Raw genomic sequence first — 72,089 nt, forward strand, 5'->3', positions numbered from 1 at the left:
GGGAGATAGTGGGTTCGAACCCCACTGTCGGCAGCCCTGAATATGGCTTTCCGCGGTTTCCCATTATCACACCAGGCAAACGTTGGGGATGTACCTAAATTAATTCCATGAACGGTTCCTTCCCATTCTTAGGCTTTTCCTATCCTGTCGTTGCCATAATACCTATCTGTGTCGGTGTGACGTAAAGCAGTGTTTCATATATGGTCCACTCTCTATTGATAAGTGCTGGGCTAAATAACACAAGATTGTGCAGCTCTGACCTTCTGCGCTCAAGGTGAGAATTTCGATCCAAGCGCAGCCCATTGGTATTTGAAGGTGCTAAAATATGACAACGTCGTCTCGATAGATTTACTGGCACGTCAAAGAACTCCCGTGGACCTAAATTCCGACACCTTGGCATCTCCGAAAACCGCAAATGTAGTTATTGGCACTTGAAACCAATAACAATACTATAAATGTTAAAATAATAATAATAATAATTAATATATATAACAATTTTAATAATAGTAATAATAATTGTACCGGGAGGTACACCCCGACGCCGCGCATTTAAATCATGCGCCCAAAAACCTCCTCTACAGGAGAAACACTGAACTTGAAACTAGACCTATTTAAACTTTTACTTAGAAGATGTCACTACCTTAATTGTTTGATTGTGAAGTTTCCTGTACTGTGTGAATTTCAACTTGTTTTGTTTTCCGTTCATCAAGAAGTTTGGGTTTTCTCTCATAGATGTCACTACTAACAAACTTTGATCATGCACCCTGGTGCGAAGTGAACGAACCTTTTTTGAAGAAACTTTGTATTCGTAAGTTTTATCTTTACTAAATTTCGTTCATTCATTTTAGGGTTGGCAATATTTACCTTTTCTTTCCGCCAGTTTTGAATTTAGCCAATCAAGAATTTCTGTAATTAATTTCCAACCAATCCCATATTTCTTCTTCGATTTTGAGTGTAACTTTTGATTTTAACCAATAAAACTATCTGGGTGTGTCTTGATCATTCATGAAAGGTTTCGAACTTTCCCCGTGGGTTTATAAACTGCGGATTTTCTCGTCTGTTGGCCATTTGATCAATATCTAAGTGTGTGTGTCTCACGCAGGGGGCGGGAGACGCCTCTTTCATCAGGCAGCAGTTGTTCAGCAAGGTAATGGCCAATTAACATCTTTATTTCTTGCTACCTCTGCAGTTTAACCCGAGGGAAAGGTTCGAATCCTTAACTATGTAACTAACTTCTCTAAATGTAAATCTCCTTTCGGCTCATGCAAAATTTCATAAATCTTTAACTGTAAATCGGGGATAGAGAGTGATATACCCTCTCGAGCTCACCTTCATCTTGGTTTGAAGTACCGCATTTGTTTCTGCAATGTATTAAAGTTATCTCCATTCGCGCTACCTCAGTAGATTGGGATTAGCCCCTGTTTCGTTGGCCAAGTGCCTATAGATCTTTATATTTTTGTGGAGCTCAATCTCCGACTCCACTCCAGTTGTACTCGGGCCGTTTATTAAACCTGTTCTTTTTCACTAAGGCCCCGTAGGTTGGATACTAGATACCTCTGTGTAATAAGATTGCTATTTGTAAATAGTGTCTTGTAAGTCCAGTGATTATTAGATTTTCACATTGCGTTGCCTTGAGTAGTCTGGGAACACTGAGAGCACGTCAGCTCTTTTCACGTATTGTAAGAATGCCTCTGGGAGGCTTGATATTGTAAATTGGGAGCAAGTGCTCCATGTATTAGGGGATTTCTGCCCTTTGAACAAATTTGTGCTCTTGTAAAGTTGAGCTAGGAACTCAAAATTGTAAAACTAGGGGCTTGTAGCCCAAGAGTGTTAAAATTCTGAAGTCTTGGTCTCGTTTCTAAATTGGAATGTCATTGTTATTTCACCAAGTGAAATGTCGTTAAAATTTTGTTGTTTTTTTGAAAATATAACCTTTGTTAAAATTTTAAATTAACTTTGTTTTTGTAGTTAGACCCATTCATCCCGGCACCTTCTTTCACCTCTGCTGATCCACGGGTAACCCCGTAGCAAGTGGTAGCAGAGCGTGGTTGATTGGGTCTCAATTAAGCCCCTTTTGACGGCTAAACATCAGATTCGATTTGTACTCTAACAATTTTCTCAGTCTCTGGAATTTTCTTTTTCTATTTTCTAAATTCGTAAATTTTTTGTCATCATGTCCGGCCCTCGCGAAGTCCTCCATCCCGGCTACTTGCGCAAGGAGGAATTGATTTATGAATTAGCTATTAGAAATGTTCATTCTGGAGGCACGGTTGCGGCTGATTCCACCAAGCTCAAAGAGTCATTAGAATTACCTATTAGTCTCCCAACCTTGGGAGAGAAGTATATTGATGAGGCTCTGTCCACCATCACTGACAACACCACTGAGCTAGCATCTGTAGTTAGTTCTTTTGAAGTAAGTGATTCATCTCCCAATCAACTTAAAAGAGTACAAGCTAGACGGTTCAATTTTTACCATAGTGTTTGCGATCTACTGTCTCTCAGGTTAAACGAAGTTCAGGGTAAGGAGGCAATTAATCTTGTTGAACCCCTTTCCAATATGTCCAGTAAAGTTAGTCAATTGTTAACTGGGACTGCTATTCCCAAAACCGAGCAAGCCACTGTAAGGGAAGAAGACCCGTCCAAGAATGTAGAAAGCGGAAAATCGGTAGCTACTCAACATACTTCTGCCCCATTAGGAAATGAACCTGAGCGTCGTACATCCATTCCACCATTCTTTTTGAACAATGCTGTCTCTGAAGCATCTTCACCCCCTAGGCCGTTACCTACTATGTCACCTGGATTTAGTAGTTTCTTTTGCTAGTTGCTTTACGTCGCGCCGGCACAAATAGGTCTTATGGCGACGATGGGACAGGGAAGGGCTGGGAGTGGGAAGGAAGCGGCCGTGGCCTTAATTAAGGTACAGCCCCAGCATTTGCCTGGTGTGAAAATGGGAAACCACGGAAAACCATTTTCAGGGCTGCCGACAGTGGGGTTCGAACCTACTATCTCCCGAATACTGGATACTGGCCGCACTTAAGCGACTGCAGCTATCGAGCTCGATTTAGTAGTTTGCCTCATCCTTTGGCTATGTTACTTAGGGGAATTTCAAAATTTTCTATTAATTCCACTAACGAGGTTATTTCATTTTTAAGGTTTTTAGTTGAATTTCAAGATCACATTCTAGTGTTTTCGCTTTCCCCTTCTCAAATTATTCAGATTATTTACCCTTACTCCATTGCTGCCCTCTCGGACAAGATAGTCAGAGCTATTGCTGAACAATCTTATATAGAAGACTTCCATGCGCACATTTTGGCGAATTTCATTCCGGCTCGAGCAATGCCATCAGTAACTCAAAGGTACTATTACAGAATACAGCGACTCGATGAAAATCTTGCCGACTTCATCCAGGACATTAAGTTCTGCACTAGGGTATTTGCTCTTTATTTCCCAGAAGATCAAATTGTGCAGGCCATTGTGGAAGGGATTTCACCCCCTACAGGTCATATCGGTGTTTTGCGTCGCGTCCTCAAACCTTTGCTGAATTGGAGGCTATGGCTGTCTCAGCCGAAGGAGTTAGGTATGCCGAAACCTTACGTGTCGCTAGGGAGCCCCCCTCCGTCTTCGAGTAACTTTCGGCCTCCACATCGCCGAACCTCCACAACCCGCAAATGTTATGCTTATGTGTCGGCAGATCATCTGCGTAATAAGTGTCCTTTGATTAAATCCAATGGGACAAAGAACGGAGCAGGGTCATCACAAGGCTGTTTTAATTGTGGCTCGTTTTCTCACATCGCCAAGAACTGTCCTAATGCCAATAGCACCCCCTTCTGTTCAACTTCTGGTGCAACATCCACCAACTCGAATGATCGAAAGTGACTAGTGGCTCCGGCTGAGTCCGCAAATTCATCTTCACATGGCTCAGCTCGGGTTAAAACCATCGAAAGCTCAGAACAGTGTAGCAGTTCTTCTAACCCAGCATTTGGATGCCCCAAAGAATGTCTTCGGATTGCGGCGGAGACCCCTGCACTTGACCTTTTCTCAAAATTGAGTTGAATAATGAACCTGTCACCGCTCTATTAGACTCGGGGGGTGTTTGTTCTATTATTTCGGCTGACTGGTACTCAAAATTAAAGTCTGCCTGTAAATTTCCTGATTACTGTTCGTCTTCGGTTCAATGTGTTTCGGCCAATTCCTCTCCGTTGGAAATTTTAGGTTTCATCTTAGCCAAAATTCGGATTTTTAAATTTACTTGGAAAGTTAAATTGTTTATGGCTAAGAACTTGTCTTGCCCGATAATATTGGGAGCGGATTTCATGTCTTTTACTGGTCTAGTGCTCGACATTCAGAGCAAGTCGTGCACTTTTAAATTTGCTAGTAACTGTGAAATTCCTTTGCTTAAATGTAATCCTGCGTCATGTTCATCTGTTTCGCCTAGCCCGGATGAGATGTTGTTAGACCTTAGACATCTACCTGAGGAGCAGACTGAGAGTATTCGTAAGTTGTGTCAGTCGTTTCCAGATGTTTTCTCCGATACTCTTGGTGTTACTGACCTTATTGAATACAAGATTGAGGTTACGGATTCGATCCCGGTTAGATTTCCACCTTATAGGTTATCTCCTCCTAAAATGAAGACCCTAAAGGAGATCATAGATCAGATGCTAAAAGATGGTATAATTCGACCCTCTAAGTCGGCGTATTCATCGCCTATTTTACAGGTTCCGAAACCCCAAGGTGGCTTCAGGCCTGTGATTGACTATAGGGCATTAAATTGGAAGGTGGTGTTACAATCAGTTCCTCTTCCCGACCTTCATACTTGTTTTTCATGGTTTCGGAAAGCTAATTTCTTCACCATATTAGACCTTAATCAGGCGTATAATCAAATCCCTCTAGCCGAAGAATCCAAACATCTCACAGCTTTTGCCACGGATTGGAACTTGTATGGGTACAACCGCGTGCCTTTCGAGCTCCCCACGGGAGCAGCTGTGCTTACCAGACTGCTAGACAGGTTTCTTCTCTGACATCAAGTTTGAATACTTATACCATTTTCTTGATGATGTCGTCGTATTTTCTGAGACCTTTGTAGAACACCTTGATCATCTAAAAGAGGTCCATAATCGCCTTCGTAAGTCAAGGATAACGGTGAAGTTATCTAAGGTAGCTTTTGCTAAACCTTCCATGTCATTTCTAGGGCATATTATGTCGCCCGACGGTGTTTCGATCGATCATTCCAGAACACAGGCCATCCGTGATTTCAAACCTCCTAAGGACATCAAAGGTATTGCCAGATTCATAGGCATGGTGAATTTCTTCAGGAAATTTATTCCTAACTTCGCTAACAGAGCGGCGCACTTGAACTTACTTCGTAGGAAAGGCGTCAAATTTGAGTGGGGACCTTCTCAACAAGCCGCTTACGAAGACCTGAAATTAGCTCTTTGCAACGCCCCCGTCCTTGCTATGCCTGATTTCTCGAAGAAATTCATCGTTCAGACCGACGTGTCGTCATCGGCGGTGGCTGCTGTTCTTCTTCAAGAAACTGAACTCGGAAGGCGACCCATCGCCTATGTTTCTAGGACACTATCGGCCCAAGAAGCCAAGTATTCCACCCATGAACTTGAGGGTTTGGCAGTCTTATTTGCACTAGAGAAGTTCCGCCTCAATCTGGAACATGTCAAGTTCGACTTCGAAACAGATAATCAAGCCTTAAGTTGGGTCTTAGTTAGGCCGCGTCGTACGGGTCGTATAGCCCGATGGGCCATCAGGATTTCTGCCTTCCAATTTCACGTTAGGTACATTAGAGGATCTGAAAATGTTGTGGGGGATCTGGAACATGTCAAGTTCGACTTGGAAACAGATAATCAAGCCTTAAGTTGGGTCTTAGCTAGCCCGCGTCGTACGGGTCGTATAGCCCGATGGGCCATCAGGATTTCTGCCTTCCAATTTCACGTTAGGTACATTAGAGGATCTGAAAATGTTGTGGCGGATGGATTAAGCCGCATGTTCGCTCAGGATATAGAGACCTCCGAATTGGAAGATAGTTCGTCTCTTCCCACGCCCATACCATCGGGCATTAATGCCATTCTAACTGATGCCCCCATGTTGTTCAGGGATATTGAAAAATATCAACGTGAAGATCCTGTGCTGGCTCCTATTATGGAAACCCTATCTTCTGGGGAACATGTCGTCCCTTATGTGTTGAGGAATGGGATTTTATGTTGCCGACGAGACATGATCAAAAGATGAAAGTTGTGGTCCCAGCTGTTCTTGTACCTATGATCTTCAAGTACTACCATGAGACCCCGTTAGGGGGCATTTAGGCATCTTCAAAACTCAAGAAAAGATTCGAGAGATGTTTATCTGGAAAGGTATGGACGGTGAAATTCGAGAATTAGTAAAAGCTTGTAAATTATATTTGCTCAGTAAACCCACATTGTCCACTAAGCTAGGTCTACTATCTTCACATCAAGCGTCGCGCCCCATGGAACGCCTCTATATCGACTATGTAGGACCCTTCCCCCAATCAAAGGGGAATGCCAACAAATTCATTCATGTGTGTGTGTAGATAGTTTCACAAGATTTTCCTGGTTATTTCCGACTAAGCTGGCTACCGCTCAGTCCACCATTTCTTGTTTAAATACCATCTTTGCTTCCTTCGGTCCGTGTCAATATATAGTTTCTGATAATGCTAAGGCATTTACCTCCAATCTCTTTCGTAAATTCTGTGGCACGTGGCACGAAAAACCTTACACGCCGCTCGGTCCTCAGCATCACCAATAAAGATCGTACCCTCTATTCTCAAGTCACCAACAACACTTTTCTGTCACCGAGATCTTACTGTTTCAGTGCCCCGCAGCCGTTCGTCGCCGTACCACCACTGAGGTGGGGTACGGGCCCACTCCACTCCACTCCCGTGATGTGTACGGCACGACGGAGTCCATCTCCCGGCAAAGGCTGAAGTGCGTCGCCCCTACCGCCAACTCATCTGGAGACTGTAAATACACTTCTGATCTGCGGCGTCTTCACCACGACTGCCCCCCCCCCTCATAGAAGCTGGAGAGGTGTATCTGAGGGTACTTGAGGGGTCCGGGCGACCACAACTGGATGTCGGCAGCGGCGGCAGGACTTGTCGTCAAAAATATTCATATGTATTTCACATTCTGCGGCAACAAAGACACTCCAAAAGCTGAAGTTTAACTAGTTGCTACCAGACTACTTAGACTACTTACAAAAAATACTTAGAAAAATTTTCCCCCTCAAAGTTATATAATACTTTTTTTAATTCTTCTGTGTCACCCATTGGAAGGACATTGGGGGGGTGTCTGTACCGGGAGGTACACCCCGAAGCCGCGCATTTAAATCTTGGGCCCAAAAACCTCCTCTACAGGAGAAACACTGAACTTGAAACTAGACCTATTTAAACTTTTACTTAGGAGATGTCACTACCTTAATTGTTTGATTGTGAAGTTTCCTGTACTGTGTGAATTTCAACTTGTTTTGTTTTCCGTTCATCAAGAAGATTGGGTTTTCTCTCATAGATGTCACTACTAACAAACTTTGATCATGCACCCTGGTGCGAAGTGAACGAACCTTTTTTGAAGAAACTTTGTATTCATAAGTTTTATCTTTACTAAATTTCGTTCATTCATTTTGGGTTGGCAATATTTATCTTTTCTTTCCGGCAGTTTTGAATTTAGCCAACCAAGAATTTCTGTAATTAATTTCCAATCAATCCCATATTTCTCCTTCGATTTTGAGTGTAACTTCACATTTTAACCAATAAAACTCTCTGGGTGTGTCTTGATCATTCATGAAAGGTTTCGAACTTTCCCCGAGGGTTTATGAACTGCGGATTTTCTCGTTTCTTGGCCATTTGATCAATATCTAAGTAAGTGTGTGTGTCACGCAGGGGGCGGGAGGTGCCTCTTTCATCAGGCAGCAGTTGTTCAGCAAGGTAATGGCCAATTAACATCTTTATTTCTTGCTACCTCTGCAGTTTAACCCGAGGGAAAGGTTCGAATCCTTAACTATGTAACTAACTTCTCTAAATGTAAATCTCCTTTCGGCTCATGTAAAATTTCATTAATCTTTAACTGTAAATCGAGGATAGAGAGTGATATACCCTCTCGGGCTCACCTTCATCTTGGTTTGAGGTACCGCATTTGATTCTGCAATGTATTAAAGTTATCTCCATTCGCGCTACCTCAGTAGATTGGGATTAGCCCCTGTTTCGTTGGCCAAGTGCCCTATAGATCTTTATATTTTTGTGGAGCTCAATCTCCGACTCCACTCCAGTTGTACTCGGGCCGTTTATTGAACCTGTTCTTTTTCACTAAGGCCCCGTAGGTTGGGTACTAGATACCTCTGTGTAATAAGATTGCTATTTGAAAATAGTGTCTTGTAAGTCCAGTGATTATTAGATTTTCACATTGTGTTGCCTTGAGTAGTCTGGAAACACTGAGAACACGTCAGCTCTGTTCAAGCATTGTAAGAATGCCTCTGGGAGGCTTGATATTGTAAATTGGGAGCAAGTGCTCCATGTATTAGGGGATTTCTGCCCTTTGAACAAATTTGTGCTTTTGTAAAATTGAGCTAGGAGCTCAAAGTTGTAAAACTAGGGGCTTGTAGCCCATGAGTGTTAAAATTCTGAAGTCTTGGTCTCGTTTCTAAGTTGCTATTTCATTGTTATTTCACCAAGTGAAATGTCGTTAAAATTTTGTTGTTTTTTTTGAAAATATAACCTTTGTTAAAATTTTAAATTAACTTTGATTTTGTAGTTAGACCCATTCATCCCGGCACCTTCTTTCACCTCTGCTGATCCACGGGTAACCCCGTAACAACAACAACAACAACAATAATAATAATAATAATAAATCCTGACTTTACATCTGATCTTAGAAGATCGAATTAAGGACATGCCCATGTACATCTCATTCGCAGATCTAGAAAAGGTATTCGATAATGTTGTTTGGACCCAGCTATTTGAGATTCTGAAGGTGATTGACGTCAGATACCGGGAAAGAAGTGTTATCTACAATCAGTACACAAGTCCGTCTGCAGAAATAAGAAGTGAGAGCTTTAACAAAGGAGCTTAAATCCAGAAAGGAGTCAGGCAAGGTTGCATTTCGTCCAATGTTCTTGTCAGTGTTTATATGGGACAGGCTGCAAAGGACATCAAAGATGAATCTGGAAAGAGAATCACAATTCAAGGCGAGAAAATAAAAACCCTGAGAATTTCTTTCTATTTTCTTTTTTTAATTGCTTTACGTCGCACAGACACAGATAGTTCTTATGGCAAGCAACAATCGGATAGAAAAGGCCTAGGGGGGGGGGAAGAATTGTACGTGGCATTCAATAAGGTACAGCGCCAGAATTTACCTGGTGTGAAAATGGGAAACCACGGTAAACCATCTTCAGAGCTGCCGAAAGTGGAGTTTAAACCCATTTTCTCCCGGATGCAAGCTCACAGCTGCGCGGCCGTAACCGTACGGCCAACTCGCCCCGCAAACCCTGTGATTTGCCAATGATATAGTTATTTTACTGAGTCTGAAGGTGATCTGGATAAACTGTTGAATGTTATGGACACATTCTTGGAGAAGTAGTACAAGATAACAATAAATAAATCCAAAACGAATGTAGTGGATTGCAGTCGAGCGAAGTCAGCTGATTTAGAAAAATATTAGATTAGGAAATTACGTTTTTTTTTAAAAATAGATGATTATTGATACATGGGTAGTTGAATAACTGGTGATGGCAGAAGTAAGGATGACATAAAATGCAGACAAGCGCAAGTAAGAAAGGCATTTCCTAAGAAAGGAAATTTGCTCACTTCGAACATTGATACAAGGGTTAGGAAGATGATTTCGAAGACGGAGTGTGTCATTGTGTGAAAGTGAAATATGGACGATAATTAGTTCATAAATGAAAAGAATAAGAGCGTTTGAAATGTAGTATTTCAGAAGAATGCTGAAGGTGAAGTGGGTGGATCGACTGAAGAGATACTGAATCGAGTTAGTGAGAGGAGATCGATTTGGCTAAATTTGACGAGAAGAAGAGATAGATTGACAGAACACATAGTTAGCCACCGAGGATTTGTTAAGTTAGACTTTTAGGGAAGTGCAGGCGGTAAGAACTGTAGGGGTGGACCAAGGTATGAATATGACGAACAGATTAGAGTAGATGTGGGATGTAGCAGTTACGTAGAAATGAAAAAGTTAACACGGTATAGGGTGGCATGGAGGGCTGCATCAAACAAGTATGGACTGATCTGATGACCCAAACAACAACAACAACAACAATAACAAAGTATTATTATTATTATTATTATTATTATTATTATTATTATTATTATTATTATTATTATTATTATTATTATTATTATTATTATTATTATTATTATTATTATTTCCGAAGAGGCCTGCTAAGGACCACGTGCCGATTTCAATTCAGTTCTTCATACTGTGTTGTTTTCTCTTTCGTTCCTTCCAATATTCTTTCATCCTTTCACTATGCTGTTTCCTTCTCTCCTCGGACCACTTCGCACCAGGCTTCTAGTTCAGTCTTCCGTGGAATCCTTCCATACTTACTACCCACTTTCTAAAAATTTCTCTGTCCATAGTTTCTGCTTCTCTGTATTATTTCTTTCTAAATCTTTCCTTACTTCTTGAATCCAGCTAGTTGTTGCCTTTTTGTCCCAAAGGTACTTGAAAATCTTTTTTGTTAATCTGGAATCATCCATTCTGTAAATATGTCCAAAAAATTGCAATCTCCTTTTTCTTATGGTTTCTGTTATGTTTTCTATTTTCCTGTATATTTCATCATTAGATCATAATTTCCATACTTCTGCTGTTTTCACAGGGCCTAAGATTTTTCTCATGATTCTCCTTTCTAGTACCTCAAGTTTACTAATCTATAGTTTAGTACCAATAATAATAATAATAATAATAATAATAATAATAATAATAATAATAATAATAATAATAATAATAATAATAATAATAATAATAATAATAATAATGACGAGTGATATCTTTCCAGAAGTGGTACAAGTGATATCAATGAAAACATTGCGGTCAGCGTTAAGAATTATCATATTTTTTGTTACTCATAATTGAAAACTGTGGACAGAAATGTCATGGCCGTAATAGGTTCAAATGCAAACGAAAGTTTACATCATTTGCGGGAGTGCATCCGTCGTAAGACGCCTAAGATGTGGAAAAGTGAACAACGATACTTTCCACATCATAACGCGCCAACCGATCGGTTTCAATAAACCCCTACATTTCTGCCTTTTAACATCCTGCTTATTTACTAGTTTTATTGTATTTTGATTTTTTACCCTTTCCATGGATTTAAAGCATCCCAAGGGACGTCAGGTTAATTCCGGACCGGGCGAGTTGGCCGTGCGCGTAGAGGCGCGCGGCTGTGAGCTTGCATCCGGGAGATAGTAGGTTCGAATCCCACTATCGGCAGCCCTGAAAATGGTTTTCCGTGGTTTCCCATTTTCACACCAGGCAAATGCTGGGGCTGTACCTTAATTAAGGCCACGGCCGCTTCCTTCCAACTCCTAGGCCTTTCCTGTCCCATCGTCGCCATAAGACCTATCTGTGTCGGCGCGACGTAAAGCCCCTAGCAATAAAAAAAAGGTTAATTCCGGAAATGAGATAAAAGCCGCATCGCGGGAAGGAATGCAGGAAATTTCAGGAGATTGCTTGTAGCCTTTCTTCTAAAAGCTTTGGCAAAGCTAGCAAAATGTACAGCCATCCATGAGATTGCTATGAAGGCGAGAGATAAATATATATTGTTACGTGGTAATGCGACTGTCAGCCCACTTGGAACCCCCCTGCTCTATTTCCTTGAAAGGATGAGTGACATAAACTGGGGAACTACCGACCGGCCTGCAGACACCTGACAACCTTGGCTTCTATTGCCCGTTTCGTCTGGTGTCTGCATGAATTTGCAGGAAGGTGAAACTAGAAACACTCGTATTCCTGCAGCAGTCCGAAGGCACTAGAATTTCATCATCAAACATATAAAAGTAGGCTCACTTCGAACAGGTGTTTTTGGTGTTGGGGTGTCTTGTCGAGTGATACGTGTGGAGTAGTTCAGTGTGTGGAACGTTCCCGTGAGTTGCTTGTGTAAGTTATTGGTTTTGTACGGAGTCGAGCCGAGTCGTGCGTTTTATTGGCCAACGGCTCTGGATTCGAGTCCTGACTACATGGACATGCTGTGTGAAGTGCCGGTGCATGCGAAGCGAAGTGAAGATGAAACCTGTCAGCCAGGATTATAAGTGATGGCCTTTCCAGGTAAAGACTGCTTGCGGAAGCCGCGTTTTTGGGACAAGCGACTTTCTAAATAGTGAGTAATTATTGAAATGTCGTCATTCTTTGTCGAATATAATGCTGTGTGTGTGTGTGTGTATTTGTACTAATTGCGTCATCCTCGATTAAATTAGCTCAATAAAAGAGTCTGCCTTTTATTCGTAACACTGTTCATCTGACTGTAGACACACATGACCATATGGATCCAGAATAACTGACGTGTTATTTCAATAAATGTAAATTGCACAATAATCCTTAATTTAAATGTTCACACTACTACTACTACTACTACTACTACTACTACTACTACTACTACTACTACTACTACTAGAGTTAAACACGTTATTAGACTCTTCATACGCACACAGGCAGTAAATTTTGATTTTAATTAATTTTTGATAATTTGCTTTACGTTGCGCCGTCACACACAGGTTTCTTGGTGACGATGGGATAGGAAATGGCTAGGAGGGTGAAAGAAGCGACCGTGGCCTTAATTAAGGTACAGCCCCAACATTTGCCTCGTGTGAATTAGGAAACCACAGAAAACCATCTTCAGTGTTGCCGACAGCGGGGTTTGAACCCACTATCTCCCGAATGCAACTTGATAACTACGAGACCCAAACCGCACAACCACCTGCTCGGTACCCGAAGTAAGTACAGAATGTTGTAGGCCACGACGTCTCTTGGCATATATGTGAGGCAACAGAAAACAACAACTTCAATGTTTTTCTTTAGCTTCATTTTCACTCTTTTTTACACGTGCAGCTCTTGTGCACTCCCTAAGATAATCTGACGAAGCTACTCATGCGTTTAGGTTTGAGAACTCACTGACCACGTCGCTAGCTTCTCATCAAGGCGACCAGAACACGAGATTAAGTCAATACGTGTGAAATATATAAAATATAAAATCCCCCCCCCCCCACTTCCTCGGCTGATATGCAAACCTATAGGCCCGGCAACTTATGACTACATTATTTCAAATCAAGAAATACTTCAAGCCTACTTCCTTGAGTTTTGCTTAAGAGACCAAATTACATTCTTACAACCTCACAGACCAATGGCTGATTTGTGGAATTCACCTCTGTAAGTCTTCCAATTTTAATTACAAATTATAATATTAATCAATTTAAAATATTACTCTTTCAGGTATATGTGGCAAGTCACTTCTTGATCTATGTCTAGCACTCCAAATTTCACTTCACTGTCCCTAATACATCAGGAAATCTTATGGTTTGACGTTACCTTCGTTATCTTCTGCTAAGACTCTAATCCTGCTTTGGCACTTGCTCGTTTCTCCTTCTTCCTCTCCTGATTACAAAAAAGATTGGTTGCTTCTTTATTATCCTATACGCCACAGACTGATTGCAGGTGGGATCTCCGAAGAGTTGGTTTGGATAGGCTAAATTTCACTATAAGCTGTCTCACTCCAGCAACAACTCCCTCAGGTCTTAGAGGAAGATGCAGTTACACTGAATTTTAAAGTAAAACCAGGACTTCAGTGGTGTCAAGCTAGAGCTCATTGGAGGGTGGAGTGGAGATTTGTTGTTTTCTGAGATGAGAACCGTTTCTGTCTTGGTGCCAGGGATGGCCTAGGTTGGTAAGGAGGGATCCAGGTGAGCGCTTGGAACCAAGCTGTCTGCGGCGTGGACACACTGGACCTACACCACGTGTTATGGCCTGGGGAGCGAATTCATTTGACAGCAGGAGCACTCTTGTCGTTATTCCAAGAACCTCGACAGCGGATTTGTACGTAGGACTGGTGACTGAACCGGTTGTGCTGCAGTATTCAAAGGGGTGTTTTCCAACAGGATAACTCTCGTCCTCATATCGCTACTGTCAACCAAAGTGCTCTATAGCGTGTCAACCAGTTGCCTTGGCTTGTGAGATCACCAGACCTTTCGCCCAGTGAGAACGTATGGGACATTATGGGGCGATAATTACAACGTCAATCAATACCACCAATCGTTGCTGATTTGACTGACCAAGTGCAACACGCGGGGAACTCTATCCCACGAAATGACATGCGACAGCTGTACCACACAATGCAAGCACGTTTATACGCTTGCATTCAAAATCGTGGTGACTACAGTGATTGTTAATATTTCACCATGCCACATGTCTTCTCGCGCATACTTAAACATCTGACCTAGAAATTTTAATCAAATAAAAATGCTACCTATGCAATTGCTTAGCCTACTTAGCACCCCTCTAAACTAATGTCTACTTGGTGTTGGGATTTCATTTTCGCCTGCGTACATGACAAAAACGTGAGGCGAGTTGTACATTGCAGCAATCGATTTAGAGACATATTTTGATTCGGTGAGTAGACGGGCTGTAGTTTATAGGTTGAGGCAGATCGGAGTGTCAATGAAAATTAATTGCAAATTCATATTCGGGATTTAAGTGTTCTACCAAAGTTAAAGATAGTGTAGTAGTGTGGGTGGTATTTTCAAAACTGGGTCTCAAACAGTGTCACCTATATTATTTTCTATGGTTTATTTATGGTATCTTCGAACCGAAAACGCTTTGGGAGAGGAGCTTCTACATGTCTCTTGAACGAAGATATTCCAGGCCTGATCTTTGCAGACGACATCCATCTACTCGCATTAACACCTGCCAAGATGCAAAACAGTATTAATGAGATAGAAGACTATTCTAAAGAATGCAGTCTAAAAGTTAATCCGCAGAACACGTTAGTAATGATTTGTGAAAGAGGTGACAAGCTTTCAAAGAGTGAATAGTGGTGGATGGGTATGACAAAGCTAGAAGATGTTGAACGCATTGTATGCGTAGGGACGATTATAAGCAGCAATGTCAGATGGTCAGAATAGATCAAAAGAGTGAAAATGAAGGGAATAAGGGCTTTTTCTATTATAAATAAACTTAAAAGCAAGATGTTAAACACCGAATATAAAGTGCAGAGAAACGTATTTAATTCGGTAGTTACAGCAAAGATATTTTAAAGCAGATATTTGAGGAGTGAGTCGTGAAATTGTAGCACTAGACGTAGTCGTAAGTGAAATTGCCAAAATAATTATGGGCGTGCCAAGCTGTACTGGAAATATTGGAGTGAGAATGCTGTGCAGGCAGATATTGTGAAACGAGTAGTTAACTATTGTTTGAGATTTAAAACGGGGGCAGGAGGTGCAATTCTCGCCATAGCATATCAGCAGCAAATGAAGCATCAAAATGACGGCTACTGGGTGGATGGGGTGAAGAGGTTACTAGACGACATAGCAGTGGGGTACTATTGGGAAATACATTTATTAAGGGATGACAGAAGATTGTGTAAACTAGTGTTCCAAAGAGCGAAAGACATAGAAATACAAGTATTAAAGAGAGAAGATAATAGGAAGAGAAAACTAGTAGAATGTTGTAATTAAGTTAAAATAAGGCCATAAGGACTCAAATGTTAACAAAGAGGGAAATTAGAGGAACCATTAGGTGGTTGACGGGAGTAATCAAAAATAAAGCCTTAAGAGGGAACAACAACGAAAGTAAATGCATTTTATGCCATACACATAGGAAAGTGGAACATCTGCTAAAAGACTGTAAGTAAACGAGAACACTTAGAGAGAATACGTAAATCGAAAATAGATAGGTAAAACTAAAGATGAACCTCTTCATTAAACATATTCGCCAAGCTATTAAATAGATAGGCCTAATGGAAGAAACCATTAAGAGCAAAGTTATGTAGCATTGTCACAGGAATAGGGGTAAAGAAAAGTAAAGACGGCGAAAGCAGAGAAAATACATGTAGTTAATGAGGAGGCAGCCTTGACTATATAATTTACTTGAGGTCCAGGAAATACCTCAGAAGGTTAAGGCTGTCCAACTTTTTAACACGCAGCATTTCTCTTCTAATGGTTGGCGTCCAAACACAGGTGTCTTCGAAGTGGCGGAACACTGCGTTGGTAATGTGCGGGGGTGCTCCATCATGTTGGAACCACATGTGCTGTCAGGTATGGAGTGGAGCATCTTGTAGTAGTAGAGGTAGAGAGCCTTTCAGAAGCTGTAGGTAAAATGTGACAGTAAGTCTATGAGGTAATACCACAGGCCCTATGATAATGTCTCCCAACATCCAGGTCCAAACACTAAAATAAAACCGAAACTGGTGGTGGGAAAGTCTCATGGCATGGGAATTGTTCTACGACCACACATGCGTGTTGTGAAAACTGAAGATGGCACTCACCGTAAACGAGGCCTCATTTTTGAACACAATATGATTCATGAAGTTTTTGGGTTGACGATGGACCCATTAACAAAAGGCCATACGCGGTGCATAATCTCTCCCAGATAGGTGCTGAACACGCGGAAGATGGTACAGATTTTATCGGCCGTCCCCTACCGCTCGTAGGACGGTCCAATGGGACACTCCTACCAGTGACCCAATCTGGTGAGTACTCTTCCAGGGGTCCTCTACAGTAAGTTCTAACATACGGTCATCTGTACGAAGATTACGTTCAGGTCCACCAGTTTCACGCCTGGGCATTACATTTCCAGCGTCAGTTATTCTCGGTACATTAAAGGGGTTTTAGTCCCTATCTTGTGTTATTTTTAATATTGAGGTCCTACAGTTGTTCCAATTTTTGTTTTATATTAGGACGAAAACTTGGTGGAATTCCAACAGGAGATAGTACCAATTTTTGGAACACTAAATTGGTTTTTAACACTTATCTTGTGTTACTTTTAATCTTAAGGTCCTCCGGGCTGAGCGGCTCAGGCGGTTGAGGGGCTGGCCTTCTGAGTCCAAATCTGCAGGTACGATCCTGGCTTAGTCCGGTAGTATTTGAAGGTGCTCAAATACGTCAGCCTTATGTCGGCAGATTTATTGGCACTTAATAGAACTCCTGTAGGACTAAATTTCGGCACCTCGGCGTTTCCGAAGACCGTAAAAGTAGTTAGTAGGACATAAAGTCAATAACATTATTATATTATAAATCTTAAGTTCCCGTAAGTGTTCCATTTTTTTGTTTTACGCTTTCAAGTTTTATTTATAGCTGCTACAATCGTACGCCGAGTCCGGTCCCGCGATGTGGGGGCAACGCATCCGCCTGTCACCCGGCGACCCCGGGTTCGATTTCCGGCGGGATCAGGGGTTTTTAATTGTAAATGATTAATATCCCTGCCCTGGGGACTGGGTGTTTGAGTAGTCCTTAACGTTCCTTTCCTCACATTCAACACTCTACACTTCCGCAATTACACTTACACGCAGGTTCATATCACATGGTGCAAGTAGGGGCAGGAGATCTCTATAGGTCGACGCCCCGAACAAATAGCATTTAAAAAATCGTACGCCGATATGGATCCCATCTTTGCGGAAATCGTTTAGCGTACATATCTGCAGCAGCACGAGTATTTGGTTCTACTTAGCCATAAATTAAAATCGTGCCCAAATATTCCCTCGATGTGAAATGTGTCGTGGCTAAGCGGTACCGGTGTGTGTTCATTAGCTACAGGCTGATCGTGTTCGGGTTATAAATATTACGTCACAGGTCACTCGTCCCTTCCCAACGAGGCTGCCGACGTTATGCAACCGTTCACTTCGTTATAGCTGCGTTGCCGCATATTCTTTGCTACCATCCGGGTATAAATGTTTAACTTTTTACCACTAAACGCAAGAGATACAGGACAAATAACTAATAAGCATTTGTTCTGACACTAATTCCTAGGTGTTTGTATACTCCATTGTCTTGCGTATCGATCAATCATTTCATTGTGATATTATAGCTTAATGGTGTAAGCTACAAACCTGAAACTTACGACATTGTGATCCTCTCCCCAAAATATAGAATATTATTTGTGTTGATTTGATGCATTAGTTACCATCCATGCTGTATATATTGGCGATGATTGTAGGAGCGTCGCCTTCTTCTTCTTTTATTCTTTCCTTGCATTTTTTACCGATTATCTGGGATTGGAACTGGTGTGGATAATGACACGTTTTATTGCCATATGCCCTTGTTGACGCCAATTCTCTCTGGAGGGATGTATTCGCTATCATGCGTTTTTGCGGTATCTAGTAGTTAGTGTGTTATATGTAAATTAATACGTGTATTAAGACTATCACAAATACTCAGACCCTGAGATAGAAGAATGAACTGAACGTGGCTAAAATCCACGGCCCGGCCGGGGATCAAACACTTGGCCCTCCAAACCGAAGGCCAGCACGCTGACCATTAACCCAAGGAGGTGGATTATTATTGGAGGTATGTAACCATGTTGCACGAAATATCTACAGATGAACTATAAGGCACGTTATCCACTTGACAATGGGCTAGATCTAGTCAAGAAATGTAGAAGGTGAAACGGAAGCATATGTTACAATATATTAATTATGGTGTTCAATTTCCTACTGTTCTTCTTGCCCGCAATGTGTGAAGTCCCGAGTATTACTCAGGGTGAGATTTTCTGCTCAGAATAGAGTACTTATTCCCTCCAATTTTGTATCTGGACCATTGGCATAAGCTTCTTCCTCAAGGCGGTTTCAGCAGTTCACCACCACGATGCACTCGGCCTCTCCTTGGATCAATGATCTGTACAAGATGATCTTCATCACGACGTTTGACGTGTACGTACCAGCGGAGTTAACTTTCTTCCAGTTTCTCGCCGACAGCGGTGATACCACATGCTCGTGGTGCTTTATGTCGATCAAAGTAATGTTCACAGACCAACACAGCATTCCCATCAGTGATGATCGTGCTTCTTCTGCCTTGCCCAGCATTCAGAGCCGCACATGAGAGCAGGTCGGATGAGCATCATGCACACTCTTCCTTTAAGCTTAACAAGCATTCATGTGACCCATTAGACACTTGTCAGCGATTGCCATTTTATTCTGCCAACATCGATGCATTCCTTGACATCGTCGGCGACAGTGGCATCACTGGTAATGACAGGATATTTACTACTGTGCAGTAATTTACATAGGCATTCAACTATATGAAAATTTCTGCTATGTAACCTAAATACGTAATACGAACATCATTTTTCATTACGTTGGCGCCTGCTGAATTTGGCGCCCCAGATTCGGACCAACCTGCCCATTCCCCATTCTGAGGAAACGTGACTAGGATCGAAGAAGCTCGAAACTCTAATGGTTCAGGAAACAAATTAGCAGAGAAAGACCATCTCATATTCACATTCAGAGCAATGCAATTTACGGATTCGGGAGTTAGCGGAGAACTGAAAAATTTCAGAAGTTGCTTGTCGTTCATGAACATGCAGTGTGGCTTGTACATACTCACTATAATGTTTCGGATCAGACAACCGGTTCCGTGAACCATTATTCCAACTGATATATTACTATCTAACACGCAACGGATTTTGTCTGGATATTAAAACATCTACTACAACAATGTAGCGAGGAATGACTCTGGAATCACGTTGATGAACCACCAGACCGAACACAGAAGAGGGATATTCATGCAATGATCATTATGCTTCGTATCTGGTAGGATTTCGAGTTCTTTCTATAAAATGAATTATTCCACGCAATCAGATGATCAATTTTGGCTGTGTTCCTTCTGCCAAGAATTTTGCAATTGTAAGCACATTCAGTCCCATTTTGCTGGGGACGGCCTCACGGAAAACAGTTTTAAGTGCTTCAGCGAGGGAATCTATTTGCCTATATCAAATTAACATTAATAATAATAATCATAATTCGAGTGTTGGCAATTATGAATCCCATTGTCGGCAGGATTGAATATTGATTTCCATGGTTTCCGATTTCCACTCCAGGCATAGACCAGAACTCTATTTTAATTAAGAATACGTTCCTACTTCTAGCTTTCTCCTTTCCCTCTGTTACCGAGAACTTTCGGACGTTAGTGCGACATCATACAAGTAACAAAATATAATCTCTTAATAATTCATAGTTCATTTCTTAATAATAGTTGGCAAGCATTTTGAATCCGGAAAAGTTATCTTGTTTTTAGTAGAGAGTAAAACTAGACAGACCTAGGTACTGAGCCTCTTGTTTTTTATCGGCGCGTGCATTTTCGTCATCACATTTTGTGCCATCACTTGTGAATCATTATATGTAGGTAGACATGGGTAGGTAAGTATTCGTGGTTCTGTAGTAGGTCATGTGATGCTGACATTTTTCTCTTAATAATTATGAATCCTCCTTATTCACGTCATCTAGTAATGAGACACGAGACGCTGCAAGGCCGCCGCGCAAATGCCTCTAGCACTCTGGGTTGCAGAGAGCAGGAGAGAGCGATGACGAACCTCTTCCATTACCTGTAACAGGCTTTAACCCTCCAGTATTGAGCTACCTGGCAGGAATGCTCGCTCTCTAACTCACAATATACAGTGCGGAGGCTAGTAGTAATCGACCGAGGAATCTCATTTCGATATGAAAACTTGCGCCACAATAAGCATGATTAACGTAGGAATTTACGCTATCTCTGAACATTTGTCATCTCGCTCAGACGGTAGGTTGATTTCAGCCTCCTGGAACAGTTCTAATCCAATTACGTCATATGTGTAAACATTCCTCAGTTTCCTTTTTCTTGGAAATATTATTTTTAAGTAATAATAATTATGTTGGCATTTTGTCCCGCAGGAGCTTTTTACGTGTCGGTAAACCTAAGACAGCAGGCTGGGTTAGTTGAGCAACTTCATGTACCTGCGGAATGAACCGGGATTGAACCTGCCAACTTGAGGGCACAAGGCCAAATACACCTCCGTCTGAACCATTCAACCCGGCATTTGTAAGTGATGTTAACTCACTGTTAGTGAGAGGCCTCAGGTGGTGAGGATATTTGTAACATTTCCTTACTTGGATTGGATTCACGCCATCACTTCGTGTTGAGTTTGCTCTGTCGATCGCTACAACCCAGTTCACAGCATGTCTTCATCCATGTTCATCAATAACACACAGAGAACGTTGCTGTTGTTCACGTGTCTCCTCTTAGGAACAATTGTTAAGGTCTCTAGGAGCGATCCTGGTACCTGCTCGATTCTCTAGTAGCAGTCAACCTTCAGCATTTATTTTGTCTCTTTCCATCGCTTATTCACCACTACTGTAATCGTGTAAGTGTTTTATACACCCAATTTAAGTAAACCAACTTCGTGATTTCTACTACCATTCTTCTATTAATCCTCCTTAGGTCAAGGCTTATTCATAACATGAGTGATCCAGAGTGAGCGCAGCGTTCACTTCAACGGCACAGTTCACCGAAACAGTTTCTAACAGCAAATGAAAATAACGTTTCCCATTCCACAAGCTTACCACACTCTTGAAGCTCCAGAAAGCAGTGATGCCAAGAGTCAGCAATCTACGCTGGTTTATTGGGTGGGGAAATAAGTTCATTTCGCGCAACCGCGAATATTAAGGTGGTTGAGGTGCATATCCGCTGTACAGCCGTGGCAGAGAAATTGGAGAGATCACTGCAACCAAGCTGTTCTTTCGGTTTGTAATACTTTTATATCGCATTTACGGTGTTCAAAATAAGTTTTTCGTATTACGATTTCACACCGTATATGCGGCTGTACCCCTAATATGTTTACAGTATGCACTATATGCCAATGTCTAAGGCACAAAGTGACCATAACCCAAATCAGATTCCATATTTTCCCGATAAGAGATATTTGTCGTGTCGGTCAGTGTACATTATCACTTGTAAAGTCCGTGTAGGACTGAGGTAAATATGACAATATCTGTACTACTGATATCATTCGAATTGTGATATTGTTGCAAGAAAGAAGGTTACAAGTGGATGCCACTGCTCGTCTTGAAGTAAGTCAGAGTGATATATCCAGAGTTTGGAAAACGTCCAATGGGACACAAACTGTTGCTGATTGACAACGGACTGGACGCCTGCGCAAAACAACTCACATATGATACCGACATTTTTTTCTTTCAGCACGTCGTTGGCCCACTGCTAGTGCTACCTCGTTCCACCAGGATCTTCTGAGGGCAACTGGAGTGAATATGTCAGATAAGATTATGTTAGAGTCTACAGACGATCCGGTGAGAGTCAGAACGAGCCCTTCATCCCGGAGTGCCATCAGCAGCCACTGTGTGCGAGGGTTTTACACGAGAGGATGATAATGCTCGTGGCCACAATATTCTGTGGGCATAAACGGCGTTGAACATGCATTGTATGAACTGAATAGTGCAAATACTCACCGTCCTAACACTCCTGCTGACATTCAGCAACTGACTGAAGCTGCTGTCGACGAGCGGGCTGATCAGCCCCAGATGAAGTTGGATGGTTTGGTCCCGGGTATACCTGGTCATATTCAAGCATGCCTTAGGATCGAGGAGGCTGTACACTGTATTAGTGTGCTACACAATAAACGATAATTATGTCTTCAAAACGTCACATTACCAACGTTGTGTCCGGCTCCATGGCTAAATGATTAGTGTGCTGGCCTTTGGTCACATGGGTCCCGGGTTCGATTCCAGGGAGGGTCGTTGGCACGGAGGCTGGGTGTATGTGTTGTCTTCACCATCATTTCATCCTCATCACGACGCGCAGGTCGCCTATGGGCTCAAATCTAAAGACCTGCACCTGGCGGGCCGAACATATCCTCGGACACTTCCGGCACTAAAAGCCATACGCCAATCATTTCTTTTACCAACGTAGTGCTGTCGTTGCGTTCCTTTTGGGCGTACATAACTGACTTCATAGACTTTTTCATTGTATATACCCTTCGTAATATATGATGCACATACGTACACACAGCAAAATAAAAAGTACACTAAACCAGGATATGTAAAAACTTTCTAAGCACTGTATTGCGCTCTGGCTGGTAGGTCCCATGTTATTCAACATGAAAAATGTAAAATATCATTTTAGGCACCCGATACACTTTTACCATCGCAAGGGAAAAACCGCTGTACGAACCCAGAGGAAAATGTATGTGGTTTATGGTGAAGATCGAACATGGCGGGAGATATTTTTAAGATTCTGACGGAGAAAAAAAGAGTACTAGTATTACGCCTCGGGAGTTTACATACTCGATGACAGAGCAGTTGCCCACATAGGTCCCAACCATTACCTAACATGCAGAACTTTGTTTTGACTGACATTTCTTTACGTTTCGCTACGTCAACGTATGGTAAGCAATTCAACTAAAGAGACAGATGCTTGCGTTATCACAATTAAATGGTGTCCCACTCGAAAGGATCCCCAGAAATTTGTTATGTAAAACGCGGAAATGGAGAAGAAATGAAACGAAATCTGAACATGGCGTACCGGTATGTGTGAGAAATGAAAGTGAATCAGAAGAGGTACTGTAAATGATCTCTCTCGACTTCTAAACACAGTTTAACACAACGTGGCAATGTCTTGAATGTGGCCAGCAGATCCTCGAGTGTCACTGCCTCGATTTCACGGCGAACGCCTTTCCGTAACTTATTGACAGCATTCGTAGAAATATTTACACAATGCCATGACAATTTCCGAGGCCAATTTCGAGTGGGACATCCTTTATAAACGAAGTGAACGGCTGAACATGTTCTTGTGCCCTTGTTTGCGATGCTTTCGGCAACTTCTCTGACTCGGCAGTATAGCGGTTATGCACCTCTCTCTGGCGAATATTCAAAGTTGCCTGGAATGTCCTTATTTTCTCATCCAATAACATAATTTTACACACGATTCAAATAAAAATGAGTGAGTCGCTCACCCTTCGACCAGCGAAAGTTGAAATAAACCCAACAGTACTCCACCATTGTACTGGTCTCCAGCTCCCCAGCTGTGGTCAGTGGGTGACCATTATCTAACCCATCTCAGACAGACGGTATTAAATCTTGACATCTTGTCTTGACAAATAAAACCTAAACACTGTTCAATTTCACTATGGAGAATAATACAGTTATCCATGGTCAAAGTAAAACCACGAGGAATGGAAGAAGAGAAGGTCAAATACACACAATTTTACCGTGAAGGGCTAGAGGTAAATGATGGTGCAGGGGTGATCTTGAGGAAGGATATTAGAGAATACATTTAAGAGATAAAACATATACTTGACATCATCGTTATACCGACCGATCACTTGGAGAAAAGCAAGAGATTTTTCCTTCTGTTATATCCCCCACAAACTGGAAATAACGAAATTGACCTAGAGAGTTCATGGAAAATTGTATAAAATATAAGGAAACAGTAGTATTGGGAAATACTGGAAGAAAGCACAAGTGGGAGGAAATAGATGAGGAAGAGATATTAGGACCATAGTAAAATGAAAGTAAGAAGCAAAAAGTTGATGTGGAAATATAACTTTATGGAGGTACAAACTGTTTATAGGAAATACGTAGCCGAAGGAAAAATGTTGGAATATTGCTAGATAAAGAGAGAGAGGGGTGAGAGAAGTAAAACATTGATTTCGATTAGAAATGGAAAACTTTCCTGATTGGAAAAGCTCCACCGTAAAATCCTTATGGCCTCATCTACCTCTGGTATGATGTAATGTTTAGAGTGCTTCGTATCCTCTTTAAGAGACAGAAGAAGTTTGCCACTTTTATGGACTTGTCTCATCCTGCTGCTTGACTATAGGAAAGGAGTAGGGACGATACTAATTACACTATTGCTTGCGTAGCCATTTCCTGTGATAAAATGTTGAAACTATGGATAATACCTATACAAAGTCGCTTCTTAAATGAAGCAACATGAGCTGGCACGGGAAGGCTTTATTTTATAGACGGATACAGTATAAGGAAAACTAATGATAGGGCACTGATACGCATTACACCATTATTGTCTAAGCAATTGTTCCGACTATAAACCAAGGCATCTATATCGACATGGAAGAAATCTGGGTCGAAACCCTGAAGCTACCTCATGACGGTATTCTGAACAGCCATATAGTCGTATTGCTTGTGGCTCAAATGCTTCTTCAACAGTCCGATGAAATGTAAATCCTGAAGCAAGGATGGTCCAGATGGTAGTTTTCTCATCAAGGGAGTGAAAATGAATGTTGCCAGTTACTCTAAGTCCGGTTTGAGCTGTGGCAGAGAGCGGTTCACTGTACTCTGCCTTCGTTGCCTGTGACGTTGGTGCGTTAATATTTTCCAGTACAATAAAGTAAACTGACAATGGCAAGCAATAGCATTAGGAGGAATACAATAAAATGTGCATTTTCCAACAAGACAAATAAACAAGGGCCAGCAGAAATTCATGAATGGATTCAGCAAACGTTAAAACTTAAAGTTGATCAACTGGAAGCCATTCAACTCGACAATCTGTAAACCGCTGTCTACATCAATTTTTTTTGCTATTTGCTTTACGTCGCACCGTCACAAATATGTCTTACGGCGACGATGGGATAGGAAAGGCCTAGGAATTGGAAGGAAGGCGCTGTGACCTTAATTAAGGTACAGCCCGGGCATTTGCCTGGTGTGAAAATGGGAAACCACGGAAAACCATCTTCAGAGCTGCCGACAGTGGGGCTCGAACCCACTATCTCCCGATTACTGGATACTGGCCGCACTTATGCGACTGCAGCTATCGAGCTCGGTCTACATCAAACTAACCAGTAAACTACTTATGGAGAAGGTATTACTAACTACAAACAGAAAACCACAGGTACGAAAATTTAATGGTTCCTTCACTGATGTTGTTATAACATTTGCAGATGTTGATAGTAAATTGGTCAGAATAATTAACTTACCAATAGAAATGCCAAACGAGAAGATAATGTCATTTTTATCAAGTATGGGAAAGTAAGGGAAAGCAGAAATCTATAACATTTACAGTGGTATCAGAGCTATGCGAATAGAAATTAAAACTGACATACCACCAATCGTGGCCATAGAAGGATATAAAGCGCATGTAATATATGAAGGGCAACCTAAATCTTGCTTTTACTCCAACGCTACGGATCACTTTATACAAGACTGCCCCACAAGGCGAGGCGAGAACGACAACAAAACAGGGCCCAGATTACTCAGTGAGATAGTTGCGAACAGGGAACTTCACACTGATTCACCTGCTGTATTAGAGCTGGATAATATACCCATAAGCATACCTTACACAGACATCCGATAATAGTCAACACAAGAATGAAAGTCGTGTAGGGACATACATTTCTCTAATTCACAACCTCGAACAGGAAATTATAAACACACCTATCAACACTGAAGCGGAGAATATTGTACCGGAGGTAGAGTCGCCCCGTGCATTTAAAACTAGCGACTTGTAGAAGGCCATCTAGATCAGGAAACCTAACACTCATTTTAGGAGTAGTTTGAACATTCCTCGACAAATGCCTCTACTATATCTACTTAGATGCGCCCCCTGGTGCGAGTATAAACAATTCAATTTTGAACTAATTTTGTGTACCAAGGTTTCCTAAACTGAATTGTTTATTGATTGTTTTTGGTGTTAGAAAGTTATCAACACTTCTATCTCTTCGTGCTAACTTAATTCGTTAGCCAATTAGATAAAAAGGGGACGTTTATTTAAGGAACCAATCACTGTTTGTGATATTTATTTGACTGTCCAATGAAACTTGTGGGTGTGTCAGGGTTTCGACCCAGAGAAATCTGGAACCTTCCTCTCCGATATAAAAGCGGGTATATTTCGGGTCATGCTGTCTTTTTTGATCGCTCCAGTCTAGTGTGTTTTCGTCGGAGGCAGGAAGAAAGGGCTCCCTGGTCCATCTTCAGGAGGTCCGCCAGCTCGAGGTAATGGCAGATTCTTCTTAACAACGTAATAGTCTTTGAAAGTTAGCTCGAGGGGAAGGTTTAAAATTTCGTTCGCAATGTAACTGTTATTTATTGATGTAAATTTCTCACTCATTTCTAAAGAACTTACTCGAAACAGGGAATAAAGAGTGATACCCTCTTGTATTCCCCTTCAACATGGTTTCGAGGTGACTACGATTTTGTAATCTTTACAATCTATCTAGTTATTTCTGTAACTTAAATATTTCTCTCCATGTAGTCACCTCCGTAGTACAGGCTTGGCCTCTGTAACGTCGGGCCATAAGCCCAAATATTATATTATGTATTTCATGTAAATTTCAAGTAGTGCAAGAGTTCGCTCCTTACCATTTTGATTTTCGGCCAGTAACGTTAACCTTTTGTTTTCACCAAAGGCCATGTAGAATGGGTACTTCTTACCCCTGTTAAACTCTATTTCATTCATTTCATGTTAGATATCAGACTGTTGAGCAGTTAAGGCAGTGATTACTGATTAATTTTGTTAACTGAAGGTTGTGCCTTTGATAGGCCTGGAAGGCGCAAATTTGTAGAGCAAAAATGCTCTTCCTATTGGTATAAAAAATCGGGAGACCCATCTCCGTGACAGTTGTTTGATAGGAACAGTAGCGCTCATGTAAAATTTGTAATTGGGGAGCTTCAAGCTCACGTTGTTAATTAGTTATTAACTGTTCTAATTTTTTCTTACATTGTTACCATAGCTCACGAGCTAGTTTTGTCCCTGAAAATCTATTTGCTTAACAAAGTGTAAAGTTTAAAATTTAAATAGAAGAGAAAATAGATGAGAAAGAAATGTAGCTCCAGTTTTAAAGGTTCAAATTACGAGGATTGGGGCAAAAGTGATGGCAACTATTTTTTTCTTGTAGATATGTGAACGCATCACAAACGTACATGTGTCTTGTGGAAGTTCTGCAGGCATAGTGTGTACGCAGAACAACAGATGGCTCTGTAATAGATGGTAGTAGCGCAGCGAGGGCTGTGAAATCAGTCAGTTGGTGAGTGTCGTGCGAGATGGAAGTAACCCGTGTTGAACAGCGCGCTTAAATCAAAATAGCCGTTCTCCGAGGGAGAAATGCGATGAAATGTCACAGTGAATTAGTGGAAGTCCTTGGGAATAATGCCCTACAATAGCGTACAGTAGCACGGTGGGTAGGAAAGTTTCAGCAAGGACGTGTGTCAACCAGTGATGAGCAACGTTCGGGACGACCTGTCAGTGAGCGGACCGACGTGGCACGTGCCGTCATCGAGCAGCTCCTGGATGAAGACAGACGATGGAGTTAGAGAGGGCAAGTGGCGTCGAGAAACGCACCGCCCGCGGGATATTGCGTAATGAGCAGCTACTGCGCAAAATAGCATCGCGGTGGGTACCGCATGCACTGACGGAAGTTCAAAGGTGGGTGTGCTATGCAATATGATCCGACCACCTTGGACACTGGCAATAGGATGGCGATCAATTCTTGTCAATTCTTGTCACGAATAATCGCCATCGATGAATTTTGGGCCAGGGCATACGAACCAGAACTGAAACGTCTGTCCGTGGATTGGCGACATGCTGCATCATCAAGGAGGCAGAAGGTCCGTCAGAATCCTTCCCCAGTCAAATTGATGGTGATCGTCGCGTATGATGTCAGGGGTGTCATTGTTTGCCACTTTGTTCCATATGGAAGAACAGTGACCGCACACTACTACAGGGACTTCCTGGTGCGACAGGTACGACGTGGCGTTTGGGAGAAACGTCCAGATCTTGTGGATAGTGCAATAATCCTGCATGACAATGCAAAACCACATAAAGCAGGGTGTGTAGGGCAGCTACTGCGACGTTGGGGATGGGAAGAATTGGAGCACCCATTGTACTCTCCCAAAATTTCGTCCTGTGACTTTGATCTCATTCGAAAGGTTAAGGAACCACTACGTGGTAGGCGGTTTGCAACACGAGAGGGCATTGCTAATGCTGTGCGCCAACGTGTGACCCGATCACACATGGTGCGGCAAATGCTGAGGCAGATGGTATTCAGCGCCTCCCACACCGTTGGCGGCGTGTGGTATCAGTAGCAGGGGACTACATTGAGGGTCTTTAGGTCCAGGTTTGTCATGTCAACTTTATGTGTACTGTGTTGTCAGTATTTTGCACCGGGAAGGCCATATTGCCCTGTATACTACCGTAATAAGAGCCTCCGTGGCTCAGATGGCAGCGCGTCGGCCTCTCACCACTGGATACCGTGGTTCAAATCCCGGTCACTCAATGTGAGATTTGTGCTGGACAAAGAGGAGGCGGGACAGGTTTTTCTCTGGGTACTCCGATTTTCCCTGTCATCTTTCATTCCAGCAACACTCTCCATTTTCATTTCATCGCATCTATCAGTCATGAATAAATCACTTTGGGAGTGGTGACCCCATCGTATTAATAGCCTATATCTGCTTCATTCATCCCATCCCTGACCCGCTCAATGACTGGAAAACAGATTGTAGGTTTTCATTTTTCACTACCGTAATAAATTTTAGTGCTATTCATTGTCCACACATGTAGTTAACACCATGTCCTTTCGTCTGTATATGTCACATTTTCCAACCGGAATGGTATCTTCAATAAAAAAAATAGTTACCACGACTTTTGCCCTAACCCTCGTAATATTCTGACTGTTCTATATCCACCTATTCATGCCCGCACCTTTTCTGGCTTATGTGAACTACAGTATCCCCGGAAAAAATATAATAAATGCTTGGACACTAGAGAAACCAGGAGAGAGGGACACAAGTATTCAACCAATGAACAAGAGCGTTATTCAGGACACTACGACCATCAATGGGCCGATGAGATCGAAGCGGAAGCCTCAAATCTTATGGAAATACAAGAGACGAGTTCAGGGGACCAAGAAATCTTGAAGACAAATGAAACACCATCTCAAGAATTTGCCATTTACAAAAGCAAAACAAAAGTAAAAGCAATCAACCCTCGAGGGAGGAAACACAGAAACCATACGACGTCATAGACCCGCGGCTACAGGGGAGTAGAGTAGGAGATAGACGATAGAGTCCCCCCTCTATCTTCGTGTTATTTATTAGGAGAAGAAACATGCATACTCTCACGAGGATGCTGTTAACATACATATCGATGGCACTAAATATAAATTATATTCAAACTGCAAATAAACAGCATCTTCTTAAACAAATTATTCCTGACCAGGACGTGGATATAGTTATGTTACAAGAAGTGGCAACCGAAGACCTTGCTACCATCCCTGAATACGATAAAATTATTAATGTTAACGAGCACAAACACGGCACAGCCATATACATTAAGGACAATATACCATACTCGGACACAGCACTCCTACCAAATTCTCCTCGAATCAGCATACGTATTCGGGACTTACTAATTGTAAACATACCAGGTGGCTCCCGAACGCCGTACTTTCTACTAATAACTGTCCCGCATGCACAAATGATGAATGGGATTTATACCAACTGATTTTCACCGGGGCAATACTGCCAGCGGGCTAGTTACATCAGAATATGAAGAGATAAGAATCGCACTGTCGCTCGCAGCGTGTTACTCAGCGCTACCGGTCTAATGCACCCCTTGCATTAGTAAATCTCTTTTTCCACCGCATAGTTCTAGGCTGGTGTGTGGTACACCCGCACTATAATTGCTGTCTGCATATCGGCAATAGCTAGTGTGTTCAGCAGCGACGAATACACAGACATTGTTTTAATCTGGACAACCTTGTCAAAATACAGCCGAAGCTACAAACAGACGTATTCCTTCTACACACGTCTTTCGCCGAGCTGTTTTAACTTTCATTTCACACAAACAACTCTTTTATCGAATAGAATGTCTACACGCGTATAAATTGTACTGTAATAAGTTACTAAATTTCCTTTTCTGCATCCTTGGCGTGTTTACAAACAATAGCGTAGATTAGGGGGTGAGGCGAGATGGGAGAGCCGCCCCCCCCCCAGTTTGTGGAGTAAACAATACTTTTCTATTCCACTTTACTTAGCTAGAACTAGGAAGTATTTAAAAAAGGCTATTTGTGCAAGCCTTGTTGTCTTATCTGCTAATTCTTTCCTTTATTTTCTTTAATTATTAACATAATTCTAGGCGGAAATACGCACACAATGCCGTTCGTCGCGGCTAACCGATTTGTATAGCGCTACAGCAAGTAGTGGAGACTTTGCATGTGCTGTGAGGAAAGGTAGTTGTGGTGCATATTTTTTGCCAAGGTCGTGGACACTGAGTTATAGTAAACCCGCCTGTCGCGCGCATTCGTCAGTCTGGCAGTCTCTTTAGTGTCCGTGAGTTTCTTAGTGTGTATTCAAATACTAAATGATGTTTAATTACATAATCATGCCGTACTTCTATTTAAATATACCGGCCTGGCTGGCCGTGGGGTTAGGGTCGCGCAATTGAGAGCTTGCACCTGGGAGATAGTGATTTCGAATCCCATAGTCGGCAGCCCTGAAGATGGTTTTCCGTGGTTCCCTATTTTCACTCCAGGCAAGTGCTGGGGCTGCACATTAATTAAGGCCATGGCCGCTGCCTTTCCACGCGTAGCGCTTTCCTGTCCCATCGTCACCGTTAGTCCTATCTGTGTCTGTGCGACGTAAATCCAATTGTAAAAGAAATATTCAATTGCAGCCTAATTGTAATTTCAACGGGAGATAGTAGCAACGTTCCTTTGACTGGGCTAAATATTTTATTTTGTGTTATGTTTTTTAGGATCTGCCTGGCGGAGGTGGTAAAGGCGTGCGTGATTCGCCCCGAAGGACGCAGGTTCGTATCCCCGTCAGGAAGTGGTAAAATTTAAGAAACGAGATTTCCACTTCCGGAGGTGCATATGGTCCTGAGGCTCACTCAGCCTACACCAAAAATGAGTACCAGGTTAATTCCTGAGGGCAAAGGTGGTCGGGCGTAATGCTAACCACTCTACCCCACCAAGTGCCGATGTTACGGATAGTGGAAGCCTTTACCTTCCACCCCTCCATGGGCCTTCATGGCCTTTACGGGCATGGCTTTGTTTTTAATTTTGTTATGTTATTTATTAAGTAAATGTATTTAACCTACTCCGTGGCTTGTTTATGAGACCTGGTGAAAATTTTATTACACAGCATTGAATCAAAATCTGAAATAAACTATCATTACAAATAAACCACGGGACAGGTTAATTACATTTACATAATAAATACATAACGCAAACGAAAGCATTTATTCCGGTGAAAGAAAAGTTGGTATTATCTCCCGTTGAAATTACAATTACAATTAAATATACTTTTTTTTACAATTGCCTTTACGTCGCACCGCCATAGATAGGAATTACGGTGACGATGGGACAGGGAAGGGCCAGGCGTGGTATAAAATGTGAAACCTCGGAAAACCATCTTCAGGGCTGCCGACAGTGGGATTCAAAGCCACTATTTCCCGGGTGCAGCTCACAGCTGCGCGCCCTTAACCCCACGGCCATCTTGCCCGGTACAATTAAATAAAAGTATGGCATTATTACGCAATTAAATTCATTTAGTATTTGAATACACACTAGCCATTGCCGATATGCAGACAGCAAATATAGTGCGGCTGTACCATTTAGTGTTTCGCCGGCGTGTAAGGTTCATATGATCTAGTAGGCACACGCGTGCCTTCCAGTGTTTAGTACGAGTATAACATTGCGGTGAGGGGGTAAATACCAAGATATCCGGTTGTATGGTCTGAGCATGCCGGCAGGGCAGATGTTTCCAGGACTGAATGAATTTTGTGGGTTGCATAGAACTACATTGGAAGGGGTGGCTGAATGACGCTGTATAATTGAAACACTAAATTTCCTTGGCTTTGATACTCGATTCACGACTCTCATGGGTAAAATTCTTAATGGAGGCTCTTCAACGATGAACGTATATGGTTATTTAACAAGGCCAATCCACATTCACAGAGGAGTACGACAAGTGTTTCCGCTGTCTATGTTGTCTCTCCCTAGAACCCCTTCTTACCAATTTACAACAAACTTTCACTCCTAGTAATCTAGATTTTGTCTCATTCGCAGATGGTGTTACTCTATTATTAGACCAAAGCATTGATATCCACCATTTGTTCAAGGTAATCGAGCGTTACGGGAAATATTCCGGGGCTCAGCTGAACCCAAAGCAAAGGATTGGGAAAACGGGCCGTGTACAATGGGCACTTACAGAGTGTGTGACATGAACGCAAGTAATTAAAATTCTGGGAATAACCTCCTTTAACGGTGTGCGGAAGATCAAAAGAACTTTGCCGATGCTTTGAGGGGCATATTGCAACAGGTTAGGTATAGATCTTTTCACTTGCAACATATAATAATGAATTTGTGTATGTACAGCTTAAGCAAGCTATGGTATCTGAGCCAAATACTTCCCATGTCAGGGATGATTGGTAAACGTATAATTTCAGTTGTTGGTTGGTTCATTTGACAAGAATTATTAATACGTCTTGCCAGAAGTACACTCACCTTACCTAAATCCCAGGGTTCGTTGGGACTTATCGACATCACAGGGAAAGCAAAACCTTATTTCTAACAAGAAACTTAAAGCTGTTACTCAAAACAGGGTATAATAAATCGAAGAATTTCCTCACGAGATGGTGCAGTCTTCAACAGGGCATTAACCCACCAGCTTATTATGAGACACCTGAGAGTCGAGTTAAGTTATAGAAAAGGTCGTCGTCACATCTCCAGTTGTCTCCACGAAAAGGAGTTTTAATTGTATAGTATTTAGCACTAACGTAACGAAAGCAGTTATGATACTCAACTGGAATTGCGTATGGAGGAATATCTCCCATCGGATACTTCTAGACGCAGTAAATGAGAGTTGGTATAAAGTAATCCATGACAATATACTGAAAAACAGCAAATTTAATCGTATTCATATGATGGAGATGGATTTGTGCAACTTCTGTCAACACAAAAACACAGTCCAACACAGACTTACAACTTGTGCGAAGATTCGACCGACAATAAATTTAAACAGATGCTGAAGTGCATCATTGGACGTTCGAACAGATATATCTCACCTGAATGGGTGATCTGCCCTACATTTAGTTTACAAGCACCGCAACTGAACAGTGTTGTCGTGTTACTGTTAGGTTGTTATGTCGACTGTGTGCTGAAATCTTCTAAGTCTTACAGTGAACTCGAAAGAATGTCCGAGATAATTGACTATGTTTCAATGTGCATTCAGTGTCCGAAAAGGAAGAGATGGTTGGGAGAGTATGTAGAGCAGCTAAGTAGTGTTCTGTAAGTGTGAAGTGCTGGAAGTGCCAAGGAAAAATTAAAAAAAAAAACTGTCAGACACTGAATCATTTGTGGGTAGCAATTTGCAGAGAATAATCTGAACTCCTCTGAACAAGCGTCGTGTTGTTGCACGACAACGAAAGACCACACGCAGCCAACATCACGCTTTAATGATTATAGCGCTTCCCGTGGGACGTACTGGACAATCCTTGCGCAATTTCGCAATAACAATGCAGACAGAATTTCTTTAAATTTGTCAATATACAAACTCTGTTCTTCAGGAGTATGCTGAAAACCAAAATCTTCCCCTGATCCATCCATTTAAATGCAAATTTCGAAGGGAATTGTGTATCTGGAGAACTGTTCATGTTTATTTTCTCAGCAATGAAATACTAGTTTCAGGAGGTTCAACACATGCAGTTTAGACACAATTACTATTTTTGTGCTGTTTATTGAGGCTGATATCTCTCACATAGTCTTTTAGTGTACACTCATGAACTTGGAGGGATTTCTTCTTAGTTTCTGAACTACACGTTGGATCGACTGAAGTTCGGGTAATTTTTCTGCTAGTATTTCTGAACTGGAATCCTCTAGTTGAAACGGTACACTAGGGATGGAAAGCTCTCGTACGACTGGTACGGCTCTTATAGCATATGGAACATTAGGTATTGCTATGCTTTTAGGCGCCTCAATTTTATCAGATAAAAAACAAAAATAATGGTGCCAAGTAACTGGAACATTTTCACCGTAAATTTACTTAATAATAATGACTTAAACACGCCATTCAGCCAAGAATTTACCAAAGTTCCTGGTACGACGTTAAAATAGTTATAACATGCTCTTTAATATATACTGGCCCCACGTGTAATAGATATGGTTCGACGAATTTGATTACTCAGTCGTGACGTAATTTCTTCATTGCAAGAAGATGGCTCAGAGGCTACTTCGAATCACTCGTCACAGATACATACAACTCTACCACCTGTATTTCTCTGCCTGAAATGCCACCCTTTAGACTTATTGACGCTTAGAAGTGGGTGGGGTTGGGTTTGGGAATCAAGCCGACCTCAGTTTCCCCAAAAGCAAGTAGAAAACTGTAGAAACCAGTCTTCACATTCGGGAAACATATCATCCCGGGATTTAAACAGCATACAGCAGAAATGAGCACTTCACGCAGCTCATTTGTTTGGAATTTCTGATAAATGTTCCGAAGATAAATGTGGAAAGAAATAATCTATTAGTTCTAAGTACTCTATTGAGGTGTCTCAAAAGGTCCATGATTCGAAATGTGTATTTCTTGAGCTTTCGTGTAGAGGTGGAACAATTTTATATTAATATTATTTAAAATTATTACAAATATGTTTCCCAATTTACCCAATTGGCTGGACATTCAGGAGCTATGGAAATGTATAACGATGAGGCTAGGCTCCCTTAATGACTTCCCATTTTTCCCTACTTGTGAGATGACATTCAATCGTGGTATTACGAATAAGTAATTAACTTTAATTATATCGCTGGCGAACTATAACAAGGTTGTATGTAGAAATATGTTTCTTTTCTAATATAAGAATTTGAAATATTAGACCATCAGTAACTGTTGTATTTATACTCTTTCCCCCACTCTCGCTTTTATTTTGTATGTATAACGAAAATTTAGAACATTACCTTCTCTTCATGTCCGAATTTAAGGACGTTATTTAATAGTTTATTTCTGGAGTCAGGAAGAGCATCCGGGCGTAAATCACGTTATATAATTTTAATCTCTCCTCATCTCCGACCACGTATCAGGGACTAACGAGTATACATACATTTATATTTTATTACATCATTGAACCTTGCAAAACAAAACATGCGTTCGGCTTTCTCCGTTAAAACAGTATGTGATGTTGGAGGATTATGGAGGGCAATGTGGGAGAATATAGGCGTTGATAATTTAATTATATTTATTGTTAAGCAAATATAATAGTGATTTGTGTGATTTAATATATGTACAATAAAAAGGAAATAATGGCAAAAATTGGACCTATTAATAAATTGATTTGAAAATAATTAATTGTATTTTAAGACTGGTTTTGTCTAACCCCCAATATTGCGACACAGGTAATGATAATATGAAAAATGTATTAGTACCAAATATGTTAAAATATTACAGAATCATGAGCATTCATACAGCATACAGCATACAAAATGAAAATAACAAATCGTAGTATATTTCTCAAGAAGCAGAGTGAAACTCAGAATAACTGTGCTTTCAGTAATGATTTTGCTAAAATTATCATGATAAGACAGACATTTAATTATTAAATATGAACTGAAACTGATGGGTTCATCTACCAGTCTTTGTCTTTATTGAAATTAAAGAGTAGTAATAATATTGTTCTGTAAGAAACACTGAATATAAACACTTTGACTTCCGTTACGTAATTTAAATTAATGTATTTTTACTTATATAATATTACAGAGAACGCGTTTCAGTGCTTTTAACTGACTTTGAGAAACAAAAGTGCTTCCATCACTTGCATTAGTCTTTCCTTTATTCTCTTTGGCCTCTCATAAAATAAAGCTTACCAACCTCTGGTATAAACTTGAACATTGCCTTGGAAGATTTCATCTTATTATCTGTCAGTTCTACTAAGATTCTGGCCAGCTTTTGTAATGAAATTAGCCCGAACTCTCGGGATGTTCTTGAAGCCATTGACGATTAATTTAAATTAACACTGCCGTGCTCTATATCTCTTCATTTTTAGCTGATCTGCTGTGGCGCAGCTGGCATATTCCATATCGTTTGTGTAACCTAGTCCTTTCTTAAATGTCAAAGAGCTTGGAAATTTATAGAATCTCTTTTGGTTAAGTTTTCCATCCCTAATTCCTCTTCGTGCAAATGAATATTTGCCCAATTTGTCCTACTTCCACGCCATCCGTCCTCCGACAGCTTGCAACATGCCGCTTAGTAGAGCAGCTCGTCTCCTATCTCACCAGTATTCCAAGCCAAAGGTATGTAACATTTTCGTAACACAACTATTTTGTCGGAAATCACTCAGAACAAATCGTGTTGCTTTCCTTCGGATCTTTTCCATTTTTCGAATTAAGCAATCCTGGTGAGAGTCCTATACAACGCAACCATACTATAATTGGGTTATTACCACCAGCGAACAAGCTATCTTATTTACATCTTTAATACAACCCATAAATACCTTCACCATATGAACAGATCTGTAACCCTTGTTTACAACCTTGTTAATGTGATTACCCCAATTACGACCATACGCGATTATCCCAATTAAGATATTTCCTAATATTAGCATCTAGTTACTTACTGCAGGTCCCGTGAGGTACATTGCATCCATCAGCATAGTAATTCAATTTGAGGGGACGTTTCCACATAGTGAATCTCACAACCTGATTTTTCACCCCGTTTATCAACATAAGATTGTCTGCTGTCCATCTCACAACATTGTCCATGACTTTTATAGTTTCGCACAATGCTGCAATTTAATCATTACTATACATGCCATAACATCATCCGCAAAAAGGCCTTATCTGTAATCTCAGTTATTTATTCATATCACTTATATACATAAGATAACGTAAGGGTCCAAAATTATTGTCTTGCAGAACTATCCTCTTCAAAATCACTGAATCAGGTAATGCTTCACATTCTCGAGTACCCTAAGTTCTGTTTTCTATAAATGTAACCACCCATTCAGTGAAACTTTTGTCTAGTCCAATAGTACATACCTTCGTCTGTAGTCTCCCGTGATCTAACTTATCTACAGCATTGTATAGGTTAATGGTAATACAGTCCATATGACCTCCTGAATCTAAAATATCTGCTATATATTGATGAAATCCGGCAAGTAGAACCTCGCTGGAATAACGTTACCTAAACCCGAACTGTCTTCTATAACATCAGTTTTTAATTTCACAAGTGTGTCTAATATAATCAGAAAAAATGCTTTGTTACAGCTTACATGCCATACATGTCAAGGTGACTGGCTTTTTATTGTCCGCTTTATGTTTATTATATTGAACTTTGCACACTGCGGCTACTACAGCAACTCCTCATTCATATGGTAGAGATCCTTCACGCAAACAGAATCAAATAAGTACTTCTGCTATTGTAATATATCCATCTTATTTACTTTAGTATATCTCGAGAAATCTTATCAATTCCCGCTGTTTTTATTTAGCTTTGAACTTTGTTATTGTTTTGCAATTATACTTATTAAAATTTTCATGTCAACCTGTCTTGACATACTGATGACTATACGCTTCTGCCTTCTGTAAATCCTCGGATATACACTATCCTTATCCATTAATGATTCCGGGAATGTAAATTCTGTAAATTCCTTGTCACCGTGACCCTGTTTCTGTTGCAAAGATACGAGCAACTGAGGAGATTTAAGGGCCAAAACGTTTGCAATTGGCTCATCCTCATAGCTGAAAATTTTGAGTTGGCTTCAAAATCATAAAAGGGCAGTGTTTGCAGAACTTCCTTTTGCAGTCTGATTTGGCTAAGCACAATAATGAAACTGAAGAACGGAAATCTCGTTTCGAAATAATTATCCCTAAGTAGCTGTGAACAGAATCAATTTCGTAGATTAATGTGTGGAAAATGTCGTTGTTATATTTTGGATGTTGCTGTGAATTTTTATGAAGTGCACGATGCAAAACATCACAATATAATTCATATTCTGGGAACACTTGTCACTCCACAATATTAGTTCGTTGTAATCTGTGTTTTCTTTTATAATTGCTTCAGAAATTATATGCAGTGCACTTGCAAAATGATTGCCACTTCTACCCATCATACTTTCATTGCATAGTAATATGTTGCGCGATTTGTTGCCTTATAACACTAAATTTCCAAATTCCGAAGTTTCCTGAAGTAGAATATTGAGCCAGCGACATATATGCTCATCACAGATACAGATTTGAAATATGTAATTGCGTTTTGTTTGCAAGTGGATAAGATACACGATAGTTTGTTTCATTCATGTGAGTCATACATTAGCACCTGTTACATATGCAATTCATCAGTCGTAAACACTTCACCTCACGCTCGTGCATAATAATAGCCTTGAACTTTCAAGGCTGGAATATTCTACAATCTGGTGGGACTGCAAAGACTGTGAAGAATCCTTGGGGGATTTTAATGTAAGCGTTTTGTGAAGGAGTATATGACGCCTGATTTTGCATTTACTAAATGTAATGATATAAAACGTCCTTTGAGTCCATATACCACCTGGCATTTCTGTAAGAAAAGAAAAAGACACTTTGCTCTCCTGCATTACACGCTTCCAAGAAAGCTTATTTTAATGTATTCTAAATTTACTTTCTATAGTTTGCCTCTATCCACACATTCTATTATTTTACGGATTGTTTCCCGCAACATCTCATACTTCTTCATAGTAATGAATGACTGTAAAACATGTAAACTACAAGAAGTGTGCACAACTTTCGAAGGAAAAATTTTTCAAGTTGTGTTCTTAAATTCCACAGAAGAGCATAATGATATTTGTCTTTAAAATTCCAGTGTATTATGCAAACAGAAGGATCAGGAAGACTATGAAAAGAGATAACCAGACTCGAGAATATCCGTCAAGTACTAATATATATGAACAAAGGATAATTAGTAAGTAGAGGTATAACGCAAGAAATTAACCCATTTACCAACAATGACAGTTACAATCCTTGTCATTCCTTTTAATAGGAAATCAATTACTGTAATTAAAAACAGTATTGTGATTTTTAAATTGATTGTACGTTCTCATTTTGCATTAGGGTTAAGTCTTTGAGATTATCATCGCCATCTGAAAGGTATTTTTCCTACGTACCTGTCCTATGTTGCTTTTATAAGAGCATAGGAAGCCCTGTTTGGATGATTGATTCTTAATCTGTACCATGCTTTTGGGAACTAATAATGATAAGTGTTCGGATAGCATGTGAAGGGAAGTCATTTTCATATTTCTGTGGCTTGGTTCTAAAACGGCCAATGTCAAAAAGCCAGTTTTTGACCTATGAGCATTTGAAGTTTTGTTTATAGTTTTCTACTTATCTTTTTCAACAAATAACTTTAAATAACTTTATACTTTCTTTGTGGAAGTCATCTTATTAAACGCTAATTTTTTCTATCGTATTCTTTAAAAATTGCCAGGTCTCTAATATTTATTGGTAATATAACATTATTGGCAAGGGCTTATTTAATTAAACGTTAACTGTTCGTTTAGTACTTAACAGAGACATTGGCCCTTTTAACATGTTGCGGGCTAGGATAAAACGCGTTTATATCTGTTAATATCTCAATTTCGATGAAAAATGACATTGGCCCTTTTAGAACCAAGCCACAGATTTATTTTATAGTAGAGATATAGCGGCTCAGAAATAGCTGATAATGCATTGAACAGTTGTGGTGGGTTTATTGTACATAATGCGAAAGGGATAAAATTCAATTCGTTTTCAGGTTTCGAACAGGAATTCCCCTCTCCTTCGATCGTCAGTGGATGGTATTCTTTCATAAAATTAAGACTTCAATTGAAAGTTAGGAATACAATATATATATACTGCTAGTTCCTTTACGTCCCACCGACACAGATAGGTCTTACGGCGACGTCGAGAGAGGAAAGGGCTAGGAGTAGGGAGGAAGCAGCCGTGCCCTATATTAAGGTACAGCCCCAGCATTCGCCTGGTGTGAAAATGGGAAACCACGGAAAACCATCTTCCGGGCTGCCGATAGTGGGGTTCGAACATACTATCTCCCGAATACTGGATACTGGCCGCACTTGAGCAACTGCAGCTATCGAGCTCGGTAACTACAATATATACTGTAACTCAAATTTTGCTAATAACCAAATTAAATATGTTAAATGTACATAAACAATCGTTTTGCATGACGCTTTTTCAACGGTATCTGTGGGTTCAAACCCCACTATCAGCAGCCCTGAAGATGGTTTTCTATGGTTTCCCATTTTCACACCAGGCAAATGCTGTACCTCAATGAAGGGCACGACTGCTTCTTTCCCACTTCTCGCTCTTTCCTGTTCCGTCGTTGCCAAAAGACCTCTCTGCGTTGGTGCGACACGACTTCCTGTAAGTTGATGTAGGGAATGGATCAATGTGGACTAGTTTTAGTGCCTCCCAACACTGAACCAGAGCGCACAGTACAGTATATCGCTTCCATGTGCTATGACGGGAAGGCTGTGTGTGACTTATAGCAGCTTGGCGGGGGAAAAGTAGACCACTCAGATAATAAAATATGGGCAAAGATGCGAAGCAAATCGGCTCTTTACTGTCAGTAGGGAGGAAGCATTGAAGCATTCGCCTGTAAATTCTCCGCCGAGTGAATAGCACCATTAAAAAAAGGTTATAAGTTTTGTGTTTCTGAGACGTGCATGGGAGTATGTTTAGCATATAGAAGTTCCTTTAGGATCAGGTGTTGATTGGCTAGGTCCCCAAAATCAAACCAAAGATTATGGCATGTCCTCATCTGTGGTGTAGTGGTTAGTGTGATTGGCTGGCACTCCCAGATGTCTGGGTTCGATTCCCGGCTCTGCCACTAAATTTGAAAAGTGTTACGAGAGCTGGAACGGGGCCACTCAGCCTTGGGTGGTCAACTGAGTATAGGTGGGTCCGATTCCCACCTCAGCCATCCTAGAAGTGGTTTTCCGTGGTTTTCCACTTCTCCTCCAGGCAAATGCCGGGATGGTACCTAACTTAAGGCCACGGCCGCTTCCTTCCCTCTTCCTTGCCTGTCCCATCCAATCATATCATCCTTCCACAAGGCCCCTGTTCAGCATAGCAGGTGAGGCAGCCTGGACGAGGTACTGGTCATTCTCCCCAGTTGTATCCCCCAACCCAAAGTCTGAAGCTCCAGGACACTGCCCTTGAGGCGGTAGAGGTGGGATCCCTCGCTGAGTCCGAGGGAAAAACCAACCCTGGAGGGTAAAGATATTAAGAAAAAGAAGACGATTGTGGTATACAACTTGTTGGCAATTCAAGACGACTGCTTTTCAGCCAGGTAGCCTGAAGGTATTAGAGTGGCAAGTGATCAGAGTGACGACGTTTCCAGCTTTATTGTTTGGTTTTCTTGACCGCATAATTGGAAAATAACGTATTTTATTTAAATATGATTCTTTGGGTTAGAGATTGGTTGTTATAAGCAGGTATTGAGCAATGGGAAATGTGAGTTAAGGTTCTTTCTGCTTGGATCAAAGCCATACTTTACAGTGTCTGTGTGCTAGTGGTGCTTCCAATAGGTCAATCACAATATATGAATGCACATTAAGTTATAAAACCGAAATAAAAGCACCGTTTACCACAGAATAATAGGTAAAATCCTGTAAAATGGACAATTTCAATAATTCAGATTTTTTAAATATATCTCGAAAATATTAACAAATTCAGCAAACAAAATCTTTTGTGTATCGTAACTTCACCATAGTGGTGGAAAGAGCAAATATATATATTACAGACACAAGTTAAAATCCAGGTATACCTAGGTCCGTCGAGGAAAATAGCCATTTGCCCGCTTCTTTCTGGCCGATTGGGACAAAATGTTGAAAAGAAGAGGATTATACGCACTTTCCTCTTCATATCGTGATTGTACTCAACTGGTTGGTTTGGACGTTAATCTAAATTGACTTTTACGCCGCACGTACACATTAAACGCCAACAATCGCGAAAGTGTGATTAATTTTTCATTGTAGTTTTAACGATCAAACTGTTAGTGTCAAGAATGTTCCTAACGAAAAGGGTGAACTCATACAGTCAGGAAATAACCCTGTTGACTCTGACGAGAAATAAATAAAGTTTTAGCTGGAGGAAAGCAAGACACAGTGATTTCTTTGTTGAAGAACAATGTAATGTGGTGGAATTGGCTAAGTTGAAGGCTAAGATGTGTGTGGAAAATATACGATTGAAAAGGTTTGATATTTTGAAAATCTTTGCAAGAAGCTGATAGCGCCGGTGGACATATCTGGAGATGAGGTAATATATTATGTACATGTTAGTGAACTGTGTGATATACTCATGCTACGCATCACAACTGAGCTCATAGGGAGAGAATGATTTGCAAGTTAAAACAAATACAAAATCGTGTCACGAGATGTTATTGTTATCATGTTCCTCACCTTATGCGGACCTTGTAAAGAATGCAACGCCACTCTTGTAACAAGTAGGTAGAAACGTGAAGTTACACGAAACTTTAACATTGTTTTGAATAAATTGTCATTGTAACCGGCATACTGTATACCTATTTTTTAATGTTATCCTCCTTATGCCACGCCGTCTTCGTGATCTGTACGAGTATTACGCGGCGATGCTCTGACTCTGGTGAGGCACGGACCACAACCAGCACTACTGCCGTCAAGCTCCGGTCACCCACCCCACGTTGGTACACAGACAGTTCTCCAGTCAGCACTCGAAAGCAATATACACTCAGTACTCCAGCACGACGCTCGACACTCTGAAACAACAACAACTCCTCGTTCAGACTCCAGTGGGACACTGGCAAAATCCAGCGCTGCCGTCGTCCCAGTCCGACGACAGAACTCCAACACTGACTGAAGTTTCGCTCCTACCCTCCTTCTTATAGCTCGGGTGACGAGTACCGGAATATTCGCGATATGGTTAGAGAGGGGAGTTTCACGTTTCCCGTTCCAGAAAGCGCACGGTGGAACCAGACAGAGAGAACAATGGAGGGAGAGGCCGTCCATGCCCTCAGGCTTGGAGCTCTCAGTTGGCCCACTAGTTGCTTCCATGAAATACCAAAGGGTGCTAGGACATTGCTGGCATGTAACACTGTTATAGAGCACAGACTTACCAATGTTCAAGCTTTAAGGGCGATGTGTTTAATGTTTACGTGTGTTAAACGTATCATTAATCGCTTTCAATCAACTGCATTATCAAGTGGGGGAACGACAGTCAACTTCTAATTCAAGCTCAGTTCTATATGAAGTGTTAATACCGTAACGTAATGGGGTAGTAAATAAACGCACAACGCTGGTAGCGTTTACTGTAGGATTTATTAATTAACTACTAATTGCTTATACTACTACTATACAGGCACCCCAGAATCAAAACTTGCACTTCGCAGTACACACAATTCCATCAGTTCGCGCTCTCTCTGCTACTCAGTCACACTAGTTGTTCACTGTATTGCTTAGAAACTAAACAATCACATTACACACTCACACCATTCCGCTACTCTCACTTATACTCGATGTCGGTTCCACAGTCTCGCCGTATGCTACCGCAGCAACTTTGTTCACAACTTGCGCATATCTTCCGCAAAATCCTGTATTCAATACACTGTCCGTATACTCACAACAGTCTTCCTTCACTGTCCCTTGCCGACTTATCTGACGCTGCACCAATGACACAACGTTCACTCACAGCAGCTGGAGAGTAGATACTCCAGTTCTCGACGACAGTCAGAACAGAACGGTCACTTCAAGGAGAGATATGTACTCGCTGCATTGCGCTGCTCAATTCCAAGCACAGCACTGACAGCACTCCTCGACTCCAACTGAACTACTGACAGAACTGACAGTGAGCTTCACGGCAGAACTCTCACACATAGTTCTCCACCCAGCGCTCGCACACAGCACTCCCTCTCTGGCTAAAATGAACCACGAAGCTCGTCCGGCCTGCCTTAATTTGGAAGTCCGGCCATTCGAGATACTTCACGAAAGGAGAATTCCCTACAGTCCTTTAGAATCCTAAATATCTAGGTTCATATTCTAGTTCTTTCTTACACCACCGGGAGGCCTGAAGAGAGACGACGGGGCTATGACAGAGTGGTAGCAGAGGGGGCTGGTCTTGTGCGCCTTGCTCGTTCCTAATTGGTTCGCTGTGCTGCGAGCAGTGGGGTCCTAACTTGGTGACGTCACTTGCGGCCGAGGCCAAGCTAACTTCTTCTTCCCAAACCCTTACACTAAAATGACTCACACCGTCACGATATCTTCTTCGAGAATTTAAAAGGATATTTCCTACGATTGCGCTATTCATTCACCAATTTCAATTTACTGACTGTAAATATTTTGTAAGCATTATTGTAGAGTCACATGTTATCCTAGTGGCATAGACTATTAGTTGATTTCATCAAGCAAATTTTATTTATTGTTATGTTATATGGCTGCATAAACTGTAGATTAGATACTTCGGTGTATTTCAATGGCTTAGAACAAGGTTAAGGTTTTAGCACATTTTATGTGTGGTTGAAGTGAAGCATACCTCCTCTTATTTTAAATTTTAAATGGTCACATGAAATTTGCCCTAACTTGCACTAAGAGACAGATGCATAAATTCTATATTCTTCAAGGAAATTAATGGAATAGTTTAGAATGTATGCATTCCATAATGGAGGGCTGGAACTGAAAGGAAGTGTGCGTTGGAAAGAAATGCAGAATATTTTGAAACAAAGTATAATTCTACTATGTTCAAGCTTAGGCAAAATCTTGAAACCTTCAGTTAAGGTTTATACTGATTGACCTTGTGTGAAGTACAGCAAGATAAGTCATTGTTTTAAAGGGAGCGGATTCTGCCAAGCTCTAAATCGGGTCTCCTTAGTAACGCTAATAGGATTACCACTTAATAGCGGCTGTAAGAACGTCAAAGTTTTATTGGAAAACAGAGCCCGAAGAAGGTGATGCTCGCCAATTATAAGATGCTCTATCATGGCTCAAATTATCTCTACGACAGGGTGAACTACTACTATTTCCCAAACTACAGGACTTTGAAGTTCGTTACTGGTAATTATGATCTTGTTGGACAATATGAACTTTTGCAATTGTGAATTTTGTTTTATTTATTAAAAGCTTCATTCACAAGAACATTCACAGTCCAAGTCGATTACTCTCAGGTCAGTTGAGAAGCGATACGGTAAGCGGTGTATTTTAGCCACTACCAAGTACAAATGAGACAGAAATTTAGAGAATCTTTTAAGGGATTTTCATGCCTCTTCATGGAATGTTAAATAAGAGGAACGTACAGTTATGCCTTACTCAAAACTGTCGACACTATTTATTAACGTAACGAGAAACTCCCTGGTATTTGTAGGAACGGTCTTACCATTTTGTTAAGTCCTTGGGCATAATTGGGGAGAGTTGAACATTCGAGTAGAAAAGCCCTGTTATATAAGCCGGACAGATCATCTGCATAAAGTAAAAGGTAGATCGCAGAAAATAAACTATGGTAAATATTCATTTGTAAATCGAAGAATTGATGATTGGAATGCCTTAACTGCAGCTGTCTTAGAGCCCTTTCCCAAAAATGTAAGTTGCTTCAAGAATAGACTCTAGCATTCTATAAATTGTGTGTAAATTTCTACGTGATGGTGCCATGTTTTAAATGCAAGGGTCATCCCACTGTAAATTGTAGTATTAAGGCATGTGAATTATTTTAGGTATGTGTGAATTTATATATGAACGTGCTGTATTTACAATCCTAAGATAATACCCCCATGTTCATAAGAAAACAGAACACCTTGAATGACTAGAGACAGGAGGTTCATATTCACAGGACATGTTCATTAGTATGTTCTGCAGAAACGATTAGCATATCAGTCACCTAGATTCAGCATGTCTCCTGTTGTCTAGTTGGCACTCGGTCCTCCATCGGCACTGATGACTTCTTCCATGCGTGATGGTATCAACGCGTGTAAGGCGCGAATGGCGTCCTGGGGTATAGCCATCCATGCTGCATTCACCTGGTTCCACAGTACATCTTTGGGTGTTGGCGTTGTGTGACAGCGCCGCACCCGTCGTTTCACCATATCCCACACATTTTCGATTGGCGAGAAGTCCGGTGTTCGGGCGGGCCAGGGCAACAGTCTGACATCCTGGACAACAAGAAGGCACATGATCGTGCAGCAACATTCTCCTGCTGAAATATGGCGTCTAGGGTGTCGTGCAGGAAGGGTATTTCTACGGGTCGCAGGGTGTCATTCACGTAGGTCAAATTGGTCACAGTGCCCTGGACACGCACCAGCTGTGAGGCATCCATGCGGGAAATTGCTGCTAGTGTGGGACACCTCAACCGAATGGTATTGCAGGACAGATCTGCTTCCCCCTCGGCTCTGATGCAACAGTGGAACAGTGTAACACATCGTACACTATAAGGAGTGACAGTCCGTCGCGTTTATTACGGTCTGGCGCTGTATGTCTTGTGCGAATGCAGTCAATGTGATGTCTGTCCCCTTGTCTGCGACGAACCAAATGCGGCCATCATTTTCAAACAAACAGAACCTGGATTCGACCGGAAACACTATATGCTGCCATTTCTGTCCCCAGTGATGTCGTTACATACACCATTGCAGTCTAGCATGTTTATGCACATTAGTCAAAGGTAGGCGGAGAAGTGGACGACGGACGGCGACGGACTCTCACTCCTTATAGTGTACGATGTGTTACACTGTTCCACCGTTGCTCCAGAGCCGAGGAGGACGTCGATCTGTCCTGCAATGCCATTCGGTTGAGGTATCCCACACGAGCAGCAATTTCCCGGATGGATGCCTCACGTTCTCTCATGCCAATAAAGCGCCCTCTTTCAAACTCACTCATTTGCCGGTAAGGTTCTCGCATACGTCTGAGAGGGATCCTGGACGTCTGCTCAAGTCACACTGATCCATTACTTTCAGTTTATAGCGACAACGAGGGCCGCAGGCACATTTTACCAGTCAGTGGTGGTGCGCCGAATTATTGATGTGGACCATGAACCTGAGGGTCAACATGTTCCAAACGCTAATCATTTCTTCAGAACATACTAATGCACATGTCCTGTGAATATGAACTCCCTACCTCTAGTCATTTAAGGTCTTCTGGTTTTTATGAACATGAGTGTAGTTATAATTGGACCGCTCAATCTACTGTAAATCATAGTGAAAAACTTTGAAACGATTAATGTACGCTTGAATTTCTATATGACGAGAAGATCGACACCACATCCGACGATGGAACAAATCAGATGAAAGCATGTAGTATACAACATATTACAAAGGTGGGTAGTTTGTAAGACAAGACATTTCAAGTTGAAAAATAAGGTTATTCATAAGTAGGGGGCGGATATTGCTGAAATGTCATCTTTTTCTCTCTTGCATTGGAACGTTGCTCAGTAGTAGAGAAATTCATTCTACGATATTAGAAACGATAACATGTTTTATTACGCATTCTTTTGCATGTTATGGTGATTTGGGATGACCAGTCCTTATTTTTAATTTTCAATCTTGAAGAATTTTTAGATCGTTTTAAAATATTTTTTTTTAAAAAAATCCTTATTTTCAGACTTACAAAAGTCCACAAGCGACCAAATAAAAAAAAATATAAATTTTTCTTACACATGGTCAAATTTGCTAAATATCTTTCATGACCAAGCAAACTGACCAGCAGTTGCTGGGGTCTAGGATGAGGATTTAAACCAGTGAGCCTTGTGTTTCCAAGATATGCATAGGAACACAGTACACAACTTTGATCATTTGAAGAAAGTATTTCCTAACGTGTCTCAAGCACAAGGAATGCACTTTATAGTACTTGAAGGTAAACTTAGAATTTGACATAATTCTGATAAATAGAGACGATGTCTTTTGATATTAATGTGAAATTAAGATCGCATTTGCATAGAGCTGAAAGGAAATTTTAAAAAGTTATAAAGTACAAAAAAACTGTCCTACATTTATTTCAAATGTATATATGCTAAGGCATAACAATGAAAGATAATATATCGGTGCGAAATCAGTATAATTTTCATGAATCAGTGACACTGTTAAAGGAAATCATAGAACATACCTAAAGAACTTGTTACGCCATTCGTGCTCTCCTATCACTTACATTTAAATCATATTTACTGAAATATCTTTCAGCATCTACACTGTTGGTGGTACCTCAAGTGCAAGCACAGTTATTTGCTGAAATTCTACATAACATTCCAGGAGTAAAATACAGACATTGTTTATAATATCGGCCGTGAAAGCCTCAACTACTATATTCCAAGAGTTTGCAGAATCCTCGTTTTAAGTTTCTAAAAGAAACAAAAAAGAGATAAAGAAAATTTAATTTGAAAAGAATCGTCGGGTTCGTATTAATGTCGCATATCTATTTCGCATTTCCGCTCCTTGCCTAGGCTCCAAACCACATTACAAAGTGATTTTAGGGAAAATACTGAAGTACTGATATACGTTTCTTAATAAACATTTCACGTACTGTGATATCGTTGTAGTGAAAAATCTCCACCCGTGACAAAAAGGCTTGTGTGCTGGTGGTGAAGGTAGCATGACATACTGTCCACAGAACTCCCACTTATCATCCACAGCATGTGGGAGTTCTACTCTGAGCGGTATTATAGGGACGCTCTCAATTCATTTGTTTTTTCCTCCCGAATATGGCAGCGTGGCGTGATCACGGAGACTGATATGTGTGGCTTCACCCTGCCTGGCAGTCAAACATATTGCCTTACTCTCTTAATTTATTTGTAGACTGAAAACTTTGCTTCATGGAAATGAGGTTCTGAGAAACCGAATACAACGTAATATTTGAAAACCGTCTGTGTGTTGTGAGCAAAACTGGAAGCCAACAAGTTAGAAGAAATAAGCAGTTTATTATTATTATTATTATTATTATTATTATTATTATTATTATTATTATTATTATTATTATTATTATTATTATTAACAAATACATCGCAAATTGGAAATATCCCGGTGGCAATGGTCACTTACAGTAGTGTAATAATAAAGTATAGTTAACATAATTACTCAACAAACAAACAAACAAACAAACAAACAAACAAACAAACAAACAAGAGTACAAAAGCAATTCCATGGAAAGGAAACATTACAAGAAATACTACTAGTTTAACATTCTAAATCCAGCATCATCATATACAAATTCACACACAACTTAAGATTTCCAGTGCTTAACTCTACGGCTTACAATTCTATAGGTTGAACTTACTACTAGCTTAACATTACAAGTGATAATAAAATAAAGTTGAAAACCTAACTACCCAACAACTTCAACAACACGAGTACCGCTATTTACAACTTCTACTTTTCACTTCACACTAGCACTAATGGTCTTCTTAAATGACTTGATATCGGAAGGGAATCTATCAAAGACTGCTGCAAGTGATTTATTCCAATCCCTTATATTCCTGTTTACGAAGGAAGACAAAATAAAAAGTAGGCATTTTATACGGATAGTAATAGTTTTTTCTCAAGCAGCAGCTTTAGAAATGTCATGGCAAGGTAATGACATAACACTTCACATACACTTACTGAAACTCCGACCAGAGCTGCCTTTCCGCCAATCTAAGAAAAATGTTAATGTGTTAATGTTGTAGATAGTGGAAAGGGAAACATTATTTGTTGCTTGCTCCAGTTTCTGGCTCCACACTGGCCACTATAAATTAAAGAAATTACATCATTTCCGCCTCCTGATATAGTAGCCTCCCGTGGGGATTGTGAAGTACTACGATTTCACTTTGGGTTTAATAACCTTGAAATGCATTTCTCCTATTTTTTGGCACTTCAGAACCTCCACCCTTCATTAATCATTTTCTCTAAGGATGAGAAATCAAGTTATGTCTCAGAGCATAGTGTGAGAGTTTCAGAACGAGTACATTCCTTCCGGAAGAAAATTGCAAGTAAAAGAACCGTGTAATTATTATTTGCTTTACGCCGCACCGACACAGATAGGCCTTATAGCGACGATGGGATAGAAAACCACGAGGCGTGGGAAGGGAGCGGTCATGGACTTTATTAATGCTCAGCCCTAGCATTCACCTGGTGAGAAAATAGGAAACCACGGAAAACCATCTTCAGGGCCGCCGACAGTGGGGTTCGAACCTACTATCCCCCAAACGGAAGCTCACAGCTGCGCGACCCTAACCGCACGCCCACTTGTTCAGCAAGAACCACGCCTAAGACCTGCCTTGCGGAAGTAACGCACGCGCTACTAGAGGACACGGATTACGTTAGCTTCTGGGGTAAATCCTGAGCTAAGTCGTTTCTTTATTTCCATGACACCGGGCGAGTTCGCCGTGCGGTTAGGGGAGCGCAGCTGCGAGCTTGCATCCGGGAGATAGTGGGTTCGAACCCCACTGTCGGCAGCCTTGAAGATGGTTTTTCGTGGTTTCCCATTTTCACACCAGGCAAATGCTGGGCCTGTACCACAATTGAGGCCACGGCCACTTCCTTCCCATTCCTAAGCCTTTCTTATCCCATCCTCGCCATAAGACTTATCTGTATCGGTGCGATGTAAAACAAATAGCAAAAAATATTTCCATGGGAATGTTATTTCAAATCACAAAACAGGTTTCCCTATCTTAGACCCAATTGACCAAGAAGTATACATGTTTGCATCGACACCACAATCATACAAGTACAGGATTAAAACGTTAAACAAGTACAAGAGATTGATGACTGTTTCATTCTTTGACCTCGAATAAAATAGCATCCATTGCAAGACTTCCTTTGTTGCGGTGGACTGTGCGAGATGACTGTCGCCAAGACGTGGACTAGTGTCCATTCTTCTTCGTCCACTTAAGAAACTACAATACATACCAGTTTCTCACTTTAAAACTTTCACTTAAAACGGAACTAACTGAGAATGGACTTATTATTGCCCTTTCCGATGTTATTTACAATTACAGAGTCACCGCGAGTGTAATGTACAGTAGATTCGGAGGTGGAAAGAAATTAATATCTTTTGTGGCAGATACGACTGGGAAAGCTACTTCTTCTTATTCTTTTTAATCTGTTTACCCTCCAGGGTTGGCTTTTCCCTCGGACTCAGCGAGAAACCCCACCTCTGTCGCCTCAAGGGCAGTGTCTTGGAGCTTCAGACACTGGGTCGGGAGATACAACTGGGGAGGGTGCCTCGTCCATTCGGCCTCACCTGCTGTGCTAAACAGGGTCCTCGGTGGGGGATGGGAAAATTGGAAGGGATAGACAAGGAAAAGGGAAAGAAGCGGCCAGGTTACGCTAGGAGGAGAAGTGGGAAATCACGGAAAACCACTACCAGGATGGTTGAGGTGGGAATCGAACCCACCTCTACTCATTTGACCTCCCGAGGCTGAGTGGACCCCGTTTAAGCCCTAGTACCACTTTTCAAATTTGGTGGCAGAGCCGGGAATCGAACTCGGGCCTCCGGGGGCGGCAGCTAATCACACTAACTACTACATCACAGAGGCGGACCTGGGAAAGCTACAATGATCTAATTTTATCGGGCAAAACGCAGACTCTAGCCGTACTCTAGTCGTATCCTTCCAGTTATTAGGATGGTTAAGACTTCAGCATGTATACTTGGGTGAAGCAGAGAGCATCGCAAATAAAACACGAATGTTTCATACAGTCCCTTAATATAAGGCGTAATAAAAAATGTCCGTTTGAGGGCGTTGCTGCAGCGGACATGCAACGTAGCGCGACTCCGATGCGGGCATATACAATGAACATGCAAGCAAAGGGATTAGTGTGGAAGTCGTGTCGTGCCGAGTTGCGTGAGCTAAATGCGGCCACGCGAACTATGGCGACGTTATTACCAAATGCGTCCGAACAGGACCAACGTGCTGTTATTCTGTTCTTGGCTGCTGAAGCACAAACACCGGAGGGCATGCATCGGAGAATGAAGACTGTGTATGGGACAGCATGTCTGTCGAAACCACCGTTGTGGAATGGTGCACGAAGTTCCTTGCAGGTCGCGTTTCGATACAAGGCGCCGATCGATCTAGAAGGCCAGCCTCATTCAATACGGACAACAACAAGCGGGGGGTGGACGAGTCCTGATCTCTCCCCATGCGATCATTACGCCTTCGGTCTCCTCAAAGAGGCCTTGAAGGGTCAACGCTTCCTGTCGGGTGAAGATGTGCAGCAGGCTGTTACAGACTTCTTCACGCAGCAGGACTCGGTGTTTTACCACACTCGGATCGGCGGGATGAGTGTTTCAATGCTCACGGTGATTGGCAACCCGATTGAGGACTGTACGGCCGTCGAACGGAAACATTTTGATCACTCCTTATACAATTATCCAGCAGATTCATGAAATGAGAAACGATATATGAATTATTGGATCAAAAATGACATATAGGCCTATCCTGACAACAAGTATACAGGGTAAAACGTTACTAATGCACCAAAGTAACACAAGAAATAAATCTTGGAGAGAGGATCACAAGTAGCATACTACAGGTCTGCAGCGTGCACAGTTTCCTAGGAAAGTCGTGTTTTGGGAATTGCAAGGATTGCTACGCTGCGGCTGACGGTAACTACTGTGGAGGCTCCTGGGGTCCGTGCTCAAGTGCTTAAAACGGTTGCGGCCTGCTTTTGTACTTTTAAGGTGGAGCATCCACTGTCAGCAAGAACAATAACAACATGGACATCCTCTTTCCATAGGAACGGTAAGCACTAGTGCATTGACTAAGTTTTGTGACAGTACAGGGCATCACTTCACGCTTTAATTTTAATGTCATATTGTTGAATAGTTACCGAGCGTTCGGCGGTTGCGTAACTTGGCCCATGCCAATGATGATTATTTCTACCCCTTATATGTAACCTGAAGCTGAAAATCGGAAAACACGGACGACTGGCTGTGGAATTTAAACCATCCACCATTCGATTGCAGCAAACTCTCTGGAATGGCGTGCCGCTGTCAACTGTGCCATGCTGCTCGGTTTGGTCAACCCGTTAATAAATAATACAACAATGAGAGCACAACTGTCCGGCTGCATAGCTGCATAGCTAACGTACTGACCTTCCGCCTTTGAGGCCCAGGGTTTGATTTCCCTTCCGGGACAGGGATTATACTCTAAGGTGTCGGCGGGGTAAATAAATAAGTACAGAACCTGGTAGCGTTTCGCTTCTGAAATATATTAGCTGATTACTAAAAATACTGGCCATCCGACTCCAACTTGGGAGTTTCGATCCTGGCTCGGCCCGGTGGTATTTGAAGGTGCGTAAATACGTACGTCAGCCTCGTGTCGGTAGAGTTACTGGCACGTAAAATAACTCCTGCGGGACAACATGCCGGCACCGCGGCGTCTCCGAAGACCGTAAAAGCAGTTAGTGGGACGTTTAGCCAATAACATTGTTATTATAATTATTACAAATATCTTTCTTACTATCAGCTCGAAAGTTATTTTTCATTTTCTTTTTACTGGGGCGAAAAAGTAGAATATTAACTCAGCTGGGTTTGGTATCGACTCCTTCAATAATGGATGAAACTGCATTCGAAGTGCTTACTTTTATTAATCGGGGCACTTATCCCGGTCATAACAAAAAACAACTGCGTATTCCAGTCAGCTACACAGCTTCGAAGGATCTAAGTAACACAGGTCATCTGATAACCTAGAAACACAGAAACCCTACTGTGTTCGATCCTCATTCACTGATAGCCTATAAACTAATGTGGCTAGCTCCACGGCGTAGGGGTAGTGTGCTTGCCTCTTACCCGAAAGCCCCGACTTCGATTCGTGATCAGTCCAGGTATTTTAATTCTGGACTGAAGGCTGGAAAACGATTCACACTGCCTCTTTAAAAGAACTAAGGAGCTGTGTGTCACGAGAGGCGGCGGGCCCGGTCAAGAAAGCCAAGCAGTACGGCTAACTACGGAACACTCCCGTGTCTGCAGGCCATTTGACTGGGCAACTGGCGCTCCACAAGTCAAGGCCCTAACGGGCATTTGCACCAAGGATTCGTTTCGTTTGTATAAATTGAAGCGCATGTAAGGAATTCTTTCTTTTACAAGATGAGCCAAGGAAGGCGAAATATATGTAGTGTGAGCTTGATAGAAGAGTAACGTAGCCATACAGGATGTCTGAAATGACTTTGTCGTTCGGAGTCCATGTAAAACTGGAAGTCCCGTGGTTGTGATCACGGTATAAACAGTTATGTAATGTTAATAATAATAAATTTTCTTGCAGCCGATGGCTAAAAAGGAATTTACATGAATAATAAAATCATGTTCATGTTTGCAAAAGGCTCTTAGAGTTTCGTGCCGACAAGTACAAATCATAGCATGGTACGTTTCACAGACCTTGCAACAACGTTCGGAAACACACTTCTTAACTTGCTGATGGGACTCCTTAGTTTTACACAACTGATAATGAAAGCTATGTAAGGCGAAGCGTGATTCCAAGTGTCTGAGCTCGTATCCTCTTCCTTGCCAGTCTCTGTAGATCATTGTGTCCGTCCAGTAAAATGGCTATATGTCTCTCTGCTTTGACCTCAATTTCTCTACAAACTGAAGATAAGTTGGCAGTGAAGGCTCTCTACGTAGAAAGGTTCGCATGTTAACCTGTACACAAGACTTGAAGGTGTATGTTTTGAGATACTTTGTGCTTTTCTTCAGAAAAAATGCTTTCACTTATTCTAGTTGCTCTAACTGCTTAATTTTCAGACGAAATATTAGACTACAGCTTTAATTTTAATGGTTATAGTATGTCTGTGATTATGACCGAGATAGGAAGGGTGCATTATGATTTTATAACAAGAATGGGAGTTCCGTGACTGAAAGATATCGGCATGGCCTTTGGTTCCAATGGGATTCCGGGTTCCACTCCCGGCCCCACAGTAGGATTTTAACTGCGGAAATTTTTTTCTGTTATGTGGACTTGGTATTTATACTGCCGCCCAATTTGTCTGTAAGTCCCACACAGCACTTTCCTCCACCGCCCACCCTCCACGAAGAGTCTACCTAAAGAGAACTGCTTGCCACATGAGGACAAGATAACATGACTTCTTTTTGTAGTACCATGTAATATCTTAAAACATTAAGAATTTTATCTTCATGGGCTAACCTCGAATGTGACCTGACTGCGAAGCTGATTTGTTGCAGTACCCGTACTAGCAATTTGGGCAAGGAATAATGAACGAAGCGACCGTGTCCCGAGAGAAAGATTCCATCCATGTACAGTATTGTTATTGTAAATAAAGGGTACAGATCTCTGCATATGGTTATGAGGATGTTTAGGTGTTGTATTAAGGATGTAAAGGAGAGGGCATATACAGTAAGTGTCCGGTAAGACCCCAAGTATAGTGTGTTTCCAGTGTATGGGACCTTCACCAGGATTACTTCATTCCAGAACTGGAAAAATATCCAAAGAAGAGCAGCTCGATTTGTTCTGTGTGATTTCTGACAAAAGAGTAGCGTTACGGAAATGTTGAAAAGTTTGGGCAGGGAAGACCTGGAGGAAAGGAGATGAGCTGCTCGACTAAGTGGTATGTTTCGAGCTGTCAGTGGAGTGATGGCGTGGAATAATATTAGTAGACGAATAAGTTTGAATGGTGTTTTTAAAAGTAGGAAAGGTCACAATATGAAGATAAAGTTGGAATTCAAGAGTACAAATTGGGGGAAATATTCGTTCATAGGAAGAGGAGTTAGGGATTGGAATAATTTACCTATGGAGATGTTCAGCAAATTTACAAATTCTTTGCAATTGTTTAAGAAAGGACTAGGTAAAAATAGATAGGGAATCTGATACCTGGGCGACTGCCCTAAACGCAGATCATTGGTGATTGAAATTTGATCAGTAGTTGAAGGAGGACACCATTTTAAGGACGGCCATTGGATGTATTTGAACTTATCATCACGTGTGTCATCACAATTCTCTCACGTACATAAGATACCTCGTCAGAGTCTTACTAAATACAGTACTGTATCTTGACCATTTTCATTTTAGCGCAGCTTCATAAGCGACAGAGGACGTATCTTATTTTCATAAAAACCTATTTTTTATAGGCCACGAAGGCCCTTGGAGGAATGGATTTGATCCATTTTCAATACACGTGCAGGTCACGGCGAGAATATTCACATGTTCAAATTGTGAGGCGCAAAATGTGACAGCCCAAAGTTAATAATATTAGAGTTACTAACGTTTTTGTGTTTTCATGCTGTAGAAGAGTATTCTCACCAAATTCAGAGAAAAATGGAATTCGAAGATTTCAAGAATTCTTCACAAGACCCGTGCGCGTCATATTCGTACAACAAACGCGCAGCGCAGCAATCAAGCTTTCTGATTCTAAACATCGTAATTCACGGATCAAATCTCATCTGCGTAGTATTTTTTATGGGTTTGCTCTTCATTCATTTTGTATGTTATTTACATTGCAAAGATATCGATAATGTGCGCAGTAAAATGCACTTTATTTACAATATTGTTTGACTAATGTGCGTGTCGTCATTTGCTTCTCTGTGTTCTGTATTGAAAATATTAGTACCTTATTGTTAAACTTCTTCAAGGTACAGTTAAAGCAGATGATAATGAGTTTGTTATGGCAATGTGATACCCAGGATTTGAGAAATTTTTGTTTAATGTTTGGATGAAGGATTGTCACCAAAGCAATTTGAACTGGTTAAATTCCTCACCATGATCTGCAAGCAATAGTCGTCAGACTGCGAGGGCTCAAGTCTGGGTAACAGAGCATTGTGTTGAAACTAAATACAGCGAATGATTTTTTCTCAAATCGTGTATTATGAAGAGAAGGCTGTGCTGTAAAGTTATAAATACCAAACATGAGCCCTCACTGCGTAATTTGGACCGGCCGCCAATGACTGCACATTTACTGAAAGTGGACCAAATCGGTGGGGACTCGCCAATGTTCCTTCTAACAAGAGGAAGGTCTGACATGTGCGTCACCGATTTCGATAAAATTTTGAAGGGACGTTCTATACTGAAAATGACACACGTGTTTCGGAGTTTTTCTATACACTCCCTAGTTTAAAAAATCGAGGTCAAAGTTGATGACGGAAAATCGTATTTTCATTGCTATACATAGAAAAATCGTCTAAAAACATATTTTATTTATATAGTCTGGGGTCCATAGTTAATAATTTTAGAGTTACTAACGTTGTTATGTTTTGATGCTGTAAGGTCAGCCTTAGACTACCAAACCACTGATGGTGTGGCTTTTTTCGTTTAAAAATATTTTAGGTGAATCTGATTATATTCTGATAATCAGAATTATTTTCGTTATCATTTTCTGAAGTAAAAATCGGAGGTGTAATTAATAATCGAATAAGTATATATATAATGTATTTACATTTCTTTTCACTATGTATAAAATATCATTGCGTAATCTGAACTGATCGTCTGTTCGCGAGCTTTCTAGCAATACTTGGGGTGAAACTTATCATAGAAACAGGCAGAACATAAGTATCTCTCACCATGCTCAACACATGACCGACATTTCACCGTATTGGCATGTTTTCTGGTACATTGTTTGTGAAGAACATATCTGATTCACATTGCTGAACACAGATCTAGCAGTTATCATCTTGGATGCGTACCATACGTATAAAAGCGTGTCTTGAAAGACAGAGCTGAAAATACGGGCCACTGACAACATAATATATAGAACAGGGTTATAAGCCACCTGAAATATGAAAGGAAATTTATTCACTACGTAAGTTTCTTTTCAGTTAAAGTTCGTCTTAAAAAAAAAAAACATGCGTTATGGGTCGTTATTGGTCTCCATCGCAGGAAGTTGATATTCCTCACTGTAGGAATACTACGCGAGTTAGGGCATATCCTGAAAAGCACACAGCACGCGGATACGTCAGCGGCTTTCACTTGACCGGATCTGCCTTCCTAAAAGTTGCTCTTGAAAACCGCTTGCTCTTGTCAGTCTCTTGCAGACCAGTGATCTCAACTGAAATACGAGCCCTTTACTCCGTTTTATGAAGCGTTCACGATTAGCTTTAAATCATACAGGCACTCACGTGGTGAATTCATTGCACACTACTCCTGCACTCTCCCAACTTCTGCACTGGCCCAGGGCCATACAAAACTACTAAATATGATAGGTTCGATCTAGTTTAAGGCTATCAGCTTATAAGGGGTGGTCACCGATTTCGTTCAAACTTTTACGGGTTGATCTGCTTCAGAAATAAACGCACACTTGTCCGGATATTTGTGCTATTGTCCCTTATTTAATTAAAAAATAATTTTAAATTTAACAGCCTGCAGGCAGTTTCTTGTGAGTATCTGGAGCATCGCTGGTCTAGTGGCCAGTGTCCCTGACGTCAGGGGATGTCTAGGTTTCAAAGAGTCAAAGAGTGCCAACATTTTACTTTTTTACTTCCCCTGTCTTTTTTCTTTTGCTAGTGGCTTTACATCGCACCGGCACGACGATGGGATAGGAAAGGGCTGGGAGTGGGAAGGAAGCGTCCGTGGCCTCAACTATAATACAGCCCCAGCATTTGCCTAGTGTGAAAATGGGAAACCAATTCAGGGCGGCCAACAGTGGGATTCGAACCCACTATCTCCCGGATGCAAGCTCACAGCTAACCGCACGACCAAGCCGCCCGGTACTTCTCCTGTCGTCTCCTGTTTCTTTCTCTGCTTCCTTAACTCACTTGGGAGAAACACTGGTATTCACTGATAAATATTAATTTTTATTACGAAATACGGTGTTAATATTCCATTAATCTCTTTTGCTATTTGTTTTACGTCGCACCGACACAGATAGGTCTTATGGCGACGATGGGATGGGAGAGGGCTTGAAGTGGGAAGGAAGCGGCCGTGGCCGTAATTAAGATACAGCCCCAGCATTTGCCCGGTGTGAAAATGGAAAACCACGGTAAACCATCTTCAGGCCTGCCGACAGTGGGGTTCGAACCCACTATCTCCCGAATACTGGATACTGATCGCACTTAAGCGACTGCAACATTCCATTAATTACAAAGACAATGTGTCCGCCTTCTAATAAATGCCAAGTTAATAACGTACTTGTTCGAAGATCATACATAGTTCCGCTATATCTTACGATGTTAACCGACACTGTCGCGTTCTACGACATTTGTAAGTAATTTATCAAATTGCCAAGAAACTCTGCAAATGAATCTTTCATCCACCTGTATGGTGTAGTGGTTAATGTTATTTGTTACCACGGACGGAGGACGGGGTTCAATTCCCGACTCTGCCAAGAATTCTGAAAACATAATGTGGTACGAGGACTGGAACGGGGTTCACTTTGCCTAGAGAGGTCTGGTGAGCAGAATGGGTTCGATTCCCACCTCAACCATTCTCGAAGAGGTTTTCCGTGGTTTCCCACTTCTCCTCCAGGCAAATGTCGGGATGGTACCTGACTTAAGGATACGACCGCTTCTTTTCCAGCTTTCTTTCCTATCCATTCCAATCTTCCCATCCCCCACAAGGCCCCTATTCAGCATAACAGGTAAGGCCGTCTGGGTGAGGTACTCTCCCTCCTCCCCAGTTTCAGCAGCGACCAAATGCCTCAAGCTCCAGGACACTGCCCTTCAGGGGGGTTGTAGTAGGATCCCTCGCTGATTCCGAAGAAAAAAAAACAATCCCGGGCGTTAAACTCATTAAATAATAATTATTATAGTCATGATAATAATAATAATTGTTACGGATATATTGTGGAGAGCAGGGGGGAAAGAAGGAGTGGAAATTGTTGTATGTCCGTCGCTCCCTTCTCGATCCGCCAGCCAGCTACACGCGTGCCAGTGTGTTATTCTTCGAGCCTCGACGCGCAGCTCTCAATGCGCGTGCCTGGAACGTCGTGTGTGCTATAAAAAGGAGCTCCTAGTCTGTCCAGACGCCCACTGACCCCGGTGTCCAGCTCCAGAATACACCCTACGTCGAGCACGGAGGCTACTCCTCTTGAAAATGTGCTTCGGCCAGGTGGACTGAATTTCTGGCAGTAAGAGGTCTCACCTCGGGTCACCACTCCTCTTGTCTATTCCGCTGTCCATGCCCAGTCTTACCATTATATGCCAATATCATTCCCTAGCTAATGCAAGCTCCCATTATCAACTTAGTTTTGCTAAGTAGGAACTCTTCAGTCATTGAACTTGCGTTAATGAACTCAGACACTTCAACAAGGAAGGACTCTCTGAGATATTTACGTCAGTGCTTCTGATAGTTTTCGACTATCAAGAACTTTTCATGTCACAAGGACTATCTTTCCGAAATAGTAGTGAACGTGAATACTCCAACGTGTATATAGTGTACAAAGACAGACTCTTTTTTCAAATTCATAGTTCAATTTGCTTCGAGATAACTTTCAGTTTTGTTAGTATAAATATTGTAATTTTACATGTGAAGTAAATAAAGAAGTTGTGTTTTTGTAAACCCAACCTTGTTTACAACAGAAATGAATCGGTGGATTTACAAAAATCGAAAGATTGAACTAAAACTTTAAAATTGGCAGTTTAATTTCCTTTCTTATGTTTCCCCTCTTTTTTTCTTTCTTTTCAAATCTGAATACTTTGCCAAGAAATTAACAATCAGTTACAGAAATTTAGCTCGTAAGCTTGAAGAACACTTTTAGAGAGGTCTAAAATAATCAAAACTAATTTACAGGCTGAGCTTGAAGCTCCCAATTACAATTATTACCTGAGCACTTGGCCTTCTGCTCCTTTTGACCAATAGCCAAGGAGACGGATCTCCCAATTTCTTTTACACCACTAGTAAAAGCATCTTTGCTCCACAAATTTACACTCTTCAGGCCTATCAAATGCGCAACCTACATTTAACAAAATGAAACATTACTCATTATCTTAAAGGCTCAACAGTCTGATATCTTTAACATGAAATGAATGAAATAGAGTTTAACAGTGGTAACAAGTGCTGCATTTGCCAGATCCCACACATCCCCAACTATGTTGGTACTTATACCTACTTGCCTTACGTTGTTGATACCAACGTGAAACACTACCACCTTCTCCTTTCTCTCCTCTTTCTTTCTACTGTCCTCAACATCTGCCTTAACCTAATTCCTGGATAATACTCTACCCTGGTTTCTTTTCCCCCACACACTTTCCCCACATGTCTAACAACGGAATCCCTCGTGACCAGAGCCTCAACCCTACCCGCCTCATTTGACCCCCTCCCCTCCTCTTCAGCCCTATCTTTCCTCACTGCTGTAGAAGCTATTTTCTCCTCCGTTTTCTCCTGCCCATGACCTTGTCCCACATTCCTTTTCCTATCCTCTGTTTCTTTCGTACAGCAACGTTACCTGGAAATCGAGTGGTGTAGGGATAATTTAGTCCGTGGTATCAGTTGCGTATACTAATCGTGAGTGCTACCAAGGCTATCGGTGAAGCCCAAACTTCAAATGGAAACGATGGAAATCTAAAACTCATTATAATGCAAGCATGTGACTCATCGCTCCATTTTAAAAAACTTGAAAGCAATGAGGAAGAACCTTGCTCACATGTCTGAGAGCAAGGCATCGTCCCTCTCCCCTAGACCCACCTCGCGCGGCTTGCTGTTGTATGTCCACTAGGTGCGAGGACCGAGGGAATAGGCGTGGTAACTAACAACCGTGCGTTTCTCGTCGTATATACTTCCTCACCTCATAATTCTGACTTAATTTTATTGACAACAGAGTGCTGGTATTTCACTCCCGTTAACTTCTACATCCTTGTAGGAAAACACTGCAGGACTGCTGTTATAGCAGTAACATAGGTTTATTTGTATAGGCACATCTGCTAAAATCGAATGCAATCTTTTAGGTTTAGTGTACTCTTTTGTTTGTTGGTATGGAACCCGTGATCATGGGTCGGACACCACCACTGATCACCGAGAAAGCTAACGAAACCAGTGAACGATGGGTACGACCGCTGTAAAATTTAAAATTATTATTTAATAATAATAATAATTATTATAGGCCGCCTCTGTGGTGTTGTGGGTAGTATGATTAGCTACCACCCCTGGAGGCCCGGCTCTGCCACGAAATTTGGAAAGTGGTATGAGGGCTGGAACGGGGTCCACTCAGCCTCGGGATGTCAAATGAGTAGAAGTGGGTTCAATTCCCACCTCAGACATCCTGGAAGTGGATTTCCGCGGTTTCCCTCTTCTCCTCCAGGCAAATGCCGGGATGGTACCTAACTTAATTCTACGGCCGCTTCCTTCCCTTTTCCCTGTCTATCCCTTCCAATCTTCCCATCCCCCCCACAAGGCCCCTGTTCAGCATAGCAGGCGAGGCAACCTGGGGTAGGTACTGGTCATTCTCCCTAGTTGTATCCCCCGACCTAATGTCTCACGCTCCAGGACACTGCCCTTGAGGTGGTAGAGGTGGGAAACATCGCTGAGTCCTAGGGAAGAACCAATACTGGAGGGTAAACAGATTAAGAAAAAAGGAAAACAATATTACGAGTGCATGCCTATCACTATGAAATTTTTACACTTAAACGCTATCAGTTTTTTGAGAGTATTCTTTTATAGCCGAGGCCAGAGCGCGTGTAAGGAGTGAAGAGCACGGGCGCAATCGCGCACAGTGCAAGGCAGGCAGCAATGATGGTCGCTGAAGGCTGCCCCATCATCCGTGCTTTATTTAATATATTACAAATAAAATGGAGATAGGCTCATAATACAAAGATTTAAACATGTCGGGCTGAAAGCCCTTTTGAAAACAAGTAAATGAAGATACATATTAATATTATGTACACTGTGGCAAAGGGCATCACCTTAGCATTGTCTTGCACTTGGCTGATCCTTGGTGGAGATACCTCTGCCATTGTGGTGTGTAGGCCGATGCAGGTGGAGACGGTGGTGGAAGTCCTGTCAGCCAACGTGTAATCCTCGCAGGCCCGGATGTCGGCGTGGAGGCACTGGTGCCGATTTGGGGAACAGTGCCTGCGTCGATCTGGTGCTGGTTCACGTGGCCGTGTCCCCTTGCGCCCCGCGGCCCCGTCCTCGAGGCTTACCGCGAGAGAGCGGGGTTGGGCGCGGCATGGTCTGGAAGATGAAGCCCTCTGGGGTCCACGCGAGGGTTTCGTTCGTCGCGGCCTGCCATCCCTTGTTTATCGCCACGTACAGCAGGTTGCCCGTTGTCGCGATGTAGTTTCATTGAGCTGGGTCGAGCACGTCCCACGCGCTTTGACTCCAGAGGACCGTTTCGATATCGTTGCCGATCGTGGCCAGCGGTCGTCACGATAAGCTGCTGCTGCAGTGTCTGGGCCAGCTGCTGGACCCGGAGGGGATCCGGGTTTGTCCATCGAGAAATGTATTCGGGTGGTCGAAGAGATCGGCAGGTGAAGAGTGGAGGTTGCTGCGGATGTGGCTGTTCCAGATGGTGCTGATGCTGTGCATGTTCTTGAATTGTCTGGTCCATAGATTCTTATTCCTCGTTTTCAAGGGTAGAGACTCGCTGAGATAGAGTGCAGTGATCTTGATATGCTAGCTTAAGGCTATAAAAGCTAGCTCGCCCTGGAGAAGAGCGTCAGTCTTGTCTGAAAGGATGGGACCTGCAGGCAGCAACAAGGCTGTACATTGTCTAAGATTTGTAACTACTTAAAACCAAGAATTCACTTATTCTTGGAATTCGAAAGGAATTGTAGAGGGTTTGAAATGAAAATTAGCATTTCCAAGATTAAAGTGTCAGTAGGAAAGAAACATAAGAGGAGTGAATGCCAGGTGGGGAATACGAAACTAATTCGTGGACTGAGTGTTTGTAATCTTCTAAATACACTTCTATTCATATACACAGAACACACCAAGAAAAGCAGAATAGTGAATACATCTGTGACCCTATTGTCAACATAAATTTCTTTGATTGCCTGAAATAACTTACCCTTGTTCGATAATACCTCAGTATGTTTGGAACTTTTTACCTTCGTATCCTGTCGAATGCCTTCTCTAATCTACGAATCGTTAACGCTAGTATCTATTCTTTTCACAACATTTTTCAATTACTTGGCGTATACTGAAAACCAGGTCCTGATAGCCAATCTGTGGTCTGAAAGCACACTTGTGTTTTCCACCGTAATCACGCTCTCCTTTTCAAAATGCATGTGAATACCCAGCCCGGTATGGTCTACTGATTTATGAAATACCTTGATAGTTGTTGCAACCCTTTCTGGTTCCTTGATTGTCAGAAGGTATTTTACTCACATTCTGCGTTTATGTTATCATTCTATGAAGTCTGTCTTTCACCGAACTCGATAGTTGCAGTCGCTAAGTGCGGTCAGTATCCAGAATTCGGGAGATAGTGGGTTCGAACCCCACTTTCATCAGCCCTGAAAATTGTTTTCCGTGTTTTCCCATTTTCACACCAGACAAATGCTGGGGCAGTACCTTAATTAAGACCACGTCCAGGACCTTCCTGTCCCATCGTCACCATAAGACCTATCAGTGTCGCTGCGACGGAAAGCAACTTGTAAAAAAATCCTTGCCTTTCCACTATGTTTCACATTTTTGGGTCTAATTTCATCTACTCCTACTGCCTTATGACAATGTAGTTAATATTTGACCATTTCCACTTCCTAGAGTATGATATCCGTGTCTTCATTGTCTCCTCCCCACGAACTTCATTGTTCTAGACTTCACTTTTGCTTTGTGGAGATTTTCGAAATATGTTTCTCTTTCATTCGTCCAGTGATTCCCTGGAATCTAGAAAGAGCTCACCTGATTTACCAAAACACTATTCACTTCTCTTTTTCTTCCCCTTCAAGAATCTTTACTCATCATCATCATCATCATCATCTGTTTACCCTCCAGGTTCGACTTTTCCCTCGGACTCAGCGAGGGATCCCACCTCTACCGCCTCAAGGGCAGTGTCCCGGAGCTTCAGACTCTTGGTCGGGGGATACAACTGAGGGGAATGACCAGTACCTCGCCCAGGCGGCCTCACCTGCTACGCTGAACAGGGGCCTTGTGGAGGGATGGGAAGATTGGAAGGGATAGGCAAGGAAGAGGGAAGGAAACGGCCGTGGCCTTAATTTAGGTACCATCCCTGCATTCGCCTCGAGGAGAAGTGGGAAACCACGGAAAACCACTTCCAGGATGGCTGAGGTGGGAATCGAACCCACCTCTACTCAGTTGACCTCCCGAGGCTGAGTGGACCCCGTTCCAGCCCTCGTACCACGTTTCAAATTTCGTGGCAGAGCCGGGAATCGAACCCGGACCTCCGGGGGTGGCAGCTAATCACGCTAACCACTACACCACAGAGGCGGACAAGAATCTTTACTACGAACCAGAAATGTTTCTCTGCCACTTGACCAACTCTTTTCTGGTTGTTATCTTCTCACGATTTATTTATTATTTATTTATATATATTTATTCTGTCATATTGAGAGAACGGTAACTAATGTCTGATATGATCTTTGGATCAACTTTTTCTCTGCAGCTGTTCGTTTGATTTTATTTCATGGTCGCTATGTTTGCTCATATTGTGTATACTTTTTTTGTTTTGTATTCAGCCCGTATTCTGTCTGGTATTTACAACTACATTGATCTATATGTATATACAGGTGCATCTACTGGTTTTGTTGTACCCTTTTTCGTTATTCAGCTTGTCCTTCAAATTAATATTTGCTGTATAAAGCTTTGAAGAATATGTTCATATGTTGTCATAGCTCATAATACATCCCTTTCTAGTCTGAATAACACACATGCAATATAAAGCGTGTTCATATGCCAGACGTGTGCGGAGAAGTGAAATTGTAGGCAAGCTAAAATACAGACAAACGAGGAATGGTAAATCAAGTGCGACTCCGTTATTTACCAATATTTCCTGCCATTCAGAGTTTGTCGGGGCTCTTTTAATCAGTCACACACAGAACGATTTATATATGCCTTCTTCAATACTCATTGCTTTTGTTTGCTGACGTGAACCAGAAACGTCTGAACAGTCTTTGGGTTGTTATTTCACTTTAGAATAATGTTCTTTGGTAACTGCGCGGAAAGGTTCCATTTAATTTTCTTAGAGCATGTTGAAGGCCTTTTCTCAATTTTATCAACTAAAAAACTTTATCACAGAAGGAATCCAGTCACGATTTTCGCATTATTATTATTACTACAGGTTACCGTATCATACTACCTTTAATATTTTATTCCGACAGATAAAAGAACAGCAAGCAGATAATTGCCGATCTGCGGTAAATAGTGACTAATAGGAAATTATTTCGGCTTTCATTTAACTCCGTAAATACATTTTCGAAAAGCAATAGAAATATATATTCATAAATATCCCTCTGGACACCGAATACTGTATCATATAATGGTTTGTAGATCGTCGTCGAAGAGCTCGAGAAATTGAAAAAAACGCTTGAATTGCGTTTAACAGCGGTATTTCCCCAGTAGTATGAAATATCAAGTTAAGTTTAACCAAGATCGAAATTTCGAAGCTACAAACTGTTCATTTTATGACTATGAAATTTTTACCCCTAATCGCTATCAAATCAATTTTTTAAGAGTATTATTGTTTTCATAAGTAAATTGCTCTAGTATTTATTGAATGACTAGCTGTTACCCGCGGCTTCGCATGCGTGGGTTTCTTAATTTGATAATTGTAATAATTTCTCAGTACTGCACTAAGACATTATCTGAAAACAAAATAAATTAGTTTCATTTACCCTACAACCTCGTTTGTGGCATTCCTCTTGGGGATAAGATCGTCAGGCTACTGGCAAAGCTAACTCTGGAACATGCGACATAGAACTCTACATGGAACAAATACGTAGTTCTCTGCCACCGAGCTCGATAGCTTCAGTCGCTTAATTGCGGCCAGTATCCAGTATTCGGGAGATAGTGGGTTCGAGCCCCACTGTCGGCAGCCCTGAAGATGGTTTTCCGTGGTTTCCCATTTTCACACCAGGCAAATGCTGGGACTGTACCTTAATTAAGTCCACGGACGCTTCCTTCCCACTCCTAGCCTTTTCCTATCCCATCGTTGCCATAAGACCAATCTGTGTCGATGCGACGTAAAGCAGTTTGCAAAAAAAAAAAAAAAAAAAAAGGTCTCTGCCAAATCGGGGAAAACGATGTTATTTTGAGGTACATTGTAGATATAATCGTTTTAAAAATTCATCGGTTTTTCTGTTCTATTCACTCCCTTAAGTGGATTTTTTGAAAACAAAACAATACGTGTTCCTTTATTTTTAAAGGTGATTCCAACTACCAACTTTCACTTCTGTAACAATTTCAGTTTTAGATATATATGTATTCTCATAAAAATAATTCAACTCCTTCATTTATTTTCACCCCTTCCCCCATCAAATGGACGTTCCAAAAACTTGTTTCTTTAATTTAAAATGGATTCCAGATACCAGTTTTCACGTCTGCAATATCTTCAGTTTTTGAGATATAAGAATCCTCATAAAAATAATTCACATCTTTCTTCACTACTTCCCTTCCCCCTCTTTAGTGGAATTTCCGGAAAGGAAACATGATTCTTCATTTTTAAAGGAGATTGTAAATACTAATTTTCACATCTGTAACATGTTAAGTTTATGGGATATACTGTGGATATACTCATTTTACGAATTTCCCGCATTTAAAATTCTTTTCACCCCTCAAGTGGATTGTCCGAAAACAAATTTAGATGTTTCTTTATTTTAAAAGGAGATTCCAAGTACCCATTTTCAAGACAGTACCATCTTCAGTTTTTGATATATATGTATCCTCATAAAAAGAACTCAACTCCTTCACTTCTTTTCACCCTCTCTCACATGAAGTGGACTTTACGTACCAATTTTCACATCTTTAACATGTTAAGAGTTTGAGATGTTCTGTAGATATGCCTGTTTTAAAAATTCCCCCCTTTTCAGTTTCCCTTTTGTGGATTTTCCGAAAACTAATTATCTATGTTTCTTTACTTTTACAGGAGATTCCAAGTACCAGTTTTCAACTGTGTAACATGTTAAGTGTCTGAGATATATTATAGGTATATATATATATATATTTTTATTCCACCCCGTTTGCACTCCTGTTCACCCCCTATTCTTCGGATTTTTCAAAAACAAAAAATACGTGTTTCTATATTTTTAAAGAAGATTCCAAAAACCAATTTTCATGTCTGTAACATCTTCGGTTTTTGAGATATGAGTATCGTCATAAAAGGTATTCAGCCAATTTTCCACATTTTTTCACCCCACTTAATGGGATTTTGCGAAAACAAAAAACGCATGCTTATTTATTTTTAAAGCAGATTCCAAATACCAGTTTTCATTCCTGTGACTTTTTTTTGGTTTTTTTGATATTATCCTCTAAAATAATTTAACCCCCTTTTCGGTCATTTTCACCCCCTACACGGATTTTACGAAAACAAAACAAAATGTGTTTCTTTATCATTAAAGGAAATTCCGAATGCCAATTCTCACGTCTGTAACATATTCAGTTTTTAAGATATAAGTATCCTCATAAGAAGGAATTTCCAAAAATCCTTCCTTGTTGAGCACCTACACTGTTATACAAATGTATAAATGTATACACAAAATGTCATTTCTTTATATCCAGTAGTTTTGGCTCGGCGATGATGAATAAGTCAGTCAGTCTGTCAGTCAGTCAGTCAGTGAGACAGGGCATGTTATTATATATATATATATATATATATATATATATATATAAAGTATTTTACCAAATTATTAGGTAAAGTTGAAACAACTTTTCATGATTTGCATTGATAATTTTTTTCTCACGGCTCACCATCCATGCTAATTTGTAATTCTCATTTGGCATTTAGATTCAATGATTATCGCTGATATTTTGGCTTAAATCCTTTTAATATGTTTCTTTCCTTTTCCTTCGCACAAGAGAGCAAATACTGCACAATTAAAATGTTGTGGCTGTTTCCGCTATTTTATTCTAAGGCTTTGGGAGGAGCAACTTAGCCTGAACCTGGCCGCGTGGGACGTCAGCGAGTTGGGGCCCCGCTGCTAGCTGCGCAGTGAATCAGTCCAGAACGAATCGAGAGAGAAAGGCCCCATTTATGCCACCACTCTGTCGCTACAAATTGAGCCAACGACACGTGATGTTCCCAAGCGGTCACCCATCCAAGTACACACCCCGTTATCTCAGTGGAAACCTTCCGACGATATAAGAAAGACCGAAAATTTTCGGATTCCAGAGACTCCATGGGCTTCTCCTCTCGCGAAGTATCTGGAAGGGTTAACTTCAGTTCGGTATAAGAGAATAGGAATGCGAGGAATGTTAGTCGGAGGTAATAAAATATTTTTTCTTTGCTATTTGCTTAACGTCGCACCGACACCGATAGGTCTTATGGCGACGATGGGACAGGAAAGGCCTAGGAATGGGAAGGAAGCGGCCGTGCCTTTAATTAAGGTACAGCCCCAGCATTTGCCTGGTGTGAAAATGGGAAACGGCGGAAAACCATCTTCAGGGCTGCCGACAAAGGGATTCGAACCCACTATCTCCCGGATGCGAGCCCACGGCTGCGCGCCCCTAACCGCACGGCTAATTCGCCCGGTTAAAATAATGTTACGAGGGTTATGATTACCATAATGGTTACAATAAATTGATAATTTATATCGGTTATGGCTTGAATAATTAATCATTTAGGGAAGAATCCAAGGAAAGGTGACAATCCACCAAGGGAGAGAAGGAGAAGGAATATACAAGACCGTAATTCGGTCATTAGTTATTGTTAAGAAGTTTTGATTGATGTGGTAAATATAATGTATGTTGAATACTAGAACAATGGACAAACTAAGGAATGAATAGATAAGAAAATACAGCTCTCATGAGTTTTCTCCGACAACTATAGCCGCAATTATTGAACCAGTGTGGTTAATGGAAGAATAAGCTATTAACTTTCTTAAAAAGCTTTGGCTGAGACCTCCTAGTGACTCAACTAAAACTGAGGTGACGATGAACATACTAACGAAGATATTTATTTCAATAATATAAGCCAAAAGTATTAAAGGGGCGATATTTTTTCAAACAATTAAAATAAAACATTTCTTTTATCTCAATCCCTCTATTGTTCCCGGAAACCAGAAATGGAAGGAGGCGGCTCCCTTTTTTAGTAACAACGCTGAACAAATCAGAGTTGGAAAGATTCTAGAATGTACAATAAAAGGGTTATGCGAGTATACAAATATTAGAATAATAGAGAAGAGTAGTATAGCCGAGGTTAGTGCTTGGATTAGGGAGTATTTCAGAGAAGCTTCAGTCGATATATCTATATATCTAAGGCACGTCGTACGAGCTTCAGTGGATTAGTTCGAGTTGAGTATGCATCAGTCTCTGAGTGAGTGATGCCGAGGAGTGCTACAGTGAAGCACTGGATCAGTCAGTGGACAGCGACGGCTGAGTTCTCCTGTGGCTCAGTTTGTGTTCAGCCAGAGATTTAGTGCTATGGGCTAGCAGTGAGTGGAGTAGTGTGGAGTTCATAGTCAGAAAGTTAGTGGTTCAGTGCAGCTGAGCAGCGCAGTGGCGTGTGCGTCCGTAGAGGCCTGGTGCAGATCTTTTAATTTGATTCCCGTAGGCGACCTGCACGTCGCAATGAGGATGAAATTATGATTCACCCAGTCCCCGTGTCAGGAGACTTAACCAATTATGGTTAAAATTCCCGACCCTCCCGGGAATCGAGCCCGGGATCCCTGTGATCAAAGGCCAGCACTTTAACCATATAGCCATGGAGCCGGACAGCAGCACAGTGCAATGAGGGCAGTTATCTCCGTAGAAATGAGCGTTCATTCTATGCTTCTCCGGGGTCCAGCTGCTGTGAGTGAACGTAGTGTCTCTGGAGCAGCGTGAGAGAGTACGACTGGGTACCGGCAAGGAACAGTGAACGGAGTCTGATGTGAGTGTACGGACTGTGTATCAAATATGGGATTGCTCGCGGGCTCTGAACATCCGAAGTTATAACTCACTAGAGTCTTTCAAGTCTTCCTACAGAAGGTATCTCTTAGATGCATAAGCCCACGGTGTGAATCTTGATGGGTGAATGGTAATGTATGGATGTGTGTATAATTTAGTTAATTTTTCTGTAAATTAATTTAAACTTATTTATCATTAAATTTCATTTAGTAGTTTGACAAATGATATGTTCATATTGATATAATTATGATGTATTTATTTTGAATTTATGATACAAGTTAGTTTCTTTAAAATATTTAATATTCTCTACGGTTTTTCTGTACAATGACGTGGTTAAGT

Source organism: Anabrus simplex, chromosome 2 (genome assembly GCF_040414725.1).
Source record: "Anabrus simplex isolate iqAnaSimp1 chromosome 2, ASM4041472v1, whole genome shotgun sequence".
Classification (NCBI taxonomy): domain Eukaryota; kingdom Metazoa; phylum Arthropoda; class Insecta; order Orthoptera; family Tettigoniidae; genus Anabrus; species Anabrus simplex.